This window comes from Lathyrus oleraceus, chromosome 4 (genome assembly GCF_024323335.1).
Source record: "Lathyrus oleraceus cultivar Zhongwan6 chromosome 4, CAAS_Psat_ZW6_1.0, whole genome shotgun sequence".
In the NCBI taxonomy this organism is placed as follows: Eukaryota; Viridiplantae; Streptophyta; class Magnoliopsida; order Fabales; family Fabaceae; genus Lathyrus; species Lathyrus oleraceus.
The window spans coordinates 282,306,695-282,378,783 of NC_066582.1; the positions used below are offsets into that span (position 1 = coordinate 282,306,695).

At 39.1% G+C, this 72,089-nt stretch overlaps 1 long non-coding RNA gene, 1 other non-coding gene and 1 pseudogene across 2 annotated transcripts; 1 reads left to right on the top strand and 2 right to left on the bottom strand.

The window, feature by feature from the left end:
* Positions 1 to 7,386: 7,386 nt before the first annotated feature.
* LOC127075118 (uncharacterized) lies at positions 7,387 to 9,585 on the top strand. Its single transcript, XR_007786216.1, has 2 exons — positions 7,387 to 9,149; positions 9,248 to 9,585. It is a non-coding gene; the product is annotated as an uncharacterized LOC127075118 (long non-coding RNA).
* Positions 9,586 to 13,320: 3,735 nt separating this feature from the next.
* On the bottom strand, positions 13,321 to 13,427 carry LOC127077438 (small nucleolar RNA R71). Its single transcript, XR_007787249.1, has one exon. It is a non-coding gene; the product is annotated as a small nucleolar RNA R71 (small nucleolar RNA).
* Positions 13,428 to 18,242: 4,815 nt separating this feature from the next.
* Positions 18,243 to 18,342, bottom strand: LOC127077708 (uncharacterized; annotated as a pseudogene).
* Between the last annotated feature and the right edge of the window lie 53,747 nt (positions 18,343 to 72,089).

Here is a 72,089-nt window from a genome sequence, read left to right on the forward strand (position 1 = left end):
CTTAGTAGGTGGGTCTCAATCCAACTTATTAAGGACTACTCCACACAAGTTTAACATGACCATACATTCCTCCTATCTTAATTGCACTCAAGTTCGGGTTAGAACTTATCTCACTACTTAGAGATCCCCAAGCACAACAAACAGATTATATCACACAAACAACATATACAAACACCAAATATACAAATATATACACATAAAAAGTAGGTTAAACCCACTGAGGACTACTCCCCAGCAGAGTCGCCACTTTCTTTTTGTAGCGGTAAATTCATGACCATCAAGATATGGATAAACTTGACGTCGATAAAACCAGAGTCGCCACTGCGCTTTTATTGTTTCCAAAGGAAAAGGGAAGAGTACAAACAAAACCCAAAAGATAAGAAGTTTTCAAATCAAAACTAATAAAATGCCAGAGATCACAGTAGATGAATTCAAATAAATCCCAAGACTTGCATCAGATGAAGTCTCAATTCACAATAACTTGGTCTCAAAATGTTGGCATTGGCCAAGTCCTTTTTGCATAGGGAATCTTGACTAATCCTAAGTCCAAAAGTTCATATCAAGATCAATAGTCCGCCAAATATTTTTTAGGGTTATTATTGTTTATTAAGTGTTTTAAGGTCCTAAGACCACAAACAAAATCAAAATGCACAAACAATATATATAATCATAAGATATGGCTCAAATGAGCAAAGTGAAAATGGCATAAACATAAACAAGTTAAATGAAATGTAAATGGAAATGAATGATAAATGACTTAAAGTTAAATTGCATAAATTAAATGACTTGAAAGTAAAGCAATATTAATAAGAGTTAGTCAAATGTTAGTCAAAGGTTAGTCAAGTGTTAGTGATATCTTTTAATTTATTAAGTCATTCTTTGAAGAACACTCAACCAATTCACAAGCATGGATCCTTGAACCAAGACATCTTCCATGGGAAGGAAAAAAGGTCAAGTTTCCATACAATACCATGAAGGATGGGAGACTTACAATCTCACTTACTAGAATGTTATGCCTTTAGGGTCAAATTTAGCTTTATGTTAAGCAATCGTAATTGGACTTATGTAGAAGTCACAACTATCTGAGACCGGGAAATAAAAATTTAGGTGTTAATGCATGTTAGAGATTTGGTATAATGAATCAAACTCCTAAAACATACCACACACTAAAAGAAAAGATCAAGAGGGATTGACCTATCTCAGTCATACTTGTGTTGGTTCATCTAACACAAGGTCATTGATGAACCAATTAGCCTTAAGACATTAGAGATTGCATTGGTCAAATGAGGGAATGGGAAAGAATAGGGATGAAGATTAAGAGGGAAAGGAATGAGAGAAACACAAATTGGTCATGGGAGGAATTTTATCAAATTAAAACCATCCATTCATTTTGGGAGATGAAGTGTACATTTCATCATTCCCCTAAATCCAATGGTTTTAATCCAACAAAATTCAAATCAACCTTGACCAAGGCTCAAACAAATAGTCAAACATCCCAAGACTATAAAAATGGCTCAACATAATTTTTACACAATTAATCAATTAAAAATAATTTTAAAATGCATTAAAATACAATTTAATTTGGTTAAAACCTAAAATCTCCTCAAAACACCAAATAAATTGCCAAGAGATTTATCCTAGGTCAAACAAGGTCAAAGGACCTTAGACAAAAAATTTCATGATTTTTGAAAAGTCAGAAGTATTTTTAAACAATTAAAAATATGCACAAAAACATTTAATTCATGAAAAATATCAAAATTAATCCAAAAAAAAAAATTTAATTCATAATATGAAAGAGAAAAATATTTAAAGATTTTTGGTGAAAGACCCATATTTTTTGGATTAAAAATGAAATTTTATGAATAAAATAAAATAAGTGGGATTAAATGGAAATTCAGAAAATACAAAAAAAACAAGGGCCATCAGATCTCCCTCATTAATTGAGGTGGCAGATCTGATGGTAAAGCGCGTGTGTTCCACAAACACCTTAGTCAACTGCGCCACACACTTGGTAATTAAAATGAGAGACTGAGATTAAAACATGAGATGATGATCAAATGGTTCTGGACACGCCAACACACCACCGGAGGTAGGGCTCCAGTCATCTTCTCCGGTGGACCTCATCGGACTGGTCCACCTTCAACTCAATGAAAACTTAAAAATAAGGACACTATTTTAAAGAGAAAATGTTAAGGATCACGAATCTGGCCTCAATTTTCTCCAATTCCAAGTATATAAAAGATACAGGGATTTGAATTTTGAGGATCATGAACTAAGTTGCTTCGATTTGACCTCCAAGCAACTTAATCTTGTTGCCTACATTGGTAGGACTTCAGCCAACCAAAAATCACAAAGAATAGTGAAGAATTGAGAGAGAATCGAAGAGATGAAAATTCTGGAAAATCACCTTCGAGTGAGCTTCAACCTTGCTTAATCTTGCTTCCAGCTGTCCTTGGCTTGGCTTCAGAAGCTTGTAGGAGATGAATTGGATCAGAGAAAAGCTTGGACTCTTGGAGTTTCAATCTCAAAACAGAATAAGATTTGAAGCTCGATTTTCAAATGAAAACCATCAAGATTATCCTTTAATGGTGAGGGTTTGGATTGCAGGTTCAAAGCTTGGGCATGAGATCCTTAATTCTGAGTCAAGAGGGTTGTATTTATAGGCATTACAATTCATTTTCACACACTTTCAAAATTTGCCAAATTTAGAAATTTCATTGCATGCTTGCATGAGCGTGTGATAGGCCCATTAAATGATGCTATTAGGTCCAAAATTACCAATGTGCAATGTTGAAATCATGTCATGTACTCATGCAATGGAGATTGAAAAGTGAATGTGAAATCCATCCAAGTGATCCTTCGAGAATAACCCATGCGCAAGTCCTTCATTTCTTGGCCAAATGAGATGATCTTGGACTTTCTGGAAAAGTGGGATTAAGGGGAACAACTTTCATGTTGAACACTTTTCCATTTGAATTTGGATCATGATGAATATTGAGGTGGAAATTTGGAAAATCAAACATATTTGAAAATTTTCTATGTACCAAGTCAAATGTTCACTTCTTCCACCTTGAATAACTTTTGCTATGGGCTTTAAATGGAAAACATTTCTTCACCAAAGTTGTATATATTTCAAACTTCTTAAATTTGGTCACAAATTTAACCTCATTTGGATTTGGCATGAAGGATTTATGCATTTTTGAAGTTGAGGAAAATCACTTGTTCAATGGTGATGGCCCAAAAGGACCTATAATCTTTCCTCTTGGAATATGCAATTTAAAGTTGAATTTGAACTTCTTCCAAGAATCAAAGTTGGATAGGACATATTAAATTTGATCATGAAACTTGAATGAATTTCATATCAAAAACATTGAGCATGTTATGGTCCTTGGAAGTTGACCTCCTAACTAGGGTTCAGACAAAATGACATATAATCTTTCACCATAGAAAATGACTTTCCAAGAAAAACTAGCTATTTACTTCAACATGAAAGTTGTTTGGAATGTAATAAGAAGTAACGTTTCTCTTGGAATCAATTTCATATGATAAAAATTGTAGGAGATAGGGTTTAGGGAACCCCAGTTTTGACCAGTTGACTTTCTCTGGTCAACTACCATGAACCAACTTGCTAACTTGACATTATCTTGATATTTGGGACTCATGGAGGATCATATATGTGTAAGATGATGTAATGTGAAGTATCCCTTGAAATATTTGATCAAATGATGAAGAAACTTGCTAAGGAAGTCACACAAGATACCCAGATGATTTAGGGCTTCCATGGCAAACAAGCTTCAAACTCTTGATGATTTCTTGATCAAAATGATATGTGAAGATCATGGGGACCCATATATGATGTCTAGAACCAATTTCACCATCTCTTGATTAGTCTCCTTGCATTGAGGGTCTCAAACCCTAGATATGAGCTTGATGGAGCATAAGTGAACACACACACACTACCTACAAAAGAAGTAAACTATACATTGACATGTTTTTGGCATTTTGGTTAGTAAATAAGGAAAAACAAAGTATTATACAATCAAATATGCTTGGTGATCTTTCCTAATGCAAACCCAATGAATGAGGGGTAAGGAGGATGTCAAGGTGTGATCCCAAAGCTAATGCATATGAGGAGACAGCATGAGGGATCTTAGGATCAAAATTGGGGTCTTACAATGATGAATCAAAACTTTTTGAAAAATTCAAGGAAATGCTAGCTACTCTCCGATTAAGTATTTCATTCCGTGAAATTTTAGAACTAATGCCTAACTTTGTTAAATTTATGCAGGCATTACTAAAGGGGACGAAAGAGAAAATGATCAAGGAACATCTAAACATGACCGAAAAGGATTATGTGGTAAAACCTCAATCCTTACCACCTAAATTAAAACACCCATGTAAGTTTACTATTTCATGTAATATTGGTGAAGTGAATATTCCACATGCTCTATGTTATATGGGATCTATCATAAATGTCATGTCACTGAAAACCATCAAAGCATTGAAAGTGGGTGAGATCATACCGAGTAACATGACTCTCACTCAAGCTGACTCATTTGTTACTTAACAGGTTGGTATTTTACGTGATGTATTAGTATATGTCGATGTCTTAGTGTGTCCTGAAAATTTTGTAGTGCTTGATACAAAATGAGATTCAAGAGGATTTGTTATTCTTGGACGACCATTCTTAGCAACCAAGAAAGCAAAGATTGATGTGGAAATGGGTCAACTTATCTCGAAGTCAAATAAAAGGAAGGTGGTTTTCAAGGTATATAATTGAACATCTTATGTGGATAATTTGGATACTTGCTACCATCTGGAGGAAAATGGTAGGAAAGTATATAAAGGAGCAATGAGAAGGGAAGTGACAGGCGTGAGGGTATCCCTTACACCTGACGTATTTTAAGTTATGGACGTCAAGTTAATGTCAGAAAAGAAGCGTTGGATGGGATACAACCCATCATTTTTAATCAGATTTTATTTTATAGAATTTACTTTATTTCTATTCAAGACCAATCACAAGAGTAATTTGCTATTCAAGCACAAACCTTCCAAGAAGACCTATATTGTCTTAAATAAACAAGTTTGTAGTTATTTTGTTTCTTTTCGATTGCAAATTAGCACTTTAGCATTGAACAGATAATCCAAAAGAAACTTGATCATCACGATAGTGACTAGAAACTTGAAGGTGAAGTATGAGAAAAGAATCAATGGACTTGTACTCAACCTACATATATCTCATATAGTAAGGTTTGAGCCAAATATTTCCATTATTCACTTTTAGTTCTTTATGAGTGTATCCATGCATTATTATTTTATCTGGTTTGATCTATTTCTTATTAAGTTATCTGGTTTTACCGAAACACACTAAGGCAGTTTTTTGTTTATAACTTTGAGTCTTTTTAAAACCACCATGTAGTAATAGGTAATCCATTACTAATCAGTTTAAGCCTAAGCCCTTTATTTCGGTGACATAGCCATATCTATTAGCCAATTGACTTGAAAGATTAAATATTCCCATCCTCTCTTTGGAGTTAGGTAAAAAATTTAGTTTATTGGTCATATGCAAAAGATTAAGTTTGGGGTTGCTCTTGGAAGTGAGCGAACATTTAAGTTTGGGGTTGGGATACTAGAGAATATGGTCCAAAATTTCAAAAATTGTTGTGATAAAAAGTGGAAAAAAGAAACTTCTTCAAAAAAATGAGAAAAGAAAAAAATGATATTATAAGAAAGACCAAATCTCTCTAGTACTGTCAAAAAGGAACAAAGAGGTATGGTGATAGAAGGATAACTAGGCACCTAGCTCCAAAGGTCTAAACATACTTTCCTCAAAATATCCTACCCAAACATAAGTCAAGTTACAACCTGAAAAGACCTATAATGTGTGTGTTGTGATTTCTATGATGAACTCTATTAGATCATGATCAAGCTAAGTATAATTGATTTTGCATGTTGATTGAGAGATCACATTATCCATTGAGTGAGTTAAAGTGAGTTGAGAGATAGGTTGAGTACTCGTTAATGTTGAGGACGTTTTCCGAATTCGCCGGATAGGAGTTGGGAGTTATAACAATGGTCAGGTAAAAGAAATATTTAATTTGGTGATGTTCGATTGTTATTGCGTGACTTGTTGTCAGTCAAAATGTGCAGTTGCAGGCGAGTTGCTTGAGGACAAGCAACAATTCAAGTTTGGGGTTATGATGACAGTTTATCATTGCATATATTTAATCAAAGAATCGGAGCAAAACAACTGAAAGTTGATCTAAAATGAATAAGAATAACCAAAGAATGAGGAAAAATTATCTAAGTGTGAAAATTGTGGATTTAGTGAAAAAGGGAGTAAAAGCGTGCAGCCAACAGAATAATCACGTGCACCATCGTGCACGCGATAGGGCCTTTAAAGTTGCATCGCGCGTGCAATGTAAGGCATCACGTGCGTGATAGGTATGTTTTCTGGGATTTTCTGATGCGTTCAGGTCCATTCTGGCACCTTTGAAAAGGGATTTTCTGCACTTTCACAAGGGTTGTGATTTTGGGAGATTGAAGCATGAATTTGAGATTACAAATGCATATTTTTAGAGCATTTGAAGCCATTTGAGGACATCACTTCGAGGTAGTTCTTATGTTATTTTCATCTATCAATTGTGGTATTTTTAATTGCAATATGAGTAGCTAAACTCTTCTAGGTTAGGTTGTGTTATGATGAACCTATTTTTATATTGTTGGATTCTATGTTGGTTTGACCATTGTATGAACCTATTGATCTATAATCTTATTCAATTTATTCTTGTTCATAATGCATTTATGTGAGATACTCTTTTAATCTAATTTGGTAACATAGGGAATACTAACCATTAGTCTATGTGTTGGATCTGGGGCAATTGTTGTACTTATGCTGGTTGAATAGGGATAGGTGACCCCGAGTAGTGGCATAGAGAATTAACATTATAGACATCACCTAAACCTGATTACGCTGGAAGACTAGGGATAGAAAGCTATTAGTGGTGGTTAGTGAGTTATTTTGTGAGGGATCGACTATAACTATTTTGTTAATTCACCGTGAGGCTATAGTGATTAGATCATTCATACAGGGCATCAAACATCAACCATAGAAGAACATGGGACTCTAAAACACAACCTGACCGCTTTCGTGACATTGTTTACTCACTTATTTATTATTCACACTGAAACTCGAAAACCCCCCATTTTTACTTGTTTTCTATAAATTGCACACATTTTGGCTTGCTCGAAGGAAGTCCCTGTGGATTCGATCTTTTTATTACTGAAACGATATCGGTACATTTGTTGAGAAGTCATCAGAGAGTATGGCCATCAAGGGGGCACGTTGGGCTTATCATTAGAAATCCCAAGGTTTGCATTGTCCTTGTGAGTTCAGGAGGAAGGAATGTGTGTAAGCAATACACAGGGTGTATATATCAAAGTACTTGGGATTTGGTGTTTGGAGGCCTAAACTGAGAGGGGCAAAGGAAGAGTGGATCCTCATACTCCCTCACTCACGTTTCCATCTACACAACCAATGTCATCTCCCTCTTAATTTACTCTCTTCACCATAAATCGCTCTGCCGCGTCGAAGGCACCAGAGCAACCCATAATGATCATCAACCACCACCATTCTACTCGTTCTTTTCCACTATATATGTTTCTTACATTCACTCCCTCTAAAAATCATTGCAATCTCTCAAATCCCAATATTAGTTCAAGAACCCTAGAAACCAATAAATGGTGATGGAGGGGAATCAAGCCATGCCACCTTGGGGCTTTGATTCCCCTCAATGAAGGTTACATACTGGTATCAAGATTAAAGCAAGAGAAAGTGAAATGGAATCTACCTTCAAGGTTGAGACTTTCCCTGGGAACTTGTTAAGGATGAAGATTATAAAGCTGAAGAATATAGAAGACCAATCTACTCCTTTTTGCCACAATTCCTTCTTCTTCTTCTCCTTGAGTCTAGTCTGTAGGAATTGGTATCTTCGTGTTGTTGTTGTTGATGATATGACAAGAGTGTAGAGAGTATAGTGTATAGGGAGTAGGCTTAGGTTATGCTCTGATTACGACAAGCTTCAATGTGATTTTTACATAATGGAGGATGAGAGAGCTCTAAAGTGAGGGAGGATAGAGGTTGAAGATGAGTTGCAGAGAGAGTGATAAATTGTTGAGGGTGAAATTGCAGAGTGAAAAAGGTCCCTTTAGATTGAAGATGATTGAAGCTTATATAGATGAATAGAGTGTAACTGAATTCGGGAAATTAGGGTAGAGTTTGTTGAAGGTTATGGCAGGGGTTAAAGCTAGTGGAATTCATGAGGAAGTTAGTTGGAGGAAGTTAACAGTGTTAACTGAAAGTTATTTCAGTTAGTTTGGATCAGTTTGTTAGTGAAATGAGACTTGATAGTTAAGTTAGTTGGTTAGTTGTGATGTTAGGACTGTTGTGCACTTGAGTTATGGAAATGGAGAATTAATGTAGTTAGCTTGATGAATTCGTGGAGCCAATTAGGATAGTGAGAAGAAATTAGTCATGTTAGTTTGAAATGTTATTGTTATTTTGGCATTAGTTAGTATGAACTACTATGAAGGTTAGCCAATAGAAGTTAGTAGGAATTTGATATTTTAACTATTAGTGGTTATAGTCGTTATCTTAAATGCTTAAAAGTAGAAGTGAACAGTTAGCAGCATGTTAGTAAGTTAAAATTTAGTGATTTGGAACTATTGACTAGACTATGATAGAACTGTTATAGATTGTTGGGTTAATTAGTTAGTAAGCTTGTGTTGAATTGAACAGTTGTTGAAGGTTCTGCTGCATATTAGTGAGAGTTAGCTTTAAATTGGAACTGTCATAAAATATTAGTGTGGTGGTGAATATGGTATTTGAATGGATATTAGTTGGCTAAGTTGATCAATTAAGGTATGAACTGCTATGGAATTGTGTTGATGTGTTTGTGAACCTAGTTTAGAAACATATAGTTGCTATGTAAGTGAACCAATTAATGGTTAGTAGGTCAATTTAAACTGATGTGATTTTGAACTGTTACAGAGGAATGGTGGTTATGCAGGTACATTGGGGTGGCTTGGTTGGCTATTTAGTTAGTCTGTTAGGATTGATACTTGGTCATGTTGCAATGCTATGCTAATTGGTATGAATTAATTTGGATGATTGAGTTGTGTTGATGAGTTTGTGTAGGCTTTGTTTGATCTTTCTAATGTGCGTCATTCTTTTTCCTTGTTGCTGCAGGATTAAGGTTCATGATAAGATGAGACTTTGTTTGGTTTGTTTGGCCCTGAAAAGGTATAACATATCATGGCTTACCAAGATGCAAGTTTTTGAAAACATCAAGAATAATGGAGAACTTTGAAGACATTGGAGGCTTGGAGTATCAAAAAATGGGATGTCTTGTGAATGAAGAAAAAATAGAATTAGGTAGTTTGACTTTGGTCAACTGTTTGACCAAAAAGTCAATTGTTGACCAAAAGGAAACTCTAGGTCAAACTAATTTTTTTATGGGATTTGGTTTTTACTCTCTTTGTAATGAATTTGGATGTTTGTAATGAAAGTTGCTCCTTTGAATGATATATGTAACTTGTTTCACAAGAAAAATGGTTTCCCTCCAAAATATGTCTTTTTTTAAAATTTTTGAATATGTTTGGATATGAATCTTCATCTTAAATGAGTTTGAATGCAAAGTCATGAATGAATTAAACAACCAAGCAACTAACCATGTAAGATCTCAATAGAGAATGGTCAACAAAAAGTCAACCTTCCATGGTTGACTTTTGTTGACCAAAGTCAAACTTAAAAGTGACCTCCAAATCAATTGTCCATGGTGTAATCAACATAACCAAAGATAATAAACCAAGGATTAGTGTCCCACAAAAAATTGACCCATAAGCAATGATCAACCAAAAATTTGGTGTGCCTATAGCCAAAATGACAAGATGAAGCATAATGAAGTCCACAAGCTTATAATATCATGCCTTATATCTTAAATAAGAAACCTTTGAATCAAAAGATTATTATTTGAAAAGATGCAACCGTAAATGAATGACCTAAATGACTATGAGTATGCAAATCAATCATAGACCAAGATTCGAATGAAAAGTGGGGAAAAGTAGGGAAAATTTTGGGGTATGACAGCTACCCCTATTTAATCATCTTAAATCTAAAGGTAAGAAGAGAAACGGCTTTCAGACATTCAAGATGGAAGAGGATTAAATATAAAGACCCAAAAATTTGCACTCTGAAGAGAATAGATAGGTAGAAGTGTTTATGATGATTTTTTTGCCTCTACTAATGAGCTACGGCAAGTATCAGTAGTTGAGATATTCCTGCAGGGTTCCACAAAGGTAGGAGGTTTGATTGTGTATTTTCAAAAGGCAGGCATAAAGTGTATAGATGTAATATTCAAAGTTCGAGGTTTTCTCATGCAAAAGGCATAAGGCATAGACGTCTTGCAAAAGGAAAGTAAGGCTTTGTTGGGGAATGCCAGGATTTTCCGTCACAAAAGGTAGAGGAGACTTGCAAAAGGCAAGTAAATGAGTATGAAGCTTCCTCACGCAAAAGGAAAATGAGGATTCCTTAGAAAAAGGCCAAGAAGATATTTGAAGGTAAATGTGATTTCTCATGCAAAAGGTGATGAGAACTTCTTAGCAAAAGGCAGAGAAAGGGAGACAGTCGATATGATTTATCGTACAATAGGAGATGAGAAATTCTTAGAAAAAGGTTGAGGAGGCGAGACGGTGGATATGATTTCTCATACAACTGGTGATGAGAACTTCTTAGAAAAAGGCTGAGAAGGCATGACAGTGGATATTATTTCCCATACAACAGGCGATGAGAACTTATTAGAAAAAGGATGAGAAGGTGAGACGGTGGATATGATTTCTCATACAACATGCGATTATAACTTCTTAGAAAAAGGCTAAGAAGGTGATAACATGAAACTATATCACATTTTTAGACTTGATTTAATTAAATTATATCTTTATTTGATTCAATTTATTTTATATTAATCGATATTACTCGGCATTTTCTTATTATTTATTTCAAGTATCATTATTTAAAGTACATGTGAAAAAGAAAAAAAAAAGGTGCAAAAAGAAGATTTTCTAGGAAAAGCACCAAAGCCCAGCCCACGTTTGGAATAAAGAAAATTGTTGTCACGACCGCAACAAGCACGTGCCGACCGCCACGTCCTAAGACCTAGTGTTACGACCATAACACATAGTATGACGGACGTCACACATTCCACTCCTATATTTTAGGCTTTACCTGCGTAACGGAGTGGACGGTTTCCCCTAAATTTTCTCATGCACTCGGAGACGCTTTGAACCATACTGAAGACACATTCTAGGAAACGGTTATCTTGGAAGGTGAATATAAATAAACCTTACAAAAGCGAATTGAGGCTCTCGCTTCCCCGTACAATTTTTCCAGCTTCCTAATTTTGCAAGCAATTTATTTCTTCTTTTCTTTTAGTTTAATTTCCGAAGCATACAATTTATTTTCTCACGATAGTTTCTACACCAGAAACTATTGTGTAATTTTACTGGATCTAACCTTACGTTAGATCATAGTATTTTATTTCCTTGTTTTTACTTTCCTATCTGATCGAGAATTGTGAAGAACAAATCCAACCGACTTGTGGTGGAGTGTTCGAGCACCGAAGCGTAGGAGATAAAATCCAGATTTCTAGTATTTTTCCAGGTTCATTAATTAATTGATTTATCGTTTTAATTTACATATGCTTTGTTCCGTTGTTTATATATATTGTTTGTTTGATATGACCGTATTTATGCATGATTATTGTTTATGCATGTTTATCATGTCTGACTAATTAATTTAGATATCGGTATGTAAAGTAAGCGGAATAAAGGAATCAAAGTTGAGTTGGTTTAAATTTATTTCAGAATATAGTCACTCTTTTTCTGGTCTCAATTTACAAAGTTAATACCAAGGTTTTTGTACGAGAGTAAAAGACATAAAGAAGTTAAAATCAATAGAACGACGGTTTGAGTTTTTAACTGGACAGTGTAAATTGAACATTAACTTTAAATCAGGGCGAAAGCAATTTTTAAGGTTAATTAAATTCTAATTATTTTCAAAAATTATTTTTAAAAGTTAAATGTGAGGACGAGAGTTAAGCATTTAAGTTTAATCATATAATCTAAGTCAACAGAGCGAGAGTTTGAGACGAGGGCGTTTAAACGGTTAGTATTATCTCAAAAGGAGTTTCTATAATTTCTATTATTTTCAAAAGTGATTTTAGACTTAACGAAATAGTGAGAGCGTACGTTAAAATATAAAGTCATAGCCTAATTCAACAGAGCGAGAGTTTGAGGAAAAGACTTTTAATTAATAGTGTCTACTGAAAAGACTTATTTTAAAATTAAGAAAAAGACCAACGAAGATTTGATTCCCCAAATACGACGAACTACATATTGATATCCATGTTATTTGATATTTTATCTAGATCCAAATTTAGTTTTATTTTTTCCCCTAATCATTAAAGTATCATCCGCCTTAGCTTTACGCAGTAACCCTAGAAAAATGGTAGATCGATTCATTAAGGCCCTGTGGGATCAATATCTTTTAAAACTACGCGACTAGACTGTGCGCTTGCAGTTAGTAACCCAATAGACTCATAAAGTCGCGACCAAGTTTTTGGCGCCGTTGCCGAGGATTTTTATTTAGTCGATATCGTAACTCTTCTGTTACGCTGTAGAGACTAAGGAAATTTTTATTTTTTCCCTTTTTCGTTGATTTGTATGCCACACACTCGCTCACAAGGCGAGCCGTATTACTTACGAATCAACGACGTCGAACGATATCTCCGATTATTACGACGAATTCGGGAGTATCGTGCTAGAAACAATCTTCCTCCAATCGAAGTTCCTGATCTCAAAAATCTCCTTCCTTTAACGATACCAGCGATGGCCGAACCAGCTCGTGCTCTTCGAGATTACGCTGCTCCGTCGCAGGATGAGCCGCATTCGAGTATTGCTCCACCCGCAATCGAAGCGAACAACTTCGAACTTAAACCTTCGCTGTTGCAGGCAGTGCAACAGAATCAATTTTCTGGAAATCCTACCGAGGATCCAAACCTTCATTTATCCGTATTTGTCCAATACGCTGACACTGTTAAAGCTAATGGTGTAACTTCAGAGGCAATTCGACTTCGTCTCTTTCCTTTCTCGTTAAGAGATAAAGCTAGAAGATGGCTTCAGTCTCTTTCTTCCAACTCAGTCACCACATGGTATGAGTTGAAGAAAGTCTTTCTTGCCCGATATTTTCCTCCAAGCAAAACAGCTATGTTGAGAGCCCAGATAAATGGATTTAAGCAAAAAGATAACGAATCCCTTTTCGAAGCATGGGAAAGATACAAGGACATGATGAGACTTTGCCCACACCATGGTTTAGAGGACTGGTTAGTAATTCACACCTTCTACAATGGTCTCTTGTACAACACAAGGTTAACAATAGACGTCGTCGCCGGTGGTGCGCTTATGGATAAACCTTACACCGACGCTTATCAACTTATCGAGAGCATGGCCCAAAATCATTATCAGTGGGGAAGCGACCGAACAGTGGTAGAAAAACCTCAAACAAAAGGTGGCATGTACGAGATAAGTAGCCTTGATCATGTTAATGCAAAAGTGGATGCTCTTGCCCAGAAAAGTGAAAGTTTAAATGTATCACCTCCAGCCACCGTGGTTGTCGTAACTCAAAATTGCGAGGTCTGTGGAATTCAAGGTCACACTCCTACAGATTGTCAACTCCTAACAGGAATTCAAACAGAACAGGTGAACTATGCTCAAGGAAATCCTTACTCGAATACCTATAACTCAAACTGGAAGAACCATCCTAATTTCTCGTATAAAAGTAACAACGCTTTATACGCACCTAGTCAAGCTCCAGCTGTACCACCTGGGTATCAAAAGCCGACCCGATCTACACCTAACAATAACGTTCCTAGGAAACCCAACTTGGAAATCATGATGGAGAACTTCATATCTTCTCAACAGCAAACCAATAAAGAGTTCTTAAACCAGAATGTACACACTAGCGAACAGATTAAACAACTAGCAAGTAAAGTAGATGCCCTGGCTACCCATAACAAAATGCTTGAAACACAAATCTCGCAAGTAGCTTAACAACAAGCGTCTACTGCTGCCCCAACTGGTACATTTCCTGGACAATCACAACCTAATCCGAAAGGCCACCCTCATGCAATTATATTACGAAGTGGAACAGAGGTAGAAGGACCATCTGACCCAAGAATTGAGAACCAAAACTCTAAAAAGTCAACTGAGGAAGAAGGTAAACCTAAGGAAAAGGAAGAGTGTAATAAGGAAACCGTAGAAAAAAAAGAACCTTATGTACCTCCACCGCCTTACAAACCACCTATCCCTTATCCTCAAAGGCTAATTAAAACCAAAAACGCGGGCCAATTTAAAAAATTTGTTGACCTACTGAAACAATTAAACATCACAATTCCTTTTACAAAAGCTATTACACAAATGCCCTCATATGCTAAGTTCTTAAAAGAAATTTTATCTAATAAAAAGAAACTTGAAGATAACGAAACAGTTACACTCACTCTGAGTGTAGCGCAATAATCCAAAATATGCCTCCTAAACTTAAAGATCCTGGTAGTTTTTCTATACCCTGTCATATAGGAAAATTTGTCATAGACAAAGCTTTATGCGATTTAGGAGCCGGTATCAGTGTTATGCCCTTGTCCATATGCAAGAAACTTGAAATGGGAGAATTAAGACCAACTAAAATGTCTGTGCAATTAGCAGATCGTTCCGTTAAATATCCCGTAGGAATTCTTGAAAACGTTCCCGTACGCATAGGTCAATTCTACATTCTCACCGATTTTATAATTATGGACATAAGAGAAGATGAAGTCACCCCCATTATATTGGGAAGACCCTTCTTTGCAACTGCCGGTGCTATCATAGACGTAAAACGAGGACTACTCACTTTCGAAGTAGGAGAAGAGAAAATTGAGTTTATTCATTCCCAATTTTTGAAAGCACCTGCGATAGAAGACACGTGTTACTTCATGGATATCATCGATGAATGCATAAAAGAAACAGAATTCGAAAATGACGATTTGTCCGACTATCGTGTAGAAGACAGACTGAACCAATGTTTAGCAATAACATCAGATCCTACGCAATGCCTTAAGAAACCAACCCTCGACCTGAAAACAATTCCCAAAAATCTGAGATATGAATTCCTAGACTTAGAACTTGAACGACCAGTAATAGTCAATGCAGACCTAGGAAAACTTGAAACCCAAAAACTCCTACATATCTTAAGAAAATATCCAACCGTATTAGGATACAACATCACCGATCTTAAAGGGATAAGTCCTTCTATTTGTATGCACCGCATCATGCTAGAAGAAGACTGTAAGACTTCTAGGGAACATCAGAGGAGACTAAACCCGATCATGAGTGAGGTAGTGAAGAAGGAAGTAACGAAGTTATTAGAGGCAGGTATCATATATCCTATATCCGATAGCAAATGGGTTAGTCTTGTACACGTAGTACCAAAGAAAGGAGGTATAACAGTGATCGAAAATGAAAAAGGAGAAACTATAACCAAACGAATTGAATCGGGATGGAGAATGTGCATTGATTATAGAAAGTTAAACAAAGCAACCCGAAAAGATCATTTTCCTTTACCATTCATAGACCAGATGTTAGAACGACTAGCCAAGCATTCTCATTTCTGCTATCTGGACGGTTACTCAGGTTTCTTTCAAATACCAATTCATCCTGATGACCAAGAAAAGACAACGTTCACATTGATAACATGAAACTATATCACATTTTTAGACTTGAGTTAATTAAATTATATCGTCATTTGATTCAATTTATTTTATATTATTCAATATTACTCGGTATTTTCCTATTATTTATTTCAGGTATCATTATTTAAAGCACGTGTGAAAAAGAAAGAAGAGGGGTACAAAAAGAGGATTTTCTAGGAAAAGCAGTAAGCTGAAGCACCAAAGCCCAACCCACGTTGAGAACAAAGGAAATGGCTGTCACGACCGCCACGAGCACATGCCGAGCGCCACGTCCTAAAACCTAGTGTTACGACCGTAACACATAGTGTGGTGGACGTCACACATCCCATCCTATATTTTAGGCTTTACGTGCGTTACGGAGTGGACGGTTTCCCCTAAATCTTCTCCTGCACTCGTAGACGTTTTGAATGACACTGAAGACCCATTCTAGGAAACGGTTATTTTGAGAGGTGAATATATAGACCTCACAAAAGCCAATTAGAGCTCTCTCTTCTCCGTACAATTTTTCCAGAATTATTTTTCCAGCACTCTAAATTTCCAAGCAATTTATTTCCTTTTCTTTTCTAGTTTAATTTCCGAAGCATATAGTTTATTTTCTCACGATAGTTTCTACACCGGAAATTATTGTGTAATTTTACTGGATCTAACCTTACGTTAGATCATAGTATTTTATTTCCTTGTTTTTACTTTCCTATCTGATTGAGAATTGTGAAGAACAAATCCAACCGACTTGTGGTGGAGTGTTCGAGCATCGGAGCTAGGAGATAAAATCCATAATTCTAGTATTTTTCCAGGTTCATTAATTAATTAATTTATCCTTTTAATTTACATATGCTTTGTTCCGCTATTTATATATATTGTTTGTTTGATATGGCCGTATTTATGCATGATTATTGTTTGTGCATGTTTATCATGTCTGGCTAATTAATTTAGATATCGGTATGTAAAGTAAGCGGAATAAAGGAATCAAAATTGAGTTGGTTTAAATTTATTTCAGAATATAGTCACTCTTTTTCTGGTCTCAATTTACAAAGTTAATACAAAGGTTTTTGTACGAGAGTAAAAGATATAAAGAAGTTAAAATCAATAGAACGACGGTTTGAGTTTTTAACTGGACAGTGTAAATTGACCATTAACTTTAAATCAGGGCGAAAGCAATTTTTAAGGTTAATTAAATTTTAATCATTTTCAAATATTATTTTTAAAAGTTAAATGTGAGGACGAGAGTTAAGCATTTAATTTTAATCATATAATCTAAGTCAACATAGCGAGAGTTTGAGACGATGGTGTTTAAACGGTTAGTATTTTCTCAAAAGGAGTTTCTATAGATTCTATTATTTTCAAAAAGTGATTTTAGATTTAACGAAATAGTGAGAGCGTATGTTAAAATATAAAGTCATAGCCTAATTCAACAGAGCGAGAGTTTGAGGAAAAGACTTTTAATTAATAGTGTCTACTGAAAAGACTTATTTTAAAATTAAGAAAAAGACCAACGAAGATTTGATTCCCCAATTACAACGAACTACATACTGATATCCATATTATTTGATATTTTATCTAGATCCAAATTTAGTTTTACTTTTCCCCCTAATCATTAAAGTATCATCCCCCTTAGCTTTACGCAGTAACCCTAGAAAAACGGTAGATCGATTCATTAAGTCCCTGTGGGATCGATATCTTTTAAAACTATGCGATTAGACTGTGCACTTGCAGTTAGTACCCCGATAGACTCATAAAGTCGCGATCAAGTTTTTGGCGCCGTTGCCGGGGACTTTTATTTAGTCAATATCGTAACTCTTATGTTACGTTGTAGAGACTAAGGCAATTTTTATTTTTTTCCCTTTTTCGTTGATTTGTATGCCACACACTCGCTCACAAGGCGAGCCGTACTACTTACGAATCAACGACGTTGAACGATACCTCCGATTATTACGACGAATTCGGGAATATCATGTTAGAAACAATCTTCCTCCAATCGAAATTCCTGATCTCAAAAATCTCCTTCCTTTGACGATACCAGCGATGGCCGACCAGCTCGTGCTCTTCGAGATTACGCTGCTCCATCGTAAGATGAGCCGCATTCGAGTATTGCTCCACCCGCAATCGAAGCAAACAACTTCGAACTTAAACCTTCGCTGTTGCAGGCAGTGCAACATAATCAATTTTCTGGAAATCCTACCGAGGATCCAAACCTTCATTTATCCGTATTTGTCCAATACGCTGACACTGTTAAAGCTAATGGTGTCACTTCAGAGGCAATTCGACTTCGTCTCTTTCCTTTCTCATTAAGAGATAAAGCTAGAAGATGGCTTCAGTCTCTTCCTTCCAACTCAGTCACCACATGGAATGAGTTGAAGAAAGTCTTTCTTGCCCGATATTTTCCTCCAAGCAAAACAGCTATGTTGAGAGCCCAGATAAATGGATTCAAGCAAAAAGATAACGAATCTCTTTTTGAAGCATGGGAAAGATACAAGGACATGATGAGACTTTGTCCACACCATGGTTCAGAAGACTGGTTAGTAATTCACACCTTCTACAATGGTCTCTTGTACAACACAAGGTTAACAATAGACGTCGCCGCCGGTGGTGCGCTTATGGATAAACCTTACACCGACGCTTATCAACTTATCGAGATCATGGCCCAAAATCATTATCAGTGGGGAAACGACCGAACAGTGGTAGAAAAACCTCAAACGAAAAGTGGCATGTACGAGATAAGTAGCCTTGATCATGTTAATGCAAAAGTGGATGCTCTTGCTCAGAAAATTGAAAGTTTAAACGTATCACCTCCAGCCACCGTGGTTGCCGTAACCCAAAATTGCGAGGTCTGTGGAAATCAAGGTCACACTCCTACAGGTTGTCAACTCCTAACAGGAATTCAAACAGATCAGGTGAACTATGTTCAAGGAAATCCTTACTCGCATACCTATAACTCAAACTGGAAGAACCATCCTAATTTTTCATATAAAAGTAACAACGCTTTATACGCACCAGGTCAAGCTCCCAGTCAAGCTCCAGCTGTACTACCTGGATATCAAAAGCCGACCCCATCTACACCTAACAATAACGTTCCTAGGAAATCCAACTGGAAATCATGATGGAGAACTTCATAGCTTCTCAACAGCAAACCAATAAAGAGTTCGTAAACCAGAATGTACACACTAGCGAACAGATTAAACAACTAGCAAGTAAAGTAGATGCCCTGGCTACCCATAACAAAATGCTGGAAACACAAATCTCGCAAGTAGCTCAACAACAAGCGCCTACTACTGCCCCAACTAGTACATTTCTTGGACAGCCACAACCTAATCCGAAAGGCCACGCTCATGCAATTATATTACGAAGTGGTACAGAGGTAGAAGGACCATCTGACCCAAGGATTGAGAACCAAAACTCTAAAAACTCAACTGAGGAAGAAAGTAAACCTAAGGAAAAGGAAGAGTGTAATAAGGAAACCGTAGAAAAAAAAGAACCTTATGTACCTCCACCGCCTTACAAACCATATATCCCTTATCCTCAAAGGCTAATTAAAACCAAAAACGCGGGCCAATTTAAAAAATTTGTTGACCTACTGAAACAATTAAACGTCACAATTCCTTTTACAAAAGCTATTACACAAATGCCCTCATATGCTAAGTTCTTAAAAGAAATTTTATCTAATAAAAAGAAACTTGAAGATAACGAAACAGTTACACTCACTCTGAGTGTAGCGCAATAATCCAAAATATGCCTCCTAAACTTAAAGATCCTGGTAGTTTTTCTATACCCTGTCATATAGGAAAATTTGTCATAGACAAAGCTTTATGCGATTTAGGAGCCGGTATCAGTGTTATCCCCTTGTCCATATGCAAGAAACTTGAAATGGGAGAATTAAGACCAACTAAAATGTCTGTGCAATTAGCAGATCGTTCCGTTAGATATCCCGTAAGAATTCTTGAAAACGTTCCCGTGCGCATAGGTCAATTCTGCATTCCCACCGATTTTATAATTATGGACATAAGAGAAGATGAAGTCACCCCCATTATATTGGGAAGACCCTTCTTAGCAACTGTCGGTGCTATCATAGACGTAAAACGAGGACGACTCAGTTTCGAAGTAGGAGAAGAGAAAATTGAGTTTATTCTTTCCAAATTTTTGAAAGCACCTGCAATAGAAGACACATGTTACTTCATGGATATCATCGATGAATGCATGAAAGAAACAGAATTCGAAAATGACGATTTATCCGACTATCGTGTAGAAGACAGACTGAACCAATGTTTAGCAATAACATCAGACCCTACGCAATGCCTTAAGAAACCAACCCTCGACCTGAAAACACTTCCCAAAAATATGAGATATGAATTCCTAGACTTAGAACTTGAACGACCAGTAATAGTAAATGCAGACCTAGGAAAACTTGAAACCCAAAAACTTCTACATATCTTAAGAAAATATCCAACCGCATTAGGATACAACATCACCAACCTTAAAGGGATAAGTCCTTCTATTTGTATGCACCGCATCATGCTAGAAGAAGACTGTAAGACTTCTAGGGAACATCAGAGGAGACTAAACCCGATCATGAGTGAGGTAGTGAAGAAGGAAGTAACGAAGTTATTAGAGGCAGGTATCATATATCCTATATCCGATAGCAAATGGGTTAGTCCTGTACACGTAGTACCAAAGAAAGGAGGTATAACAGTGATCGAAAATGAAAAAGGAGAAACTATAACCAAACGAATTGAATCGGGATGGAGAATGTGCATTGATTATAGAAAGCTAAACAAAGCAACCCGAAAAGATCATTTTCCTTTACCATTCATAGACCAGATGTTAGAACGACTAGCCAAGCATTCTCATTTCTGCTATCTGGACGGTTACTCAGGTTTCTTTCAAATATCGATTCATCCTGATGACCAAGAAAAGACAACGTTCACATGTCCTTTTGGTACCTTCGCTTATCGACGAATGACGTTTGGCTTGTGCAATGCTCCTGCAACTTTCCAAAGGTGCATGATGGCAATATTCGCCGATTTTCTCGAAAGCATCATGGAAGTCTTCATAGATGACTTTTCCGTGTGCGGGCAAAGTTTCGAAGAATGTCTTGAGAACCTCGAAAGAGTTCTAGAACGATGTGTAAAAGTAAACCTAGTACTTAATTGGGAAAAATGTTACTTTATGGTACAAGAAGGAATTGTTTTAGGACACATCATATCAAATAGAGGAATTGAAGTAGACAAAGCCAAAATAGAAGTAATCGAAAACCTTTAACCTCCGAAAACTGTGAGGGAAATACGAAGCTTCTTAGAACATGCCGGTTTTTACCGACGATTCATTAAAGATTTCTCCAAAATAACTAAACCTTTAACCGAATTATTAATGAAAGACGCTGAATTCATCTTCGACAATAAATGTTTAGAAGCATTTCAAACACTTAAACAAGCATTGATCTTCGCGCCCATAATGCAGACCCTGGATTGGAATGAACCTTTCGAAATAATGTGTGACGCAAGTGACTACGCCGTAGGCGCTGTTTTAGGACAACGAAAGGATAAAAAACTTCACGTCATATATTATGCGAGTAGAACTCTAGATGAAGCGCAAATGAATTACGCCACGACCGAGAAAGAACTTTTAGCAGTAGTATTTACACTAGATAAATTTCGTTCCTACTTGGTCGGAGCTAAAATAATCGTTTACACTGATCACACTGGCATTTAGTACCTCTTAACAAAAAAGGACGCTAAACCTAGACTCCTAAGGTGGATCTTGTTGCTACAAGAATTTGATTTGGAAATCAAAGATAAAAAAGGAACAGAAAACGTAGTAGCAGATCACCTCTTTAGACTTGAAAACCTGGAACCGGAAAGAACATCGATCAACGATGATTTCTCGTACGATAAACTTATAGCTAATTTGGAAGAAAATAGAGCTGACAAACAGGTAGAAACCACCTTGGCTATATGCGTTACACCATGGTACGCTGATTTTGTCAATTATTTAGCCGTCGGAGTGGTTCCACTTGATTTATCCTACCAACAAAAGAAACGATTCTTCCATGACATAAAACATTATTACTGGGACGACCCTTTACTTTTCAAAAGAGGCTCCGATGGTATTTTCCGTCGCTGTATACCTGAAGAAGAGGTAGAAAGTATAATCCAACATTGTCATTCCGCTCCTTATGGTGGACATGCAAGTACATCCAAAACCTGCTCTAAAATCCTACAAGCCGGTCTTTATTGGCCAAACATATGGAAGGATGTACATACCGCTGTCAAGAAATGTGATAGGTGTCAACGCACAGGAAACATATCTAGACGCGACGAAATGCCACAAAAAGGCATTTTGGAAGTAGAAATTTTCGATGTGTGGGGAATAGATTTCATGGGACCTTTTCCACCTTCTTTTGGTAACAAGTACATACTCGTAGCGGTTGACTACGTATCAAAATGGATTGAAGCTATAGCTTCTCCATCAAACGACACACGAGTAGTAATTAAACTCTTTAAGAATATAATCTTTCCAAGATTTGGTGTCCTAAGAATAGTCATCAGTGTCGGGGGATCTCATTTCATATCTAAAATACTCGAAAAATTATTATTTAAGTATGGTGTAAAACATCGAGTAGCAACACCTTACCATCCTCAAACTAGTGGACAAGGGACAAGTGGAAGTGTCTAATAGAGAAATTAAACAGATATTGGAAAAAACTGTCGCTACATCGAGGAAAGACTGGTCATCAAAATTACCCGAAGCTTTATGGGCATATCGAACCGCTTACAAAACTCCCATAGGAACAACCCCATTTAAGCTTATTTATGGTAAATCGTGTCACCACCCAGTGGAGCTAGAACATAAGGCCTATTGGGCTATTAAAAATTTAAATTTAAACTATAAGGCCGCCGGTGAAAAGCGAATCCTAGATATAAACGAATTATAGGAACTTAGACAAGATGCATACGAAAATGCCAAAATCTACAAGGAAAGAACGAAAAAATGGCATGATAAACATATATCAAGGAAAACTTTCAAACAGGGCGATGTAGTCCTATTGTTTAACTCTAGACTTAAGTTATTCCCAGGAAAACTAGGCTCTAGGTGGTCTGGCCCTTTCAAAGTCACTAATGTCTTTTCTAGCGGGGCTGTAGAAATTAAAGGAAAATCTATTGAATCATTTATCGTAAACGGGCAGCGTCTAAAGCATTATCATTATACTGAAAACAATGAAGACTCGCAAGTCCTGCACTTAGACGTATTGTCTCCAAAATTAATAGATTAACATTTAATAGTTTTATGTCGAGCTTGCGACATTAAACAAAGCGCTTCGTGGGAGACAACCCACAAATTTTTATTTTTCTTTGATTATTCTTTTGATTTTATTCAGTTTTCATTCTTCATTTTCTCTATATTATTAAATTTTTCTTCTTTTCTTCTTTCGGCATCTGGCCAAATTCTGACTAAAATTCTTGTTTTTCTTTTCTTTAGTTAACACTAACCTGATGGCACATATTGATCACATGGGTATCAATTTCCGAGGGAGAGCTCAGAAACAAAAATTTGAAGAACTTGCTGAGAGAGAGATGCACCCAAATTTTTATGCTGATGATTGTGCAATGACCGTACTTGGGCTAAGAGATAGTGCCCTATATCTGTTGAGTCAAATAGGGTGGGAAACCACTCCTACTCGGAGACAATTTGTTACTTACCGGAGGCTAACTCTAGAATTCCTTAGCTCCCTGATTTATTTACCGAACCATGGAAAAGGAATAAACCGAGGTTTCATTCAATTCAGGATGTTCAATATGGAGTATCAGTATAACATTAGAGAATTTACTAACCTCTTAGGGTTCCCTACTTCTTTTGACATATTCACCATGAACCAAGAAGACCTCTTTGAATATCGAGAGCTTGAGCATTTTTGGGGACGTTTGACGGGAAATGACGAACCTGAGGAACATGAGTTTCTTTCTGGAAACATACATAACCCAGCTTTTCGTTATTTCCACAAGATCCTAGCACACACTCTTTTTGGGAAAAGATCAAACATTACCACAGTATCACGTGATGAACTTTTCATAATATTTTGTGCTTCCCAGAATCGTCTAGTGAATGGTGCCACTTATATGTTGGCGAGTTTTGACCTCCTCATTCAAGATGACCGTGCACCCATTCAAATAGGAGGATTGATAACTATGATTGCTAATGCTATTGGATTGCGCCAACCCATGCTTGATTTGAACCCTTTTTGTGGTATTCATCCTATGAATATACTTTTCCTTTTCAACACTATGTTTATAGGAAACCTTGGACCTGAAGAGTTTGAACTATTAATTAACAACCAAGCCTTTTACCTATTCACCATGCCTAGCCCGAAATAATTGGCTCTACAACCTGGATGGAATGCCTTCTCCCGTTAGATCTGTTGAAACCATCCAAGATTATGAGATTCTTGACAACCAGATTCCTAATGCTGAGTCTGATCCGCAGACGCCAACTGGTTACCATGATGCTGCCTCTCCACCTCATCCTATCCCGTCTGCAGAATCGGCAGTACCTGATCTTAGACATCATATGCCCGGAACTGATTATAATACCGCTATTCAAGCTTTGATGTCAGAACAAGATGCCATTAGAGAAGAGTTAACTATGATGGAACATGAATTTATGGAATACATGAGTAGAATGACAAATCAATTTCACGAGTTGCTACACCGTGTCAATTCCTTTGCTCCTCCGACGAGAGATTCTACAAGTGGCTAGAAGAATTGCAGTTAGCTAGTTTTAGTCTTAGGAAATTTATAGTTTCGTTTGACAATATTTTTAATCTTAGGATTTATTTTTCGCATGTTTCATTTTATCTTCTGTCAAATACTACATTATGTTTATTTTTATGAAGCTACTGGCATTATTGGTTAAATTAAATTTCATTTTGATTTATGCACTGTCTAAAATTACCAATGATGATATATATTGTATGCTACTACTTACATGGCTTATTAGAGAAACAATATATATTCTATGGTGAAGTAAAGTAGCAAATATAATAAACAAAATAATAAAAATAACAAATATAATAAGCAAAACCGAAATAATTTAAAAACATAAAAAAATAAAAAAATAATGAAACAAAACACACATGGTGTCACGAACATTTTGACCGTTGCATGATCAGAGGCGTGACGAGCGTAACGCATGCTGTCACGGTCGCCACACCCCCATGACGCCCGTCACGCATGCTGTCACGAACGTGACAACCTGCTTTCTCATTAAATGTTTTTGACCGTTGTCACGGCCGTTACTCCCCTTTTCAATTCACCTTTATTTTATTCATCTCACCTCTTTATCCCCATTCAACTCACCTCTCTATCCACATTAATTTTTTCTCACCCACTCCTCTTCCCAATTTCAAAACTCTTCCTATAAATACCTTCACTACATTTCTTCCTATACCACATCATTCCATTCTATACAAAAAAAATTCATCCTCTTTTCCTTTCTCCTTCTTTCTACCTACCAATCAAAATGGCGGAGAACCAACATCAAATGCAATTTGGAAATATTATTTTCCGAACTGAAGATAGTAACTATCAACGGGAGCAGTTTGTTCGTTTTCAGCAACACGGTGTCACATCTACCAGGTACCCAGATTTCAATTGCTTACAAGAATTAGGATTACATCAAGGTGTGCAATGGCTGCTTAGGTTATCCGATTTAACTTTTCTGTGCACACAAAATCACCCAACATACCCATCACTCACCTTGGAGTTTTTAAGCTCTTATTCATACACCACTCCAACCGGTGAGGACGAGTACTTAACCGGTGTCGCAAAATTCCGTATGTTCAACACTGAGTATGCACTATCTCAAGATTAGTTGAGTGCCATGCTACATTTTCCTGAAGGAGACCACGTCCACCCAAGAATCCCTCCAAACTTAGAGTGGAACACGGTCGCATTCGAACTTTTTGGAAAAATATCCGGTGTGGTAACCACCAATTGGGATGCATTACTTGCTTTACACATGCACAACCCCACTATCCGGTATTTTGTCCGTATTTTGCAAAACACCATCTTTGGAAGAGCCAACAACAGCAAAGTTAACGTGAAAGAATTATTCTTCCTACACTGCATCTTTTCAGCAGATACAAAGGTAAACACCGCCTCTTTCTTACTTCACCATATCCGTACCCTTTGTGCTCGAGGCAATCAACCTTTTGTGATTGGAGGATTAATAACCACCATCGCACTCGGTTTAAATTTAGGGGACCGACTTCAGAATTTGCAATCTTTGCCACCCCTGTTTATAGATATCAGCTATTGTCGCTCCTGCCGCTTAATCAAACATAGGATAGGCGGAAATTATTATCTTATGGTGAATAACCAAGAAATCCCAAGCGTCGTTATGCCCAACATTGCACTCACCGATGTTACTAACCCCAACAGATTCATCTACAATTTGAATGCTCCCGAACCTACCATGCCTACACAAGCAAACCCGCCCCCAGACGAGTTTGATGAAATGGAGCAAGGTGATCAAGGTCCTGAACAACATGTTGTCCCACATAATCCTTCCGATACTGTAGCTGCTCCATCCTCCCGACGTCGTCGAAGAAGAAGTCCTGCAACAAATGATGACATCATGGATGCTATTGAACATCAAGGCCAACGGCTTGATGCCATGCATGCGCAGAATAACGAAGTAATGCAACTGATGCGCCAGATGCAACAACAACAACAAGAGAGGAATGCAATAACCGACCAGAGGTTCACTGACTTGCTTAACAGGTTTGATGACTTGGCAGTACGTGAACGATCACCGGGTCCGAGAACAAGAGTGCGCAGGCAGAATTGAGTTTGGGTTCCATTTTTTTCCTTTTTTTTCTCTTTTTTTGAAACATTGGGGCAATGTTTCATTTAAGTGTAGGGGGGAAAACTTTGTTTCAGTTATGTTTATTTCCCTTTCGAGTATGCTATTTCCCTTTCAATAAAAATAAAAAAAACAATTCTTAAGTCAAGTCCCTAGTGTGAAATTTTTTATTATCTATTCTCCTCAATTTTCTTGTGCCATAATAAAATTCAACACACTCAACAAGTATAAAGGTTGCCTATTTTATAAAACTTGAGTGAAATTAAAACAGAATTATTACCGCCCCAACACTCTAAAAACCTCAGCATGTTAGATCAGCTTAAGTACCTATTATACCAACTCCTTGAACTTTTAGTTTTATAGTAACCCCGAGTAGTTTATACGAGAAGTCGACACCATCTTAATAGCAAACTACGTGGAGAGCCGATGAATACAAGTGAATGATTCCCAAAACAACAGATTAAAAATCAGGAAATGCACTAATTAAGTTAGGTGATCCTTACCCGATGATTTAATCCAAAGGTTGCGGACCCTACAAAAACATAGTATGAACGATCCATTGTGAGTTGGTTCAGCGGTTTCTGGTGCTGAACTTGGTAGGGCGGACTACGGTCCGATCCACCGCAATTTGCAATAGACTAAATAAAGAAGTTATCCAACTTATGTACCAGATCTTCTAACTAAAAGGGGATCAGAATCGCTAACCGGTTACTCCACTATGTGCGTGAAAAGATAAAGGGTTTAATGTGATTTCGCTCGAATGAAAACGGGTGAAATAAGAGCAAAAGAACTAGGCTGAGCTATAATAGCATGACTCGAACTGGTTTGCATAAGGTGGGGTTATCTAGTGTTGTTACGGTAGTTTTTGGTGTTAAGATTAAACTCAGGTTATTTCTAAACGAGATTTACTTGCAACATATTATGAATTGATGTGTGTTTGGAAATTTCATCTTGCTTGAGGACAAGCAAAAGTCTAAATGTGGGGGAGTTTGATAACATGAAACTATATCACATTTTTAGACTTGATTTAATTAAATTATATCGTCATTTGATTCAATTTATTTTATATTATTCGATATTACTCGGTATTTTCCTATTATTTATTTCAGGTATCATTATTTAAAGCATGTGTGAAAAAGAAAGAAGAGGGGTGAAAAAAGAGGATTTTCTAGGAAAAGCAGCAAGCTGAAGCACCAAAGCCCAGCCCACGTTGGGAACAAAGGAAATGGATGTCACGACCGCCACGAGCACATGCCGAGCGCCACGTCCTAAAACCTAGTGTTACGACCGTAACACATAGTGTGACGGACGTCACACATTCCATCCTATATTTTAGGCTTTACGTGCGTAACGGAGTGGACGGTTTCCCCTAAATCTTCTCCTGCACTCGTAGACGTTTTGAATGACATTGAAGACCCATTCTAGGAAACGGTTATTTTGAGAGGTGAATATATAGACCTCACAAAAGCCAATTAAAGCTTTCTCTTCTCCGTACAATTTTTCCAGAATTATTTTTCCAACACTCTAAATTTCCAAGCAATTTATTTCCTTTTCTTTTCTAGTTTAATATCCGAAGCATACAGTTTATTTTCTCACGATAGTTTCTACACCGGAAATTATTGTGTAATTTTACTGGATCTAACCTTACGTTAGATCATAGTATTTTATTTCCTTGTTTTTACTTTCCTATCTGATTTAGAATTGTGAAGAACAAATCCAACCGACTTGTGGTGGAGTGTTCGAGCATCGAAGCTAGGAGATAAAATCCAGAATTCTAGTATTTTTCCAGGTTCATTAATTAATTAATTTATCGTTTTAATTTACATATGCTTTGTTCCGTTGTTTATATATATTGTTTGTTTGATATGGCCGTATTTATGCATGATTATTGTTTGTGCATGTTTATCATGTCTGGCTAATTAATTTAGATATCGGTATGTAAAGTAAGCGAAATAAAGGAATCAAAATTGAGTTGGTTTAAATTTATTTCAGAATATAGTCACTCTTTTTCTGGTCTCAATTTACAGAGTTGATACCAAGGTTTTTTGTACGAGAGTAAAAGACATAAAGAAGTTAAAATCAATAGAACGACAGTTTGAGTTTTTAACTGGACATTGTAAATTGAACATTAACTTTAAATCAGGGCGAAAGCAATTTTTAAGGTTACTTAAATTCTAATCATTTTCAAAAATTATTTTTAAAAGTTAAATGTGAGGACGAGAGTTAAGCATTTAAGTTTAATCATATAATCTAAGTCAACAGAGCGAGAGTTTGAGACGAGGGTGTTTAAACGATTAGTATTTTCTCAAAAGGAGTTTCTATAGATTCTATTATTTTCAAAAAGTGATTTTAGATTTAACGAAATAGTGAGAGCGTATGTTAAAATATAAAGTCATAGTCTAATTCAACAGAGCGAGAGTTTGAGGAAAAGACTTTTAATTAATAGTGTCTACTGAAAAGACTTATTTTAAAATTAAGAAAAAGACCAACGAAGATTTGATTCCCCAATTACGACGAACTACATACTGATATCCATATTATTTGATATTTTATCTAGATCCAAATTTAGTTTTACTTTTCCCCCTAATCATTAAAGTATGATCCGCCTTAGCTTTACGCAGTAACCCTAGAAAAACGGTAGATCAATTCATTAAGTCCCTGTGGGATCGATATCTTTTAAAACTACGCGATTAGACTGTGCACTTGCAGTTTGTACCCCGATAGACTCATAAAGTCGCGATCACACATGTCCTTTTGGTACCTTCGCTTATCGACGAATGTCATTTGGCTTGTGCAATGCTCCTGCAACTTTCCAAAGGTGCATGATGGCAATATTCGCCGATTTTCTCGAAAACATCATGGAAGTCTTTATGGATGACTTTTCCGTATGCGGGCAAAGTTTCGAAGAATGTGTCGAAAACCTAGAAAGAGTTCTAGAACAATGTGTAAAAGTAAACCTAGTACTTAATTGGGAAAAATGTCACTTTATGGTACAAGAAGGAATTGTTTTAGGACACATCATATCAAATAGAGGAATTGAAGTAGACAAAGCCAAAATAGAAGTAATCGAAAACCTTCAACCTCTGAAAACTGTGAGGGAAATACGAAGTTTCTTAGGACATGGCGGTTTTTACCGACGATTCATTAAAGATTTCTCTAAAATAACTAAACCTTTAACCGAATTATTAATGAAAGACGCTGAATTCATCTTCGACAATAAATGTTTAGAAGCATTTCAAACGCTTAAACAAGCATTGATCTCCGCGCCCATAATGCAGACCCCGGATTGGAATGAACCTTTCGAAATAATGTGTGACGCAAGTGACTACGCCGTAGGCGCTGTTCTAGGACAATGAAAGGATAAAAAACTTCACGTCATATATTATGCGAGTAGAACTCTAGATGAAGCGCAAATGAATTACGCCACGACCGACAAAGAACTTTTTGCAGTAGTATTTGCACTAGATAAATTTCGTTCCTACTTGGTCGGAGCTAAAATAATCGTTCACACTGATCACGCTGCCATTAAGTACCTCTTAACAAAAAAAGGACGCTAAACCTAGACTCCTAAGGTGGATCTTGTTGCTACAAGAATTTGATTTGGAAATCAAAGATAAAAAAGGGACTGAAAACGTAGTAGCAGATCACCTTTCTATACTCGAAAACCTGGAACCGGAAAGAACATCGATCAACGATGATTTCTCGTACGATAAACTTATAGCTAATTTGGAAGAAAATAGAGCTGACAAACTGGTAAAGACCACCTTGGTTGTATGCGTTACACCATGGTACGCTGATTTTGTCAATTATTTAGCCGCCGGAGTGGTTCCACTTGATTTATCCTACCAACAAAAGAAGCGATTCTTCCATGACATAAAACATTATTACTGGGACGACCCTTTACTTTTCAAAAGAGGCTCCGATGGTATTTTCCGTCGCTGTATACCTAAAGAAGAGGTAGAAAGTATAATCCAACATTGTCATTCCGCTCCTTATGGTGGACATGCAAGTACATCCAAAACCTGCTCTAAAATCCTACAAGCCGGTCTTTATTGGCCAAACATAGGGAAGGATGTACATACCGCCGTCAAGAAATGCGATAGGTGTCAACGCACAGGAAACATATCTATACGTGACGAAATTCCACAAAAAGGCATTTTGGAAGTAGAAATTTTCGATGTGTGGGGAATAGATTTCATGGGACCTTTTCCACCTTCTTTTGGTAACAAGTACATACTCGTAGCGGTTGACTACGTATCAAAATGGATTGAGGCTATAGCTTCTCCAACAAACGACACACGAGTAGTAGTTAAACTCTTTAAGAATATAATCTTTCCAAGATTTGGTGTCCCAAGAATAGTCATCAGTGACGGTGGATCTCATTTCATATCTAAAATACTCGAAAAATTATTGTTTAAGTATGGTGTAAAACATCGAGTAGCAACACCTTACCATCCTCAAACTAGTGGACAAGTGGAAGTGTCTAATAGAGAAATTAAACAGATATTGGAAAAAACTGTCGCTACATCGAGGAAAGACTGGTCATCAAAATTACCCGAAGCTTTATGGGCATATCGAACCGCTTACAAAACTCCCATAGGAACAACCCCATTTAAGCTTATTTATGGTAAATCGTGTCACCTCCCAGTGGAGTTAGAACATAAGGCCTATTGGGCAGTTAAAAATTTAAATTTAAACTATAAGGCCGCCGGTGAAAAGCGAATTCTAGATATAAACGAATTAGAGGAACTTAGACAAGATGCATACGAAAATGCTAAAATCTACAAGGAAAGAACAAAAAAATGGCATGATAAACGTGTATCAAGGAAAACTTTCAAACAAGGCGATGTAGTCCTATTGTTTAAGTCTAGACTTAAGTTATTCCCAGGAAAACTAGGCTCTAGGTGGTCTGGCCCTTTCAAAGTCACTAATGTCTTTTCTAGTAGGGCTGTAGAAATTAAAGGAAAATCTATTGAATCATTTATCGTAAACCGGCAGCGTCTAAAACATTATCATTATGCTGAAAACAATGAAGACTCGCAAGTCCTGCACTTAGACGTATTGTCTCCAAAATTAATAGATTAACATTTAATAGTTTTCTGTCGAGCTTGCGACATTAAACAAAGCGCTTCGTGGGAGACAACCCACAAATTTATTTATTTTTTTTATTATTCTTTTGATTTTATTCAGTTTTCATTCTTCATTTTCTTTATTTTATTAATTTTTTCTTCTTTTCTTCTTTCGGCATCTGGCCAAATCATGACTAAAATTCTTGTTTTTCTTTTCTTTAGTTAACACTGACCTGATGGCACATATTGATCATATGGGTATTAATTTTCGAGGAAGAGCTCAGAGACAAAAATTTGAAGAACTTGCTGAGAGAGAGATGCACCCAAATTTTTATGCTGATGATTGTGCAATGACCGTACTTGGGCTAAGAGATAGTGTCATATATCTGTTGAATCAAATAGGGTGGGAAACCACTCCTATTCGGAGACAATTTGTTACTTACTGGAGGCTAACTCTAGAATTCTTTAGCTCCCTGATTTATTTACCGAACCATGGAAAAGGAATAAACCGAGGTTTCATTCAATTCAGGATGTTCAATATGGAGTATCAGTATAACATTAGAGAATTTACTAACCTCTTAGGGTTCCCTACTTCTTTTGACACATTCACCATGAACCAAGAGGACCTCTTTGAATATCGAGAGCTTGAGCATTTTTGGGGACGTTTGACGGGAAATGACGAACCTGAGGAACATGAGTTTCTTTCTGGAAACATACATAACCCAGCTTTTCGTTATTTCCACAAGATCCTAGCACACACTCTTTTTGGGAAAATTTCAAACATTACCACAGTATCACGTGATGAACTTTTCATAATATTTTGTGCTTCCCAGAATCGTCCAGTGAATGGTGCCACTTATATGTTGTCAAGTTTTGACCTCCTTATTCAAGATGATCGTGCACCGATTCAAATAGGGGGGTTGATAACTATGATTGCTAATGCTATTGGATTGCGCCAACCCATGCTTGATTTGAACCCTTTTTGCGGTATTCAGCCTATGAATATAAATTTCCTTTTCAACACTATGTTTATAGGAAACCTTGGACCTAAAGAGTTTGAACTATTAATTAACAACCAAGCTTTTTACCTATTCACCATGCCTAGCCCGATGACTAGTGTCCATAACCGAAATAATTGGCTCTACAACCTGGATGGAATACCTTCTCCTGTTAGATCTGTTGAAACCATCCAAGGTTATGAGATTCTTGACAGCCAGATTCCTAATGCTGAGTCTGATCCGCAGACACCAACTGGTTACCATGATGCTGCCTCTCCACCTCATCCTATCCCGTCCGCAGAATCGGCAGTACCTGATTTTAGACATCATATGCCCGGAACTGATTATAATACCGCTATTCAAGCTTTGATGTCAGAACAAGATGCCATTAGAGAAGAGTTAACTATGATGGGACATGAATTTATGGAACACATGAGTAGAATGACAAATCAATTCCTTTGCTCCTACGACGAGAGATTCTACAAGTGGCTAGAAGAATTGCAGTTAACTAGTTTTAGTCTTAGGAAATCTATAGTTTCGTTTGACAATATTTTTAATCTTAGGATTTTTTTTCGCATGTTTTATTTTACCTTCAGTCAAATATTACATTATGTTTATTTTTATGAAGCTACTGGCATTATTGGTTAAATTAAATTTCATTTTGATTTATGCACTGTCTAAAATTACCAATGCTGATATATATTGTATGCTACTACTTACATGCTAAATTTATGATCACGTACAAGTATACACTACTCTTAATATTATATACTACCACCTGTATTTTTGCTTATTAGAGAAAAAAATATATATTCTATGGTGTAGTAAAGTAGCATCCATGACACAATTTATAAAGTCAAAGTAGCATTGATATTTATGGTCATGGCAATTCAAATTTAAAAAAATAAAAAAATAAAAAAATAAAAAATAAATAAATAAATAAAATATAATAATAATAAAACAAAACTTGTCACCCTGCATCGTGATGAACGTTTTGACCGTTGCAAACTCAGAGGTGTGACGAGCGTGACGCATGCTGTCACGGTCGCAACACCCTCATGACGGCCGTCACGCATGCTGTCACGAACGTGACAACTTGCTTTCTCGTAAATGCTTTTGACCGTTATGCTGTAACGAACGTGACACAATGCTGTCACAAACGTGACACACTGCTGCCTCGTAACTGTGTCATGATCGTTACCCCCATTCAATTCACCTCTTTATCCCCCATTAATTTTTTTCTCACCAACTTCTCCTCCCAACTTCAAAACTCTTTCTTTAAATACCTTCACCACATTTTTCTTCCTACACCACATAATTCCAAAAACCACTCTATACAAAAAGAATTCATCCCCTTTTCCTTTCTCCTTTTTTTCTACCTACCAATCAAAATGGCGGAGAACCAACATCAAGAAATGCAATTTGGAAATATTATTTTCCGAACTGAAGATAGTAACTATCAACGGGAGCAGTTTGTTCGTTTCCAGCAACGCGGTGTCACATCTACCAGATACCCAGATTTCAATTGCTTACAAGAATTGAGATTACATCAAGGAGTGTAATGGCTGCTCAGGCTATCCGATTTAACTTTTCTGTGCACACAAAATCATACCCATCACTCACCTTGGAGTTTTTAAGCTCTTATTCATACACCACCCCAATCGGTGAGGATGAGTACTTAACCGGTGTCGCAAAATTCCTTATGTTCAACACTGAGTACGCACTATCTCAAGAACAGTTGAGTGCCATGCTACATTTTCCTGAAGGAGACGACGTCCACCCAAGAATCCCTCCAAACTCAGAGTAGAACACGATCGCTTTCGAACTTTTTGGAAAAATATCTGGTGTGGTAACCACCAATTGTGATGCATTACTTGCTTCACACATACACAACCCCACTATCCAGTATTTTATCCGTATTTTGCAAAACACCATCTTTGGAAGAGCCAACAACAACAAAGTTAACGCGAAAGAATTATTCTTCCTACACTGCATCTTTTCAGCAAATACAAGGGTCAACGCCGCCTCTTTTATACTTCACCATATCCGTACCATTTGTGCTCGAAGCAATCAACCTTTTGTGATTGGAGGCTTAATAACCACCATTGCACTCGGTTTAAATTTAGGGGACCGACTTCAGAATTTGCAATCTTTGCCACCCCTGTTTATGGATATCGGCTACTGTCGCTCCTGCCGCTTAATCAAAAATAGGGTAGGCGGGAAATATTATCTTATGGTGAATAACCAAGAAATCCCAAGCGTCGTTTTGCCCAACATTGCACTCACCGATGTTACTAACCCCAACAGATTCAGCTACGATTTGAATGCTCCCGAACCTACCATGCCCACACAAGCAAACCTGCCCCCAGACGAGTTTGATGAAATGGAGCAAGGTGATCAAGATCCTGAATAACATTTTGTCCCACATAATCCTTCCGATAATGTAGCTGGTCCATCCTCCCGACGTCGTCGAAGAAGAAGGCCTGCAACAAACGATGACATCATGGATGCTATTGAACATCAAGGCCAACAGCTTGATGCCATGCATGCGCAGAATAACGAAGTAATGCAACTGATGTGCCAGATGCAACAACAACAACAAGAGAGGAATGCAATAACCGACCAGAGGTTCACTGACTTGCTTAACAGGTTTGATGACTTGGCAGTACGTGAACGATCACCGGGTCCGAGAACAAGAGGACGCAGGCAGAATTGAGTTTCCGTACCATCTTTTCCTTTTTTTTCGCTTTTTTGAAACATTGGGGACAATGTTTCATTTAAGTGTAGGGGGGATAACCTTGTTTCATTCATGTTATGATTTCCTATCAGTATGTTTATTTCCCTTTCAAGTATGTTATTTCCCTTTCAATAATAAAATTTTTCTTCTTAAGTCAAGTCCCTAGTGTGAAAAATTTTATTATCAATTTTCTTGAGCCATAACAAAATTCAACACACTCAATAAGTATAAAGGTTGCTTATTTTATAAAACTTGAGTGAAATTAAGACAATATTATTACCGCCCCAACACTCAAAAACCGCATCATGTTAGATCAGTTTAAGTACCTATTATACCAATTCCTTGAACTTTTAGTTTTATAGTAACCCCGAGTAGTTTATACGAGAAGTCGGCACCATCTTAATAGCAAACTACGTGGAAAGCCGATGAATACAAGTGAATGATTCCCAAAACAACATATTAAAAATCAGGAAATGCACTAATTAAGTTAGGTGATCCTTACCCGATCATTTAATCCAAAGGTTGCGGACCCTACAAAAACATGGTATGAATGATCCATTGTGAGTTGGTTTAGCGGTTTCTGGTGCTGAACTTGGTAGGGCGGACTACGGTCCGATCCCCCGCAATTTGCAATAGGCTAAATAAAGAAGTTATCCAACTTATGTACCAGAACTTCTAACTAAAAAGGGATCATAATCGCTAACCGGTTACTCCACTATGTGCGCGAAAAGATAAAGGGCTTAATGTGATTTCGCTCGAATGAAAATGGGTGAAATAAGAGTAAAAGAACTAGGTTGAGCTATAATAGCATGACTCGAACTGGTTTGCATAAGGTGGGGTTATCTAGTGTTGTTACAGTAGTTTTTGATGTTAAGATTAAACTCAGGTTATTTCTAACGAGATTTACTTGCAACCTATTACGAATTGATGTGTGTTTGGAAATTTCATCTGGCTAATATTTAAAAAAAAACGATTTCTACATTGTTTCTTGCTTGAGGACAAGCAAAAGTCTAAGTGTGGGGGAGTTTGATAACATGAAACTATATCACATTTTTAGACTTGATTTAATTAAATTATATCGTTATTTGATTCAATTTATTTTATATTATTCGATATTACTCGGCATTTTCTTATTATTTATTTCAGGTATCATTATTTAAAGTACATGTGAAAAAGAAAAAAAAAGGGTGCAAAAAGAAGATTTTCTAGGAAAAGCAGCAAGCTGAAGCACCAAAGCCCAGCCCATGTTTGGAACAAAGAAAATTGCTGTCACGACCGCAACAAGCACGTGCCGACCGCCACGTCCTAAGACCTAGTGTTACGACCGTAACACATAGTATGACGGACGTCACACATTCCACTCCTATATTTTAGGCTTTACGTGCGTAACGGAGTGGACGGTTTCCCCTAAATTTTATCAGGCACTCGGAGATGCTTTGAACCATACTGAAAACACATTCTAGGAAACGGTTATCTTGGAAGGTGAATATAAATAAACCTTACAAAAGCGAATTGAGGCTCTCGCTTCTCCGTACAATTTTTCTAGCTTCCTAATTTTGCAAGCAATTTATTTCTTCTTTTCTTTTAGTTTAATTTCCGAAGCATACAATTTATTTTCTCACGATAGTTTCTACACCGGAAACTATTGTGTAATTTTACTGGATCTAACCTTACGTTAGATCATAATATTTTATTTCCTTATTTTTACTTTCCTATCTGATCGAGAATTGTGAAGAACAAATCCAACCGACTTGTGGTGGAGTGTTCGAGCACCGAAGCGTAGGAGATAAAATCCAGATTTCTGGTATTTTTCCAGGTCCATTAATTAATTGATTTATCGTTTTAATTTACATATGCTTTTGTTCCGTTGTTTATATATATTGTTTGTTTGATATGGCCGTATTTATGCATGATTATTGTTTATGCATGTTTATCATGTCTGGCTAATTAATTTAGATATCGGTATGTAAAGTAAGCGGAATAAAGGAATCAAAGTTGAGTTGGTTTAAATTTATTTCAGAATATAGTCACTCTTTTTCTGGTCTCAATTTACAAAGTTAATACCAAGGTTTTTGTACGAGAGTAAAAGACATAAAGAAGTTAAAATCAATAGAACGACGGTTTGAGTTTTTAACTGGACAGTGTAAATTGAACATTAACTTTAAATCAGGGCGAAAGCAATTTTTAAGGTTAATTAAATTCTAATTATTTTCAAAAATTATTTTTAAAAGTTAAATGTGAGGACGAGAGTTAAGCATTTAAGTTTAATCATATAATCTAAGTCAACAGAGCGAGAGTTTGAGACGAGGGCGTTTAAACGGTTAGTATTATCTCAAAAGGAGTTTCTATATATTCTATTATTTTCAAAAGTGATTTTAGACTTAACAAAATAGTGAGAGCGTACGTTAAAATATAAAGTCATAGTCTGATTCAACAGAGCGAGAGTTTGAGGAAAAGACTTTTAATTAATAGTGTCTACTGAAAAGACTTATTTTAAAATTAAGAAAAAGACCAACGAATATTTGATTCCCCAAATACGACGAACTACATACTGATATCCATATTATTTGATATTTTATCTAGATCCAAATTTAGTTTTATTTTTTCCCCTAATCATTAAAGTATCATCCGCCTTAGCTTTACGCAGTAACCCTAGAAAAACGGTAGATCGATTCATTAAGTCCCTGTGGGATCGATATCTTTTAAAACTACGCGATTAGACTGTGCGCTTGTAGTTAGTACCCCAATAGACTCATAAAGTCGCGACCAGAAGGCAAGACGATGAATATGATGTCTTATACAATAGGTGATGAGAACTTCCTAGCAAAAGGCTAAGAAGGCGAGATGATATATATGGTTTCTCATACAAAAGACGGTGAGAACTTCTTAGCAAAAGGCTAAGATGGTGAGATGATGAATATGATGAAAGTGAATGTGTTTTCTCCTACAAAAGGAAAGGATAATTCCTTAGTGAAATGATAAGAAGAAGGGTGAACTGAATTCGTTTTCTCCTGCAAAAGGAAAGGAGGATTCCTTAGCAAAAGGCTAGGAAGATTTGTGAAAGGCAAGTAAATGGTAAATGTGATCCCTCACGCAAAAGACAATGAAGGGATTTTCTCTTGCAAAAGTCGGAGAGGACTTGAAAAAGGCAAGTATAGGATGAAGTAAACTTCCATATGCAAAAGGAAAGGGAGACTTTCAAAAGGCAAGCGAAGGAGACACGGAAGGCGAATAATACTTACAAAAGGTAAGCGAAGGTAGAAATGTACTTTCCTATGCAAAAGGAAGAGGATACTTACAAAAGGTAAGCATTAAGAAGTAGACTAAAGGATTTATCCATGCAAAAGGAGAAGGGTACTTACAAAAGTAAGCTGAAAGAGAAATTTCCAATGAAAAGGGAAGTGGATACTTACAAAAGGCAAGTGGGTTGGAAATAGAATTCCTCATGCAAAAGACCGAGAAAACTTGCAAAAGGCAAGTGTAAAGCAAGAGGGTCTTCCTATGCAAAAGGCAGGGGGCACTTACAAAAGGTAAGATAAAAGAGAGACTTCTCATGCAAAAGACATGGGGGACTTGAATACGGAAAGTGTACAGGAGATGATGATCCTCGTCTAAAACTTAGAGGAAAACTTATAAAAGGTAAGCAGAAAGAGAGACTTCTCATGCAAAAGGAAAGGGGGCTCGTAAAAGGCAAAGGTAGATGAGATGATAATCCCCATCCGAAAGGCTGAGGGAACTTACAAAAGGTAAGTGGAAAGAGATACTTCCCATGCAAAAGGCAGGGAGACTTGCAAAAGGAAAGGGTAAATGGAGACTTCCCATGCAAAAGGCAGGGGGACTTGCGAAAGGCAAGTGTAAAGGGAGATTTCCCATGCAAAAGGAAGGGGGCTTGCAAAAGGAAAGTGTAAATGAGATGATGATCCTCGTGCAAAAGGTAGAGGGAAATTGCAAAAGGAAAGAAAGCGACATGATATCTCACAAGCACAATGACAGAGATGAAGTTCTCTAAGAATGGCAATAAATTGCACTACCAAACATACATCGGGTGTCCAAATAATCGGTAATGGAAGTTAGTTTGAGGAAGTTAACAATGTTAACTGATATATATTTCAGTTAGTTTGGATCATTTTGTTAGCGAAATGAGACTTGATAGTTAAGTTAGTTGTGATGTTAGGACTGTTGTGGACTTGAGTTAGGGAAATGGAGAATCAATGTAGTTGGCTTGATGAATTCAAGGAGCTAGTTAGGATAGTGAGAATAAATTAGTCATGTTAGTTTGAAATGTTATTATTATTATAGCATTAGTTAGTAGGAAGTACTATGAAGGTTATCCAATAGAAGTTAGAAGGAATTTGATATGTTAACTGCTACTGGTTAGAGTTGTTAGTTTGAATGCTTAAAAGTAGAAGTGAATTGTTAGCAACATGTTAGAAAGTTAAAATTTAGTGATTTGGAACTGTTGATTGGACTATGATAGAACTCTCATGGATTATTGGGTTAATTAGTTAGTAAGCTTGTGTTGAATTGAATTGTTATTGAAGGTTTTGGGTATTAGTGAGAGTTAACTCAAATTGGAACTGTCGGGAAATATTAGTGTGATGGTGAGTATGGTATTTGAATGGATATTAGTTAGATAAGTTGATCAATTAAGGTACGAATTGCTATGGAAATATGTTGATGTGTATGTGAACCTAGTTTAGAAACATATACCGGCTATGTAAGTGAGCAAATTAATGGTTAGTAGGTCAATTTGAACTGATGTGATTTTGAACTGTTACAGAGCAATGGTGGTTATGCAGGTATATTGAAGTAGCTTGGCTTGTTGTTTAGTTAGCTTGTTAGGATTGATACTTGGTCATGTTGCAATGTTATGCTAATTGGTATGAATTAATTTGGATGATTGATTTGTGTTGATGAGTTTGCATAGGCTTTGTTTGGTCTTTCTAATGTGCATGATGCTTTTTCCTTGCTGTTGTCGGACTAAGGTGCATGGTAGGATGAAACTCTATTTGGTATTTTGGCCGTGAAAAGGTTTAACATATCATGGCATATTGTCGCAACCTGAAAAAGGAGATGCCAAAAAAACAACCGGCGAGAAAGAAATGACAGAAGAGTCGCCACCGTGCGTTATTTATCCCAAAGGAGGGAAAGGAAACGCTCGAAGTAAACTTGGAAAAGGGAAAGGAAAAGACAAGGTCTCGCAACCAAATCTTGGGTTCGGGAGTCGATTATGCGAAGGGAAGGTATTAGCACCCCTACGCATCCGCAGTACTCTACGGGATCCACTCTTGTTGTTCTTGTCTAAAGGGCGGGGGTTTATCTAATGTACTATCTACTAAAAGAAGGGTCAAAAGAAAATGACTCGCACGGATGTCGCATCCACTGTATACGTATCTCATCTGAATATGAGAATCAGAGTCTTCGTAGCTCGGCTACCTATGGGTTAAAGAGGAGTGTGCTCGCTAAGACATCGCGTCTTATGCCTACGTATCTCATCTGGAATGAGAATCAGAGCAAACCGTAGTTCGGCTAACTACGGGTTAAGGGTTGTGTTTTTTAGATGAACGACGTTACTATGCAATCTACCGGATGCTCGACCTTTGGAGACTTACTCGTCTGTAGTAGAAGGAGTTAACGTGTTCTTAGAAGAAGAAAAATCAATGAGTTTGTTTGTGTTTTAGGAATGCTCATGCAAAAAAGGAAGTCCTAGACGAAGGAACAGTGCTACCTTAATTGACATGCAAACGAGAGACTATACGAAGCCTAGAAATCCTATGGGGAGACGATCACACCATACAAAAGAAACATACATAAAGTAAAATGCCACCAAGGGGCTCAAACCTACATGGGTAGGGCTTTAGTCAAGAGGGGTCATATCAACCTCGACAAACAAGCCATGGAATAGGTAATCAAATGGGCTCTTAACCACTAACATTGAACGTCAGGGTGAGCAGATCAAAAGGGTAATGAGGATAAGACCTCATAGCTCTTAACCCTGGACAGGGTGAGCTCATGACAAAAAGTGGGGATTCCAAAAGGTGGAACCCTCTCCACTAACTGACTGGACAAAAGATCTTGGGCTTTTGTTCTGAAGCTTCGACACGTAGTGTGATCTTAAAGAACGACACACTGAATAACGGGGGATTGATTACTAATCCCTTTTATCCGTCAATTGCCTCTTCAGGGAGGTCTTTAGGCACAAAAGTAAACAAACAAAAGAAAACATTGCCTCCTATCGAGGTCTTCCAGCTAAGAAAGCGGTAAAATGCGGGAAAGATAAAGGATCAAGAGATCTACCACACGGATAAAGATCCGAAGTAATAATAGCTAAAGAAATAAGAAACCCAGAGATCTCTCGAGCTGGCACCATCAAAGAAAGCAAGTCATTACAGGTAATCGGAATGAATCTCCAAATGGTATCCCACAAATAAAAGGGAATGCCAAGCAAGCTATCCTTTCAGGAGTCATGTGAGCCCTCACAAAAAACTCAACAAACAGGTTAGAGTGACAAGATGGGGCGCAATCAAGAGTTGCCCCAAATCAAAATGTAACCACATGAATCATGCCACTAAAATTCACAAAAAGAGCTCACAAAAAGCAACCAAGTGTAGGAGGCCTAAACCTCTTGTTAAACACGTGCATCAAAAGGGTATCAAAATTCAAAGTCAGGGACAAGGATCCACACATCAAGACATGACATACATACTAAAACATGTGCCCACATGCAAAACCTAACGATAATACCTCACACATTCAGAGCATTCAAATTGAAAGCATAGAGTAATGGAAATAGGGCAAACCTGATTGGAGAGATCGAATGAAATTGAATTGCCCGGTTGGGTTTGCAAAGCAATCTGAGGGTTTATATGAGATGGAATTGGCTCTTTGCAGATGATTTCCTTTCAGTCTCTGGAGGTTGCTCTGAACTCTGTTAGCTCTTCTCTCACTATCTTTTTCCCTTACTGAAATTTCAGAATTTATTACCTGATTTTCGTGGTTTTGTGGGCTCAAATGAGAGAGGTCCAAGTCCAAGATTTTTCTGTTATATTTTATTTATTTATTTATTTATTTATTATTATTATTATTATTATTATTATTATTATTTTTCGTTTTTCATTTTTTTTTTCATTTTTTTTTTCGTTTTTTGTTTTTCGTTTTCTTTTTTTTCTTTTTTTCTTTTTTTTTTCAAAACGCGCGGGCTTCGCCTAGCGAGCATGACAGTTCAAGAAATTCCTCTGAGTGTAGGTGATTCTGGTGGCTTTTCTTGGGACTCGCTAGACGACCCATTCTGCTCGCCTAGCGAGCATGACAGCTCATGAATAAACTTTTGCTCCTTCAAGATTAACATTTTGACTGATGAATAGACCCCATTTGAACATGTTGGAAGTATCTCAAGCCATTCCCTTGTGTTGACTGATCACCCAGATAGGACCCACAAAGTGTCTTGGATGATATTCAAGCTTCTTGGATCTAATTCCGATTGACATGATGAAATGCAATATGAAATGTTAAATGACCTAAAAATGAATGCATGAATGAGGGGGAAAATTTTGAGGTATTACAGCTGCCCCTATTCAATCAATTGGAGACCCGAAAAGAAGATAGCAGCGGCTTTCTCACTTTCGAGGTATCAAGGGATTGAATACAATAAAAGCCCGAAAATTTGCACTGAAGTGAAGTGAAGTAACAATGCCTATCAGAATCGGCAAAGAGGTGGTCTTGAAAGAAGAATCCATCTGGTGCGGTGAGAGTCAGTCTGAATACCGAAAAAGAATGTTAACCTGGATACCAAAATAAATGATAACACAGAAATAACCATGGCCTGAATGCCGCTCATCAGTATGAATACTGGAAATGACTTCGATCTGAACATCGGAAGATATGAGATTATTAATATCGGTCTGAACACCGAGAGGCTGGCCTGAATGCCATAAGTTGCGTCGACCTGAATGTCGGAAACTTCTTCGATCTGAACATCGGTAAACTGGCCTGAACGCCACTTCGGTCTGAATACTGGAAACTGGCCTGAATGCCACTTTGGTCTGAATACCGGAAACTGGCCTGAATACCACAAGTTGCATCGACCTGAATGTCGGAAACTTCTTCGATCTGAACATCGGAAAACTGGATTGAACGCCACTTCGGTCTGAATACCGGAAACTGGCCTGAATGCCACAAGTTGCATCGACCTGAATGTCGGAAACTTCTTCGATCTGAACATCAGAAAATTGGCCTGAATGCCACTTCGGTCTGAATACCCGAAACTGGCCTGAATGCCACAAGTTGCATCGACCTGAATGTCGGAAACTTCTTCGATCTGAACATCGGAAAATTGGCCTGAATGCCACTTCGGTCTGAATACCGGAAAAACTTCATGCCTGTCAGCATCGGCAGAAATAGGGAAAGATAATAGAGGCGGCGCATGGGCCAATGACACTTGCTGGGGATAATAAAGGTAAGTCATGAACAATCTTCAGTCTGAGTACTGGAAACAACTTCTGGCTTATCACTTGGGATACCGAGAATGTTTTATGCTTACATGCGTATGTTTGAATTTTTCAATGGCGTAATGCTCCATGAAAATGGAAATGCTACACGATTTGGGAGGATGCAATGCAATATTATTCTACATGCAGGGATGCGAAATGCTGGGTAGAATGCCAAGTCGAGGCAAGGGAATCTGTTGGGGAAATGATCACCATCTGCTGGACCCTAGCAAGGCTGTTGGGGATGTACAACGCAAAGAACTCTATGGGGAAATGACCCGCCACACGGTGTTCTAGCAATGACGAAATACCGAGACTCTGACTGGGGAGAGAACGGCACTGAAAACCTGTTGTTGGGGAAAGCGATAGTGGTTCTGCCAACCATAATCTGCGAGAGAGACGACTTAGCAGGGGAAGCAAACACCGATATGGTGCCGAGATTCTGCTTCAAGGAAAAAGACCATGGATTTGGTGTCGAGATCATCGATCTGGCATCGAACCCTGAGAAGCATCCGCTTCTGCTGGGAAGATACAGTTCGACACTGTCAACTCCGTTGGGGATGTATAGTCTGGCACTGTCAACTCTACTGGGGAGTGTATATTCTGAAACAATCGCTTGGGGGAGGTACAGCAGTGAGAGCCTGCTGGGGATCGAAGAATCCAATGCTCTGATCAGCTCTGCAGGGATAAGATACCAACTTCGACTGTTGGGGGAAAACATTCGCGATCATCGGCTGGGAACCTTAAGAAAATGCCCCGAGGGTACCTGTTCTGAATAGACGATCTAAAGCACTTAACATTTACAGCAATTTTAAATGTTTATTAAGCATGTACCTGTAAAGCTCTTATGTTTCATGATGCAATGTTTATCAAAAACTCGGACGTCATTTTTGCAAACAAAACAGTAAAATGAAAATGAAAACAGAGATGTACTGAATAACACGATTTTATTGATTGAATGGCCTTTGAATAGGCATTTACATCCGGAAGCAATCCCTGGAAAGAGGTAATCGCACAAAACATAAAAACAGAAATTAATCTAATGGCAATGTGAAATGGATTTCTATTGGGTTCCAATTCTGCTATGACTTGCTCGTCTTCAAGATCCTCCAGATAATCAGCTTTCTGAAAAGAGTGATTGGACTGTTTCCTATCCTTCAAAAGTTTCCAGTCATTGACACGAGATGAGATTCAGAACGCAGTCATTCATTTAATCCCTAACTTTTTCCTGGATCGCCCTTTTCGGGTTTTCAATCCACCGGGATACCCATTTTTGCCTAAGTTGCCTTTTCAGGTTTTCAACTTACCAGGTGTACGATCTTTTCATTTTTAATCCCTAATTTTTGCCCGAACCTTTTCATTTTCTTGGTTCGTCGGGATGCCCATTTTTGCCTGGACTATTCTTTTTAATGTCCAGCGGGTCTATTTTATGCGAAGTATTTTTTAACTGCGTCTGAGTTCACAGGGGATGTGAAGTTTTCACCATCCATAGTTGCAAGCATTAAGGCCCCACCATCAAAAACCTTGGTGACAATATACGGTCCATCATAGTTAGGAGTCCACTTGCCCCTGTGATCTGTCTGAGGAGGAAGGATCCTTTTCAACACCAAATCTCCGACCTGGAAGCATCGAGGACGCACTTTCTGATCAAAGGCTCTCTTCATCCGACTCTGATACAACTGCCCATGACAAATGGCTGCCATTCGCTTCTCTTCGATAAGACTAAACTCATTGAACCTTGTCCGAATCCATTCAGCTTCGTCTAACTTGACATCCAACAATACTCTTAGAGAAGGAATCTCCACTTCAACAGGTAAGACTGCTTCCATACCATACACAAGGGAGTAAGGGGTTGCCCCGGTCGATGTACGTACTGAAGTACGGTACCCATGCAAGGCGAAGGGTAGCATCTCATGCCAATCTCTGTACGTAACGACCATCTTCTGCACAATCTTCTTTATGTTCTTATTTGCCGCCTCAACAACACCGTTCATCTTAGGGCGGTAAGGGGAAGAATTGTGATGCTGAATGTTGAAGTTCTGGCACAACTCCTTCATCATTTTGTTGTTGAGATTAGAACCATTATCAGTAATGATTCTTTCGGGAATCCCATAGCGACAAATGATTTCTTTCTTGATGAAACGGGCAACCACATGTCTGGTGACATTCGCGAACGATGCTGCTTCGACCCACGTGAACTAGTCGATGACAACAAGGATGAAGCAATGCCCATTGGAGGCGGTCGGCTCAATCTTTCCAATCATATCGATGCCCCACATAGCAAAAGGCCACGACGAAGACATCACATTCAAAGGATTTGGCGGCACATGTACCTTATCAGCATAAATCTGGCATTTATGACACTTCCGAGCATATTTGAAACAATCAGATTCCATGGTCATCCAGTAATATCCCGCTCTCAACAATTTCTTAGCCATTGCATGTCCGCCGGCATGAGTACCGAAGGAGCCTTCATGAACTTCCTGCATTAACATGTTTGCTTCGTGTCTATCCACGCATCTGAGCAAAACCATGTCGAAGTTCCTCTTATACAGCACATCATCTTTGTTCAAGAAGAAACTGCCTACCAATCTTCTCAAAGTCTTTCTATCATTGTTGGATGCCCCTACAGGGTACTCTTGATTCTTCAGAAAGCGCTTGATGTCGTGATACCAGGGCTTGTCGTCAACTACCAGTTCAATAGCAAACACATACGCGGCCCTGTCGAGGCGCATCACATCGATCTTGGGAGCGTGGTTCCACCGAATCACGTTGATCATGGAGGATAGAGTGGCAAGAGCATCTGCCATCTGGTTTTCATCACGAGGTATGTGATACAACTTTACTGTTGTGAAGAAAGTCAATAGTGAAATTCTGGTATCAGATATAAGATGTCGAAGGTAATGTCACGACACTGATATCTGGTTATAAACAATGGATAATTAAACAGAATTGAAAAGCAAATCACACAAGCAATTGTTAACCCAGTTCGGTGCAACTCACCTACGTATGGGGGCTACCAAGCCAGGAAGGAAATTCACTATAATAGAATTAGTTCAAAGACTATCCGTACACTTCACCAAGTTACAACCTTTCTCACCTAATCTCTACCCGTGCAATTTCTACCTAAGCACTCTTAGATATGAGAACCCACTCACTTCCCTTACAATCACAAACCCGTGATCTTAAACAACAATCCCTTGTGAAAAGAAAATACTTTTCAATTACAAACTCTTGATTTTACTTTACAGTTTCAATCAAGAAGACACACTCTTGATCTTGCTTCAAAGCTTTGATCAAGAAGACAAATCAGTCCAATTCAATCATCAATGGATGACTTGAATGACCTACAGACACAAACCCTAGCTCTCTCTCTAAATTTCACTCAGTCTTGGTTGTGTGTTCAAACAGGTTTTCTGAGTCCCTTTTTATTGAAACATTGGACATCTTGAAAAACCTAAATATATTTTCCAATCAAATCTTTTTATAACAACTGTAAAGATCTTCCTGGAAAATAAACAAATCTGGTTGAAATCCTTGATAGAATGCGCCAGCTAGCCATATCTTCAATCAACCTATGATTGCCATTAATTGTGCAATCACAAAACACCAGACATTCATATTGAATGTTCTGTGTACAGGATGTCATGACATCGGGTTTGACATCTGGAAAAATCCTGCATAATCCAATTTCCTTTTAAAGCAGGTACAACCATATCAGATACCATGAAATTGTGTATGTCATCTGAAACAATCCTGCACGAACATGTCTTCCAGTTAAGCTCCAGCAGGTACAACCAATATCAGAAGCCTTGTCATTTTATGTGGCATTCTGAAACAATCCTGCTTGCATATGTTCTTTAACTCCAGCAGGTACATAGGATATCTTATGTTAAGACATCACACAAGACATCTTGTGAACACTCTTTGTTTTATCAAAATTTCCGCCAACACTTAGAATCAACAAACTCCCCCTTTGGCAAATTTTGGCTAAAACATATATATGTCCTTTTTGTTCACAAGGCAAACTATCAGCAGTTTAAACCATATAACAGTAGTTTAATCAGCAGCAGAAGCAAAACAATTACTAGCTATGGCTACTAGTAATCCACACATGCACAAGGGTACTTCTCCTCCCCCTCAATCTGTGCAACAATCAACAGAATTACTAGTTATGGATGCAACTAGTAAGACACACAAATGCACAATGCACAAGGGTACTTCTTCTCCCCCTAAATCTGTGCATTCACCAAACACAGCTACTGTAACTCCAGCACCTGTACTAGCCAGAATGTCACACTGACATCTGCTATAACATCAACACTTGTGCACCTCTTCCAATAATAGTTGTCCTTCTGATCAGCCACATCCAACTTCCATAGTAAGCGCTTCTCCCCCTTTTTAGTCAAAATTGACCAAAGGTGACCAATCAGACAAAATAAATGTCTATTAGTCTAGCAGAGAAAGTTTAAAACTGATGTTATAACACTAAGCATGTTAAAACAGAATATTCAGGAAGTACACACCAACATTATACACAGCAGAAAGCTGAGATAATGAACAAATCCAAGGAACTCATTAAGAGCCCTAAATATTACATAACAGGCATCAAGAGGACTGCCACAAAATACAAAAAACAAAAAAAAACCAATCAAGACAACAGCCTTCCAAACAGCAGCCCAGCTTCCACCACACCTCCCAGTCTTCAATACAGGCAGGAACCATTAATCAGAAGAAGAAGTATCTCCTTCACCTTCATCTTCATCTTCAGCTACACCTTCAGAGTCTTCCAAGCTTCTAGAGTTGCCACTGGATTAGGTTTTAGGTCTTGCATTTGAATCCTTATCAGCCTTTTCTGTGTCTTCCCTTTCCAGGTTGCAGATGAGAACTTCTAAAGCTTCTTTTCTGGCCTTGGCCACCCTTATACCATTGTCCAATTCTTTGCAGGTCTCTTTTAGTTGGTCAATCAGGCTTCCTTTAGATGCAGACTCCCTTCTGGCAGATGTCATGACATCATTGACATGACTTCCCTTAAACAGCTTGTAATGGATGGACAGAGGGGATTTTCTCCTGCTTGGGATGTCACTTGTGCTCAGAATCCCTGGTTGTTGGCTTAGGATAATGCCACAAATAAGGGAGGGGAAGGCAATAGGTAACTTCACAGCATTTGTAGAAGCATGTCTAATGGTTTGTTCAAATATGAACTTGCCAAAATCATAGTTAACCCTTGTTCCAATAGCATGAATGATTCTTCCAAGATTGATGGAGATAGTAGAGGCATGATTAGTAGGAATCCAATTAGCTGAGCCAATCTTGTGCAAGATGGCATATTTAACACTGAGTTTTCCAGCTGATAAGTGATTTCTACTAGGCCATTCCTTAACTTGGCCAACTGTGATAGCCCTACAGGCCTCATTATCTGTGGTTTCTAGGTCTACTCCTCCATCCATTCCTCTTCCTAGGAACTTGTTGATGATACTTGGTGAGAATTTTACACATTTGCCTCTTACAAATACCTTGCAAAACTCCCCGTTGTTCTTATCATGAATATCCTCAGGGATATTAACAATAAACTCTTTAACTAGCCCCTCAAAGCATTGTGGTAGAGTTACCACAGTCTTTATGAGTCCAGCATTTTTGATCAGATCAATAACCTCTTTTACCTCTACAGCTTCTTGCCCAAGTTCTCTTTCAATGGCTACTCTTCTCTGAATGACATATTTCCACTTTGCTGCTCCATCTTCCAAATGAAAGGAGATATTGTCTAGATGGACAGCAGCAGCCTTGCCAGGAGATTTCTGAACAACCTGCCTTTTTGCAGGGGAGATGTCTGGGACATCGTCTTTAACATCCTCCTTAGAATCAGAGTTGTGTCTTTCTTTTCTTTTTCCAACCTCAACCTTGCTCTAGGGTTTTGAGGGTCCTACTCCTGCAGTCTTTTTCACTCTAGCAGCTCTCATTTTAGCCATGCTTTTTCCTTTCTTAGTTCTTAGTTTCTCAGCTATGTTAGGTTTAACCAGATGAACCAAAGGATCATCTTCTCCTTCAGTGCTTTCTTCCTCCAGATCAATAATATTTTCTTGAGACACATTTTGTTTCTTGCTAGGTAGGGTTTTACCTAGAGAGCAAAGCCCTTCAGCAGCCACCTCTTTTTCTGATCTAGATGAATCATCATCTTTATCAGCATGGGGTTCTCTCTAAGGAGAGGGTTCCCTTCTGGACAAAGGGGTAGAGACCCCTTCAACTTTATATCCTTCACTCAGTATTCTAGTAACCAGTCTCCTTATAGCGCGATCAGTGTAATACATGTCTTTAGGAAGAGAGGAGTTACCAGAGGTATTACCTTGCTTATCTCCAGCATTGGAGGAGGTACCTGTGGTGTCTCCTGGTATCATGCACAGAGGAGTGACATCCATTATGTCTTCATCTACAAACTCCATGGATGAAGTCTTTACATGTTGGGAGGGTTTGGAACCAGATGACGATGGATGTTGAGACATGTTGAAGGACTTTTGAGAAAGGTTTCTTTGCCCTAACTGAGCTTTTCTTAGAAGTTGAATGGAAATGGCAGTTGCTGAGTTTAGGTAGCGTGTGCTAAGGGAATAGATACTGTTTTCAAAGCTAGGAAATGATTTATCATTAATGTGGCTCTTTCTTTTAAAAGGGCAGACATTATTTTTATTTATTTTATTTTTTCTTTTTAATTGCCATAATTTCTCAAGAGTCCAAATCCCTAATTTCCCTTCCTCATATTCAATTTTACCCAAATTCCTTGCAAGCACGTCAGCTAGTTCTAGTCTAACCTCTTGACTTCTGAATTTGTCTTTCACACATTTCCTAATGGAGTGACAATAGCTCGAACAGTATTTTGTCCATCTGTGTTGAATCTGATTTTTGGACTTGGCTTCAGCATTCAGGAAGTCATAATACAATGTTATGACATCATGTGTAACATTGTCTGTAAACACCAATAGGTTCATCCAACCCAGTTGAGCCCAACTACTATCATCTTCTATACCTTTCACAGGTTTCACAAGAGTCCTTTGTGGCTTAGTCCCAAAGGTTCCGTTCTCCCTGTGACTGGTCAAATGTCCACCTGTTTGGTCTACCCTCTCAGTTTTTTGAGTAATCATATCCTTTTCTCCTCTGGTCTTCTGGTGTGACATCTTTGTGTGACATTTTCCCCAGCCTTGTTTTTCATCACTCTTGAGGGCATCTTGTAGCACCTCAAATTTGCACCTCCCATTTGTATATCCATTTCATTTTTTTAGGTCATTAATATCACATTAACAATGCATTGTCATTGCATAGTCCAGTACATCTCATCAGTCTAGACTGGTCAGGAGATTCAACTGTGCAAGGCAGCAAGAGCATTCTCCATGAGATCAAAGCCCTAGGTGGATTCCCATGAGTTCACATGATTCAAGGATCATTTTGAAGTATCTAGGTCAAGTATTGAAGGCTCAGAATTCATCAGTGCATGTGCAATTCATCTGAGACCCACAAAAGTCAACAGAAGTCAACTGCAAAGTCAATTGTGGATTTGGAGGTGGGAAGTGATTAGAGATGCCTCATTCATGTTCAAACAAGTCTCATTTGACATTTCAAACATCAACATTGAAGGATTTGAAGTCAGATCAAGACTTTCCAAAAATAAAAAAGTGACCCATAATTTGAACTTTCCAAAAATGGAGAGTTTTGGACCAACTTCAACTCAATTTTACATCATCAAGAAAGCTTCAAATGAAATTTTGTCCAACATGAAAGTTGAAGATCTTTCTCTCCCATTTCCAAAAAGTCCAAGATCATGAATTTCTGATGAATGGTTGAGGAGATATGATCAAATCATCATCAAGTGTGCAAGGCCAAAAAGTGCTATGTATCGATCCATGCAAGGCAAAAAGTGCTATGTATCGATCCATACGAGTTATGTATCGATCCATGCAAGGCAAAATGTGCTATGTATTGATACATACGAGTTATGTATCGATCCATAATTCTGTTTTGATCATGTATTGGCTACTGTTCACGTGTGCATGCTTCACACACCCTCCAATTTGTCATTTTTTTTGCCATGCACCTTGTTTTCACTTAATTTCAACTTAACTAAGCATGATTAATTTGGATTAAGGGTGGATTAGTACAACATATAAATACCTAAACCCTAACAGAATTGAGAGGTTAATCATTTTTCACATTTTTTAGATCTAAATTTCTCTCTCACTCAAATTTTTTCTCTCATTCACAATTCAATTTTCTTCCAAATACCATGGCATTTTAACTTCAGATTCTTGTTCCTGAGCTTGGATTTAGTAGAGATCAAGTTTTGTTGTGTTGAATTCGTGGAAGAAAAGTGCAGTTCATGTTCATGAAGATGCAAATGGAGCTTCTGTTTTGAGCCAGATCTAGAGCCATTCGAGCTTCCATTGATTCATCAAACTTCATTTCAAGTACTGTGGAGTAGATTGGAACACTTCCAGGCTGCAGATCGTGTGAATTCAAAGGCTCTGCACTTCAAGAGGTCACAATTCGAATCTCTTAATTTTAAAATCCATTGCTATGTTGTTGTAGATCTAAGTGTGTTGGTTATGTTGAGCTTTGAATCGTGCGATTTGGTGACCTATTGACTGAGTTATAGTAGATTAAAGTTTCATGCATGAATCTTACTTCGTTCGATTTGATCTTGATAAGTGAAATTAGGCTTAGCTATGCATTGTTTCATGATCTCCATGGAATGTACTGCATGTTAGTGTGTTTGATTGTGATTTCTGGGAGAATTTTCTGGAATCGGTATGAACATGTACACTGTTCATCTCCTTCGTGAGGAAGAAGATGAAGATCTTGAGTTTTCCAGGTTTTGCTAAGAACTGGCCACGGTTTAGCTACGAAATGCATCATTAGCTACGAATTCAGCGCCAGGCTTAGGGTTTGAGTCAAAACTATGTCGTTTTGGTTGAGGCGCGCAATTTGAATGTGCGCCAGGTTCGATTCTCACCGAGTGAATATTTTCAAAATGCTTCATCATTTTCTTGTTTCCCTCCCATTTTCACATGCTATGACCATTTCCTTTTTTTTAATTTTTTCCTTAACTTCAAAGAATCATTATAAATTGAAAAATGCATCAATTTCACTCCAATTTTTTGCACAATGCTCCTTATCCTGTCTAGTTTTTTATGATCATGATTTCCAAAGTTGTGCTTGGCTGAAAAATAATTTGTGCTAGGATGATTGGATACATATGCATGTGTCACCTTGCCTTGCTTATCTCATTGTGAAATGCTTGTTTCTTGTCCAATGAATGTGAAATTTTGCATGATGAAACTAGACTCATTGCTGGACATTTTGCTTTTGGTTTGGTATTTTTCCTATGCATCATCTCTGTTTTATGCTTGTGCTAAGTTGGTGGGACAATTTGTGTCACACCTTTGAATGTTCAACTTGTACAATGTGATTAACATGCCAAATGATGTTCAATGCTTCTGATTTTTTGTATGTGGATCATGTTAGATGTCTTGAACGTGCATGAATTTTTTCAGATTTATTTGAATCATTTCTGTTTTGATTTTAGTTTTTCATTCATGTTGATCACATATGAGCTTTGAAATTGCCTTGAACTTCTTTTGATCATGAAATGCATTTGGTGATTGATTTTGATGTGAGACCTTTTGGAATATGTCAATATGTGTTTGAAGTTACTTCATGTTAAATTTCATCCCCTGTTTTAAATTTTTTCTCCATCTTTGACCCTAGGCTTTGACCTAGTGGTTTGTGGCTTACATGTGGGTTTTGATTTCAGGTTTAAACATCCAAGTCCATAATTGATGATGCTTCCTCATTTGAGCATTGATGTTTGCTCTTGATTACTAACACTTGTGTGTTTTGTAGGTTGATGTTAACTCATTTGAGTTTGCTTTGTGGCTTGCACATTGTGAACATTGTCTGTCTGTTTGATGTTAACTGTTGTTTAGTTTGTCTGTACAGTTGAACTGATTGGTTTAGATTTTCCACAGGTACCTAAGTTGCTTTGAGTTCTTTTGAACTTGATTTTGCTTTGCTTGGTTGCTTAACCATTGAGGTATAACTCTTATGACTTCATGTAGTCTGGAAGACCTGTCCTGTTATGTGGGCAGGCACCTGTCTGAAGTCCTCCTTAAGAGGCAATGCTTGTGAATGTTTAATTTTGTGCCAAGCAGGAAAAGACCTCTTTAGAGGCAATTGGCAGATAAAAGAGATGTGTAATCCATCTCCTGCTACTCAGTGTGTCATTCATTTTGCTCACACACCTTGTGTTGATGCATTGTGGATAATAACCCAAGATCATGTTGTGTCAGTCATCTGTGGAGAAGAGTTCCTACATTCTGAACTCCCACATTTTCTATTTTGAGTCAAGCTCTCCCAGGCCAGGGATAAGAGCTGTGAGGTCTTACCCTCACTTCCCATTTCATCTGCTTCACCCTAACTCTCAATGTTAGGGTTAAGAGCTAACCACACCCCATTCCAGTTGGCTTGCTTTTGCTGCCTAGCCTTGTATGAGCCCAATTGTGTGCATATAGTGTGTGTGCTTGCTTTATTGTGCTTGTATGTGTTTGACTGTGCTGTTTAGGATAGCTTGCTCCCTGTGCAAGTTAGATAGAAACCTCAACCTAGGACCATTGTGGATTACATGATAACTATTAGGCTCGAGTCAGGCTCCCTTCTAGTTTGTCACTTCCCAGTCTCTAGTTAGGTTAGAAGTTCTTTCCCTGCGTAGGGGAACTATGCCACCCTGATCCTCATACCAGATGAGGTACGTAGGCAGGAGATGAGCAGATCTCTCCGGGCGCCTTTTTTATTTTTCAACCCTTTGTGTGTGTTTGGAGTCTGACGTAAGTCCAGCGATTGGCAGTTGGTTTCCTGTGTCTTGTTTACTTGTTGGAGTCTGACGTAAGTCCAGCGATTGGCAGTCGGTTTCCTGTGTGTGTGTTTGTTGGTTCGGAGTCTGATGTAAGTCCAGCGATTGGCATTCGGTTTCCATGTTTTCCTGTTTGTGTGGAGTCTGACGTAAGTCCAGCGATTGGCAGTCGGCTTCCTGTGTGGGTTTTGTTTGGCGTGCGTTAGCCGAGCTACGAGTGCTCTGATTCTTCTCTAGTTAGAGAAGATACGTATGCATATGATGCGACATCCTAGCGAGCACGTTTCCCTGTCCCGAACTACGTCGACTCTGATGTTTGTGTCTGACAAACTACGTAGGCCCAGGATGCGATATCCTGCCGAGTTCCGTTTCTTCTGTCTGTTCTGTGTTTTAGTTCAGTGTGCGTGCAGTGTTTGAGCAGTCTTTAGCAACCTTCTTTCTATTCTTTCTGAGCGTGGATCCCGTCGAGTACGATGGATGCGTAGGGGTGCTAATACCTTCCCTTCGCATAACCGACTCCCGATCCCATCTTTCTCTGGTCGCGAGACCATGTCTTTTCCAGGTTTACTTCGAGCGTTTCCTTTCCCTCTGTTGGGATAAATAACGCACGGTGGCGGCTTTGTTGTTTCGTTTTCCCGCCGATTTTTCGCGTAATGCGACAGCTGGCGACTCTGCTGGGGAATATAGAGAAGTCGACCTCCTGCTGGTCCATCTTCCCTAAGCGAGTCTCTCCTAGCGCTCTTTAGGATAGGGTTTGGTTGCTTTTACTGTTTCATTTATTGCATTTATTTGTTGATGATTGCATTTATGTCTGCATTTATATTTGCATTCATCATATATTCATCTGTGCTGGTTGTGCTGTGTTTGTCTCTCTGTTGGGGTGGGAGTTACAAGAGGTAAAAGGCCCAATACCCAGGCTATGAGTGAACTCTAGGACACCTAGGAATAGAGTGATTCTTGGGAAGCGGGTGGTATTGCGCCACTTAGCGGAACTTGATATCACGAGCAGTTCAGATCCTGATGGGGTATTATCGGTGCATACATCGGGTGTGTACATGATGATATTCTATGAAAGGGTTGTTTATCCTGCGTTTCTCGTATCTTTACCCTGGCCTAGGTGACACCCGTGAGTGGAGAGGGAATGATCATTATTACAGGTACCATTGGTGACTTGTTGGTGACTCTTGGTTCCTGTTGGTGACTTGGTTCTGCAGAATGGGTCTCAGATGATTTTTTTGGGTCTCAGATGACTGTGTGGTTCCGAATTCAAGCCGAAGCTTTGAACCTGTGCTCCGAGATACACAGCCAGCCAATCGTGTCTGCATCATTTGCATCATAGCATATTTATTTTCGAAAAAATAATGCAAAAAAAAAAGAATGAAAAAAGAAAAGAAAAAGAAAAGAAAAAAAAAAGCTAATCTCCTCATGCATATCATTTCTCAGGTTCATTCAGGAGTCTATTCACTGTGAGAGATGGCAACCGTTCCAGAGTTGAAGAGGAAGACCTGCAGCTATAGTTTTCACCGTGAGCCATTGACATCTTTGATAGAGTTGAGCAACTTTGTGACCGGAGGTAATCAGAAGGTGTTTGTTGATCAGTATGGGGATTTGTTGACACTGTTGAAGATGGTGGTAGATCCAGTACCGTTGCAGACTCTTCTACAGTTCTATGACCCGGAGCTCCGTTGTTTCACCTTTCAGGATTATCAGTTAGCGCCCACTCTTGAGGAGTACTCTATTCTGATGAATGTCCCGATCAGATACCAGGTTCCTTTCTTGGATGTTCCAAAGGAGGTTGATTTCAGGGTTGTTGCCAGGGCTCTTCATCTGAGTGTCAAAGAAGTGAGTGACAATTGGAAATCCAGTGGTGACGTCGTGGGGTTGCCTTTGAAGTACTTGTTGAGGACGGCTAAAGAGGAAGCACGGAAGGGAAATTGGGAAGCTTTTCATGCTCAGTTAGCTATTATGATTTATGGGATTGTGTTATTCCCGAGTATGCCTAACTTCGTGGACTATGCTGCTGTCACTATTTTCCTTGGAGGAAACCCAGTTCCTACTTTGTTAGCTGACACTTACTATGCTATACACAGCAGGCATGGTAAGGGTGGAGCTATCAGATGCTGTCTCCCATTATTGCTCAGATGGTTCTTGTCTCTTCTGCCAGCCAGTGGACCTTTTGTGGATGCTCAGAGCACTCATAAATGGACTCAGAGGATTATGTCTCTTACCTCCTATGATATCAGGTGGCAATCTTACCGGATGGATGTGCGTAATGTCATCATGAGTTGTGGAGAGTTTCGTTATGTGCCACTTGTAGGGACTAAGGGTTGCATCAATTACAACCCGGTTCTTTCTCTTCGCCAGTTGGGGTTTGTGATGAATGGAAGACCACTTGATGCTGAGATAGCAGAGAGTGTGTATTTTGAGAAGCGGAATGACCCTGCTAGATTGGAGCAAGTAGGAAGAGCTTGGAAGACCATTGGTGTCAAGGATGGATCTGTCCTGGGGAGGAAGTTTACCGTTGCTATGCCTGATTACATTGATTGGGTCAAGAAGAGAGTGAAGACTTTGTTGTTACCCTATGATAGGATGGAGTCTCTGTAAATGCAACCACCTTTGATCCTTGCTGAGAATGTGCCCGCTGAGCAGTATAAGCAAGCCTTGATGGAGAATCGTCGGTTGAAAGAGAAGGAACAAGATACCCATATGGAGCTTTACAAAGCCAAAGCTGATAAGTTGAACTTGGCTCATCAACTCAAAGGCATGCAGGGTGAAGATGCTAGTAGATTGAAAAGCAAGAAGAGGTCTTATGAGGAGATGGAGGCCTTGTTGAATGAAGAACACCGGGAGTGCTTGAGGTTGCAGAGAGCTGAAGCTACTTATCAGAAAAAGATACGAGACCTGGAAAAGCAGCTGAGAGACAAAGACATCCAATTGAAGAAGAAGGTAGACTTGAGACGTGCATCAGAGAGTAAACTTGGAGGAGAAGTTGTGGAGCTTAGAAGACAACTGAAGGAGAAGATCACTCCCCTGCCAGAATGTTCAGAATGCGACCTGTTGATAGACCAGTGTCACTACCTGAAGACTCTCATTCCGGGAGAACATCTGTCTTAGCTTGTATCTCTGTTGTTTATGTTGAGGATCACCTTCAGGCTTGTTGGATGGGATTCATTGTTGTACTCTGATCATGTGGATCTTTGTTTGAATATTGTTGTATGATCCTTGTTGCTCATATCTATAGATGAATTTGTTGATGTTTCATCTTGTGCTCGTTTATCCTGTGTTGCTGCTTTGTTGTTCACTGCAGGTTGCCATTTCTTGAAAGATGAATTAGGCTCTTGAATGCCCGAGAAATGAACATATCATGTGCATCATACGCATCATAAGCATCATACACATATCATTTTGCATTTCAGGTGTTCTTGCTCGAGACTTCTCACTCTGGTTCCTGTGTCAGGCAGGATTGCTGATCAACGTCCGCACCGCTACGCAACCAGATTGAATCAACAAAGGAACATGGACCAAGTGCAAGCTGAGTTGGCCGAGATGAGGGCTAACATGGCCCAATTCATGACAATGATGCAAGGGGTCGTTCAAGGGCAAGAGGAGCTGCGTGCCTTAGCCCAGAGACAGGAAGCTGTGCTCCCACCACCTAGTCGTGCTTCACCAGTGAGTGCACCTGTGAATGATAATGCTGCTGTTGTTGCTCCTGTCAATGATTACGCCGTAGGGGATGAGTTGAGGGGTATTCGAATTAACGGACAGCCTCTTGCTGCAGAGACTGTTAATGTCAGAGCCACCCGTGCTCCGGTTCGCCATCCTGCTCCGCTGGTTGACAGGCAGGAAGACATGTTCACATTGCTTAGTGAAGACGACGAGGTTGTAAGAGTTGATGAGAGGGATCGGAAAGTTGATGCCTTAGCTGAAAAGATCAGAGCCATGGAGTGTCAGAACTCTCTGGGGTTTGATGTTACCAATATGAGTTTGGTGGAAGGATTGAGAATTCCTTATAAGTTCAAAGCGCCTTCCTTTGATAAATACAATGGTACTTCTTGTCCTCGCACCCATGTGCAAGCCTACTTCAGAAAAATCTCTGCCTATACGGACGATGAAAAGATGTGGATGTATTTCTTCCAGGATAGCTTGTCTGGAGCTTCCTTGGATTGGTACATGGAGCTGAAAAGAGAATCCATTCGAAGTTGGAGAGATCTGGGTGAAGCCTTCTTGAGGCAGTATAAACATAATATGGACATGGCGCCGAGCCGAACTCAGTTGCAGAGTCTATGTCAGAAATCTGGAGAGAGTTTCAAAGAGTACGCCCAGAGATGGCGGGAATTAGCTGCAAAGGTGCAACCTCCGATGCTGGAGAAGGAGTTGACCGATATGTTTATCGGAACTTTACAAGGTGTGTTTATGGACCGGATGGGAAGCTGCCCATTCGGTAGTTTTTCAGATGTTGTAATTTGTGGAGAGAGGACAGAAAGTCTTATTAAAGCTGGGAAGATTCAGGATGCTGGTTCCTCATCTTCAAAGAAGCCATTTGCTGGGGCACCTCGCAGAAGGGAAGGTGAAACTAATGCCGTGTACATTAAAAGAAATGTGAACAGAGGGCAATATCGCCAGGTTGCTGTTGTAACCATTCCAGCACCTCAACCACGTCAACAGCAACAACAGAGAGTTCAACAACCACCACCACCACAACAACAACAACAGCAACGTCCGTATCAGCCTAGACAGAGAACGCCTGATCGTCGTTTCGACCCGTTGCCGATGACCTATGCCGAATTGCTGCCCGAATTACTCAGATTAGGGTTTGTTGAGTTGCGCACGATGGGTCCGGTGACAAAGATACCACCTGGGTATGATGCCAACGTTCGTTGTGATTTCCATTCTGGTGCACCGGGGCACCATATTGAGAATTGCCGGGCTTTTCATCATAAGGTCCAGGACTTAATTGACGCTAAAACAATCAATTTTGCTCCTGTGCCTAATGTTGTGAACAATCCTATGCCTTAGCATGGTGCACATAGAGTGAACAATATGGAAGATGGGGAAGCTGAAGACTTGGTGGTCAGTGTTGATGAGATTCAGACTCTGTTGTTTGTTGTGAAGGATCGTCTGTTAAGTGGGGGAGTGTTCCCGGGCTGTGATCAGGGTTGTTCAGAATGTGAAGGTTCAGCGCATGGTTGTGTACTGTTGAGGGCTGGTATCCAGAGATTGATTGACGAGGGCTGTCTGCAGTTTAGTTGGGTCGTGAAAGATCGTGGGGTGGTGTCAACTGTCACCGTTTATTTCAAACCGTCCGAGGGACGTGGCCAGAGAATTGTCAGTGCCCCTGTAACTGTTGGTACTCCTGTTACCATTTCTGCTCCTGTAACCGTCAGTGCTCCCACTACTGTTGGTGTGTCTGGTAGAAGACCGGTTGAGAATAGTAGGGCTGTGTCGTGGGAGTATGACAACGCTTACCGTAATAACAGAAGGGATGAAAGTCAGGTCAGACCAGTTAATCAAGCTCCGGTGACTATTGGTTCGCCAGCTAGAGTTCCTGCAACTGTTGGTCCGGTGGTGGACAATGTAGGGGGACCTGGAGGCTTCACAAGGAGTGGTCATCTGTTCGCACCGCAGCCTTTGAGAGACAATAATGCTGAGGCTCTCGCCAAAGCTAAAGGTAAGCAAGTTGTGGTTGAAGAAGAGCCTGTTCAGAAGGAAGCGTCTGAGGGTTCGTTTGAGAAAGATGTGGAGGAGTTTATGAAGATAATTAAGAAGAGTGACTACAAGATTGTAGATCAGCTGAATCAAACTCCGTCCAAGATTTCTATACTCTCATTGCTGCTATGCTCTGAGGCACACCGTAACGCCTTGCTGAAAATGTTGAATCTGGCTTACGTGCCTCAAGAGATTTCTGTCAACCAGTTGGAGGGGGTCATTGCTAATGTGAGCACCAGGCATGGTTTGGGGTTTACAGATTTAGATTTGATGCCTGAAGGTCGCAATCATAACAAAGCCCTGCATATCACTATGGAGTGCAAAGGCGCAGTATTGTCACATGTGTTGGTGGATACTGGCTCGTCTTTGAATGTGCTGCCTAAGAAGACTCTGGGCAAGATAGATGTTGAAGGGGTTATCCTCACTCCGAGTGATCTCATTGTTCGTGCATTTGATGGATCCAAACGGTCTGTTTTTGGTGAAGTCACGTTGCCGGTGAAGATTGGCCCAGAGGTGTTCAGTATTGTTTTCTATGTGATGGACATCCAACCAGCATATAGTTGTCTTTTGGGGCGTCCCTGGATACATGGGGCTGGGGCATTTTCGTCAACTCTCCACCAAAAGCTGAAGTATGTCTGGAACGGTCAGATTGTGACTGTGTGTGGCGAGGAGGACATTCTGGTGAGTCATTTATCCTCTTTTAAATATGTGGAGGTGGATGGCGAGATCCATGAAACTCTATGCCAGGCATTTGAGACCGTTGCTATTGAGAGAGTGGCTTTTGCTGAGCAGAAGAAGTCAGGTGCCTCAATTGCATCCTACAAGCAGGCTATGGAGGTTGTCAACTCTGGTAAGGCAGAAGGCTGGGGCAAGATGGTGGATTTTCCCGTCAAAGAAGACAAATTCGGTATTGGTTATCAACCTCTGCAGGCAGAGCCGGGTGTGCAGAAAGGGCCGAGTACCTTCACCAGCGCTGGGCTGATGAATCATGGTGACGTCTTTGCAACCGGTAGTGAAGATTGGGACAGTGACTATGATGTGGACAACTGGGTGCGCCTGTGTGCTCCAGGGGAGATGGTGAATAATTGGACGGCTGAAGAAGTGGTCCAAGTTACTCTTCAAACAGAGTAATTTTCTTTTGTTTTTCATTTTGCACAAAACCCTACGTTCTGCCCAAGGCGTAGTGATTCATTGTAGGGCCTCATCATGTTTTTTCAATGATATCATTAATAAAGGACGTTTTGCAAACAATTTTGTGATCCCTGTCTTTCTGTTTTTGTTTTTTCATTTTTCAAAAACAATAAAAATGGCAATGTTTTTTTGTTTTTGTGACTTTCTTGAACTCTTTTTTCTAAAATAAAGCATTAAACATGCAGAATCGATCTTACGGACTCCACTATAAACAGTTCTGTTATGGCTCGGTATGATTTCAATAATCCCATCTGCCAAGCTGAAGAGGAGAGTGAGGAAGATTGTGAACTCCCTAAAGAATTGGTCAGATTGTTGAAGCAGGAGGAAAGGGTCATCCAACCTCATCAGGAGGAGTTGGATATTATTAACCTGGGTACTGAGGATGCCATAAAGGATATTAAGATCGGGGCTGCTTTGAAAGAAGATGTCAAGAGAAGGTTGATCGAGATGTTGAGAGAGTATGTGGAGATATTCGCCTGGTCGTATCAAGATATGCCTGGATTGGATACGGATATTGTGGTGCATAGGCTACCTCTTAGAGAAGATTGTCCTTCAGTCAAGCAGAAGCTTCGGAGAACAAGTCCTGATATTGCTGTTAAGATCAAGGAAGAGGTTCAGAAGCAGTTGGATGCGGGTTTTCTGGCAGTGACCAAATATCCCCCGTGGGTGGCCAACATTGTTCCCGTGCCGAAGAAGGATGGTAAAGTCAGGATGTGTGTCGATTACCGGGATCTAAACAGAGCAAGTCCAAAAGATGACTTCCCATTACCTCACATTGATGTATTGGTTGATAATACTGCTCAATCCTCGGTTTTCTCTTTCATGGATGGATTTTCTGGCTATAATCAGATTAAGATGGCGCCAGAGGACATGGAAAAGACGACATTCATTACACCTTGGGGCACGTTCTGCTATAAGGTGATGCCATTTGGGCTGAAGAATGTCGGTGCTACCTATCAGATGGCTATGACGACTCTCTTTCATGACATGATGCACAAAGAGATTGAAGTGTACGTGGATGATATGATTGCGAAGTCGCAGACAGAAGAGGAGCACCTGGTAAATCTGCAGAAGTTGTTTGACAGACTGAGAAAGTCCAAACTGAGGCTGAATCCAAACAATTCTACGTTTGGAGTGAGATCCGGCAAGCTGTTAGGCTTCATTGTCAGTGAGAAAGGGATTGAGGTTGATCCAACAAAAGTAAAAGCTATTCAAGAGATGCCTGAACCAAAAACAGAAAAGCAGGTTCGTGGGTTTTTAGGGAGATTGAACTACATTGCAAGGTTTGTATCTCACCTAACTGCCACGTGTGAACCGATTTTCAAATTGCTAAGAAAGAATCAAGAAATCAGGTGGAATGATGATTGTCAGAAAGCTTTTGACAAGATAAAAGAGTATTTACAGAAACCTCCAATCCTTATCCCTCCAGTTCCTGGGAGACCTCTGATAATGTACCTGTCAGTGACTGAGAATTCGATGGGGTGTGTATTGGGACAGCATGACGAGTCAGGTCGAAAAGAGCATGCCATATACTACCATAGCAAAAGGTTTACCGACTGTGAAATCAAATATTTGCAGCTCGAGAAAACTTGTTGTGCTTTGGCCTGGGCTGCTCGCCGACTGAGGCAGTATATGTTGAACCATACTACCTTATTGATTTCTAAGATGGATCCAGTGAAGTACATCTTTGAGAAGCCGGCTCTCACCGGACGTGTTGCCCGTTGGCAGATGATTTTAACAGAGTATGATATCCAGTACACGTCGCAGAAGGCCATCAAAGGTAGTATTCTGTCAGACTACCTTGCCGAGCAACCGATTGATGATTATCATCCGATGATGTTTGAATTCCCTGATGAAGACATCATGTCTCTGAAGATGAAAGATTATGAAGAGCCTCTTGTCGAGGAAGGACCGGATCCTGATGACAAGTGGACACTGATGTTTGATGGGGCTGTGAATATGAATGGCAACGGTGTTGGGGCAGTGCTTATTAATCCTAAAGGTGCTCATATACCTTTTTCTGCCAGACTGACTTTTGATGTAACCAACAACGAAGCTGAATATGAGGCTTGTATCATGGGGATAGAAGAAGCCGTTGATCTGAGGATCAAAACTCTGGACATATATGGAGATTCCGCTCTAGTGATTAATCAGGTCAATGGAGATTGGAATACTCACCAGCCGCATTTGATTCCTTACAGAGATTACACCAGAAGGATACTGACGTTCTTCAAGAAGGTGAAGCTGTATCATGTCCCCCGAGATGAGAATCAGATGGCTGATGCCTTGGCTACTTTGTCTTCTATGATCAAAGTTCATTGGTGGAATCATGTGCCACATGTTGCGGTGAATCGACTCGAGAGGCCTGCGTATGTGTTTGCAGCCGAGTCTGTTGTGGATGAGAAGCCGTGGTACTATGACATTAAGAATTTCCTCAAGAGCCAGGAGTATCCTGAAGGAGCGTCGAAGAATGACAAGAAAACCCTGAGAAGGCTAGCTGGAAGCTTTTATTTGAATCAGGATGATGTGCTGTACAAGAGAAACTTTGACATGGTGCTGCTCAGATGCGTGGATAGACACGAAGCAGACATGTTGATGCAAGAAGTGCATGAAGGATCTTTTGGTACCCATGCTGGTGGTCATGCAATGTCGAAGAAATTGTTGAGAGCCAGTTATTATTGGATGACTATGGAATCCGATTGTTTCAAGTACGCTCGGAAGTGCCATAAATGCCAGATTTATGCTGATAAGGTGCATATACCACCAAGCCCTTTGAATGTCATGAATTCGCCTTGGCCGTTCGCGATGTGGGGCATTGATATGATTGGGAAGATTGAGCCTACTGCTTCTAATGGACATCGCTTCATCCTGGTTGCGATTGACTACTTCACCAAATGGGTGGAAGCAGCTTCCTATGCTAATGTTACCAAACAGGTGGTTGCCCGGTTCATTAAGAAGGAAATCATCTGTCGTTACGGGGTTCCTGAGAGAATCATCACTGATAATGGTTCGAATCTCAATAATAAGATGATGAAAGAGCTTTGTAAAGATTTCAAGATTGAACATCACAATTCTTCTCCTTACAGACCAAAGATGAATGGTGCTGTAGAGGCGGCAAACAAGAATATTAAGAAGCTTGTGCAGAAGATGGTTGTGACGTACAAGGATTGGCATGAGATGCTGCCTTTCGCTTTGCATGGGTACCGTACCTCAGTACGTACGTCGACCGGGGCAACCCCGTACTCCCTTGTTTATGGTATGGAAGCTATCCTACCTATTGAAGTGGAAATTCCTTCTCTGAGGGTCTTGTTGGATGTCAAGCTTGACGAAGCCGAGTGGATTCGAACAAGGTTTAACGAGTTGAGCCTTATCGAAGAGAGGCGGTTAGTAGCTATGTGCCATGGGCAGTTGTATCAGAGAAGGATGAAGAGAGCCTTTGATCAGAAAGTACGTCCTCGAAGTTATCAGACTGGTGATTTAGTTTTGAAGAGGATCCTTCCTCCCGGTATAGATAACAGGGGCAAGTGGACTCCTAATTACGATGGTCCATATGTTGTTAAAAAGGTTTTCTCTGGTGGAGCCTTGATGCTTACAACTATGGATGGTGAAGATTTTCCGTCCCCTGTTAACTCAGATGTAGTCAAAAAATACTTCGCATAAATTGACCCGCTGGACAAAAAGAATAAAAGAGTCCAGACAAAAAAGGGCATCCCAGCGAACCAAGAAAAAAAAGAAAAAGGTTCGGGCAAAAGTTAGGGATAAAAAATGAAAAGAATTTGTACACCCGGTAAGTCGAAAACCCGCAAGGGCGGCTTAGGCAAAAATGGGTATCCCGGTGGATCGAAAACCCGAAAGGGCGATCCAGCCAAAAGAGGGATTAGAGCGAAGACTACAGTCTGAGTTATCTGTACTTCATCACGCTTCATTGTTTACCATCTCGAAGGATAGGATCGGTCCAGTCATTCTTCTCAGAAAGCAAGGAATTGGGAGAAATTTGAGGATCTGTGAGTCATAACAGAATTGGGACATAGTGGATGCCGTGTTCACATTGCCATTAGGATAGATTTTTCCTTTTATGCGCAATTACCTCTTTCTAGGAATTGCTTCCCGATGTATTTGCCTTTTCAGGCCTGTTTTCAATCAATAAAAGTCGTTATTCAGATAAATTGCTCTCTTGTTTTTATTTTTACTATTTTGTTTGCAAAAACGTCCGAATTTTTGAAAAACATTGCATATAAAAACATGAAGGCTAGACAATAACGTGCAGAAAGATAAAACATTTGAAAATCATTTTGAATGTTGAGGACACTTGTGTATCTTGTCCATACAATCCCCTGGGGCATGTATGTTTTGTTTTTTGCAGGTTACCATCTTTGATTCCTGGCTGAAGCAGGTAAGCCACGGTTTGTTCAAGGATGTTGTCAGCATTGTCCAGAAGTGTGAGATAGGGATCTTCCCCAGCAGTTGAAGCAAGTTCAGGACTTATCTTCCCAGCATATTCAAGGTCAGGGATTCCCCGGCAGGCTTGGAAGTGTCTGTTTCCCCAAGCAAGTCTGAAAGCTATTAGAACTTTTCTTCCCCAGCAGTTGGATAGCAGGCCTGGAAGTGGGTTTGTCCCCAGCTATTCTGAAGAATGTCGTCCCCCACCGAGTTGGAAGGTTGTTGTATCCCCAACGGAGGTATCAGTGAGTAGTGTATTCCTCAGCAGTCGGATTTGAAGTACTGCTATCCCCAGCATGGTCGTGAACGCTTTTCCCCGGCAGGGTTGTGGATGTCTACCCCCAGTGGTCTGGTCTATTATTTCCCCAACAGATATATGTCTTTCCCCAGCAGGGTTGTGGACGTGTTTCCCCGTCAGGGTCGTGAATGTTTTTCCTAGCAGATCTCCCCAGTAGAGGTTTGTGTTGACGATTCTTTCTCCAGCAAGTCCCCGAGTGGATTAGGTTTGGTGGAAATTATCCCCAACAGAGTTTATCCTACATGTGGATTGGTCGCTATCCTTAGCAGACGTGAACATTGGTTGTTTCCCTAGCAGAGTCCCCGAGTGGATTAGACTTGGTGAAGGTGGTCCCCGGTGGGATCTTTCCTTTCTCCAGCAGCAGTGCTATTCCCTAGCACGTTCGGGAAGTTGGTGCTTATTCCCCGCAGAGTGTTCCTCAGACAGAGTTTCCCCACAGAGTTGGAGAATTCATCAGATTATGTGCTCAGCAGAGCAATCCCTTGCTCCTCAGCAGGAGTTTTCATCATTTTGCATCTTGCATGTAGTAATCATTGCATTCTCAAATCGCGTAGCATTTCCATTCAATATGGAGCATTACGCCATAGAAAAACTCAAACATATGCATTCATATGTTACACCAGTTGGATCATATCCCCGGCAGAGGTGGATCGTTGTTCAACATCTGTACGGCACATTTGCTATAGTTGCTCCTGACAGCATTCAGGATTGATAATTCCCCAGAGAGGTTTATTTCCTCACCCGCAGGTGAAAGGAAAGCTTGATTCTCCCTAGTGAGATCCCCAGCAAGTGTTTAGCCTTGCCTTGACATATTGAAGATGTCATTTTTTTGATACCGGTAAGTGTCATGTCAGTACCCGCATGTGTTCTCTTTCCTTGGTGTCGGTAAACACCATTGTTTCGGTGTCGGTAAACATCGAAGTCCCACCCCAGTCATCGGTAAATGTCTGGTTGTTCCTTTTTGATGTCGGTAAACATCATCTTCCGATGTTCGTAACATTATCTTCCTTCCCCAGTGAAGTGTTCACCTCTCGGTTGGTGTCGATAAACGTTGAGTTTTTCCCATTCGCCCGTAGACGTCTGGTTGTATATCTTACATCCCAGTCATCGGTAAATGTCTGGTCGTCTTTTTTGGATGTCGGTAAACATCATCTTTCGATGTCGGTAAACATCGAGTTTTACTCCAGTCATCGGTAAATGTCTGGTCGTCCTTTCTTTCCTTGGTGTCGGTAAACACCATTGTTTCGGTGTCGGTAAACATCGAGTCCTACTCCAGTCATGTGTAAATGTTTGGTTACCTTTTGTTTTGGTGTCGGTAAACATCATCTTTCGATGTCGGTAAACGTCGAGTTTTTCTTCTAGTCATCGGTAAATGTCTGGTCTTGCTTCACTTTTGTACGCATCATCTTTCGATGTCGGTAAACATCGAGTCGCTTTTCCAGGTCATCCGTTGATGTCTGGTAACCTCTCCGTTGGTTTCGATAAACGTTGAGTTTTTCCCATGCGTCCGTTGATGTATGGTTGTATCCTTTCTCCCAGTTCATCCGTTAATGTCTGGTCACCTCTCCGTTGGTGTCGATAAATGTCGAGCTTCTCCCGTTCGTCCGTTGACGTCTGGTCGAGTCTTCCCAGGTCATCCGTTGATGTCTGGTCACCTCTCTGTTGGTGTCGATAAACGATGAGTTTTTCCTATTCGTCCGTTGACGCCTAGTTGTATCTTTTTACTGATAAAAAAATCAAAATCCCCAGTAGAGTCATCGGTAAACGTCTTGTCTGGTTACTGTTGCAAATATCCTGTATCATCTCCCGCAGAGTGCAAATTTTTACGGTTCTTTGGTATTCAATCCCTGTTTACTCTGAAGGTTTGACAGTAGTTGCTCTCATCCGTTCAGGTTCCCAGTTGATTGAATAGGGGAAGCTGTAGCACCTCAAATTTGCACCTCCCATTTGTATATCCATTTTATTTTTTAGGTCATTAACATCACATTAACAATGCATTGTCATTGCATAGTCCAGTACATCTCATCAGTCTAGACTGGTCAGGAGATTCAATTGTGCAAGGCAACAAGAGCATTCTCCATGAGATCAAAGCCCTAGGTGGATTCCCATGAGTTCACATGATTCAAGGATCATTTTGAAGTAGCTAGGTCAAGTATTGAAGGCTCAGAATTCATCAGTGCATGTGCAATTCATCTGAGACCCACAAAAGTCAACAGAAGTCAACTACAAAGTCAACTATGGATTTGGAGGTGGGAAGTGATTAGAGATGCCTCATTCATGTTCAAACAAGTCTCATTTGACATTTCAAACATCAACATTGAAGGATTTGAAGTCAGATCAAGACTTTCCAAAAATAAAAAAGTGACCCATAATTTGAACTTTCCAAAAATGGAGAGTTTTGGACCAACTTCAACTAAATTTTACATCATCAAGAAAGCTTAAAATGAAATTTTGTCCAACATTAAAGTTGAAGATATTTCTCTCCCATTTCCAAAAAGTCCAAGATCATGAATTTCTGATGAATGGTTGAGGAGATATGATCAAATCATCATCAAGTGTGCAAGGCCAAAAAGTGCTATGTATCGATCCATACGAGTTATGTATCGATCCATGCAAGGCAAAAAGTGCTATGTATCGATCCATACGAGTTATGTATCGATCCATGCAAGGCAAAATGTGCTATGTATTGATACATACGAGTTATGTATCGATCCATAATTCTGTTTTGATCATGTATTGGCTACTGTTCACGTGTGCATGCTTCACACACCCTCCAATTTGTCATTTTTTTTGCCATGCACCTTGTTTTCACTTAATTTCAACTTAACTAAGCATGATTAATTTGGATTAAGAGTGGATTAGTACAGCATATAAATACCTAAACCCTAACAGAATTGAGAGGTTAATCATTTTTCACATTTTTTATATCTAAATTTCTCTCTCACTCAAAATTTTTCTCTCATTCACAATTCAATTTTCTTCCAAATACCATGGCATTTTAACTTCAGATTCTTGTTCCTGAGCTTGGATTTAGTAGAGATCAAGGTTTGTTGTGATGAATTCGTGGAAGAAAAGTGCAGTTCATGTTCATGAAGATGCAAATGGAGCTTCTGTTTTGAGCCAGATCTAGAGCCATTCGAGCTTCCATTGATTCATCAAACTTCATTTCAAGTACTGTGGAGTAGATTGGAACACTTCCAGGCTGCAGATCGTGTGAATTCAAAGGCTCTGCACTTCAAGAGGTCACAATTCGAATCTCTTAATTTTAAAATCCATTGCTATGTTGTTGTAGATCTAAGTGTGCTGGTTATGCTGAGCTTTGAATCGTGCGATTTGGTGACCTATTGACTGAGTTATAGTAGATTAAAGTTTCATGCATGAATCTTACTTCGTTCGATTTGATCTTGATAAGTGAAATTAGGCTTAGCTATGCATTGTTTCATGATCTCCATGGAATGTACTACATGTTAGTGTGTTTGATTGTGATTTCTGGGAGAATTTTCTGGAACCGGTATGAACATGTACACTGTTCATCTCCTTCGTGAGGAAGAAGATGAAGATCTTGAGTTTTCCAGGTTTTGCTAAGAACTGGCCACGGTTTAGCTACGAAATGCATCATTAGCTACGAATTCAGCGCCAGGCTTAGGGTTTGAGTCAAAACTGTGTCATTTTGGTTGAGGCGCAGAATTTGAATGTGCGCCAGGTTCGATTCTCACCGAGTGAATATTTTCAAAATGCTTCATCATTTTCTTGTTTCCCTCCCATTTTCACATGCTATGACCATTTCCTTTTTTTTAATTTTTTCCTTAACTTCAAAAAATCATTATAAATTGAAAAATGCATCAATTTCACGCCAATTTTTTGCAAAATGCTCCTTATCCTGTCTAGTTTTTTATGATCATGATTTCCAAAGTTGTGCTTGGCTGAAAAATAATTTGTGCTAGGATGATTGGATACATATGCATGTGTGACCTTGCCTTGCTTATCTCATTGTGAAATACTTGTTTCTTGTCCAATGAATGTGAAATTTTCATTGATGAAACTAGACTCATTGCTGGACATTTTGCTTTTGGTTTGGTATTTTTCCTATGCATAATCTCTGTTTTATGCTTGTGCTAAGTTGGTGGGACAATTTGTGTCACACATTTGAATGTTCAACTTGTACAATGTGATTGACATGACAAATGATGTTCAATGCTTCTGATTTTTTGTATGTGGATCATGTTAGATGTCTTGAACGTGCAAGAATTTTTTCAGAGTTATTTGAATCATTTCTGTTTTGATTTGAATTTTTCATTCATGTTGATCACATATGAGCTTTGAAATTGCCTTGAACTTCTTTTGATCATGAAATGCATTTGGTGATTGATTTTGATGTGAGACCTTTTGGAATATGTCAATATGTGTTTGAAGTTACTTCATGTTAAATTTCATCCCCTGTTTTAAATTTTTTCTCCATCTTTGACCCTAGGCTTTGACCTAGTGGTTTGTGGCTTACATGTGGGTTTTGATTTCAGGTTTAAACATCCAAGTCCATAATTGATGATGCTTCCTCATTTGAGCATTGATGTTTGCTCTTGATTACTAACACTTGTGTGTTTTGTAGGTTGATGTTAACTCATTTGAGTTTGCTTTGTGGCTTGCACATTGTGAACATTGTCTGTCTGTTTGATGTTAACTGTTGTTTAGTTTGTCTGTACAGTTGAACTGATTGGTTTAGATTTTCCACAGGTACCTAAGTTGCTTTGAGTTCTTTTGAACTTGCTTTTGCTTTGCTTGGTTGCTTAACCATTGAGGTATAACTCTTCTGACTTCATGTAGTTTGGAAGACCTGTCCTGTTATGTGGGCAGGCACCTGTCTGAAGTCCTCCTTAAGAGGAAATGCTTGTGAATGTTTAATTTTGTGCCAAGCAGGAAAAGACCTCTTTAGAGGCAATTGGCAGATAAAAGAGATGTGTAATCCATCTCCTGCTACTCAGTGTGTCATTCATTTTGCTCACACACCTTGTGTTGATGCATTGTGGATAATAACCCAAGATCATGTTGTGTCAGTCATCTGTGGAGAAGAGTTCCTACATTCTGAACTCCCACATTTTCTATTTTGAGTCAAGCTCTCCCAGGCCAGGGATAAGAGCTGTGAGGTCTTACCCTCACTTCCCATTTCATCTGCTTCACCCTAACTCTCAATGTTAGGGTTAAGAGCTAACCACACCCCATTCCAGTTGGCTTGCTTTTGCTGCCTAGCCTTGTATGAGCCCAATTATGTGCATATAGTGTGTGTGCTTGCTTTATTGTGGTTGTATGTGTTTGACTGTGCTGTTTAGGATAGCTTGCTCCCTGTGCAAATTAGATAGAAACCTCAACCTAGGACCATTGTGGATTACATGATAACTATTAGGCTCGAGTCAGTCTCCCTTCTAGTTTGTCACTTCCCAGTCTCTGGTTAGGTTAGAAGTTCTTTCCCTGCGTAGGGGAACTACGCCGCCCTGATCCTCATACCAGATGAGGTACGTAGGCAGGAGATTAGCAGATCTCTCCGGGCGCCTTTTTTCTTTTTCAACCCTTTGTGTGTGTTTGGAGTCTGAC